Below are 71,899 nucleotides of genomic sequence, written 5' to 3' on the forward strand. Positions count from 1 at the left end.
TTTTTTGACTCTCTGGTAATGGGTTTCAATTTTTTTTGTATGTTGTCACACGCAAGGCTGTATACTTTGGGGAGGTCACGCAGATACAGATACGCGGGTTACACACCACAGTTGATGATAAAATGGCCGATTTCATACAAAAATTCACCTACTCTGATGATTCTCGTCGTCTTGATGATGTGGTGAATTTTTTGTATATGTAAAGTCATCAGAAGTGTTGTGTTCCCGCGTATCTAATAAAATGGCGGTTTGCGTGACCTCCCCAAAGTATACAGCCTTGGTCACACGCATGCTATCCGGTGAAGCGGCAGCAACGCCATCTGTTATCATTTCTCTGTATTTCCTAGTACTCGATTAAAACTAGAAACTAGGACTTCTGACATAGATAGGTGATGGTCTCGCAAATTTTCTTTCAAACTATCCATTTTCCAGACTGTTCGTGGGATCGCTGGCACTGAGTAAATATTTCGTTGTAAATATCAAGGTTCTGAAGCCTGCCTTCGTGGGTGTCCTAACCTGTTCTTTCAGAACCTTGGTAAATATACCATTTCTAAAACTGTCATTCGTTATGTTAGACAAAGACATGGAAGCCACACCAATTGTGTTGTGCGTCATCGGTTTTTGTCAAAGTAATGTAAATTTCGTCTTGATATGCTTAATAGTAAAGTTCACTGAAACGTTTTGAAATCCCAAGCCTATGCAAAATATATGAAATGCCTCGTCAAGAAATGCCATCCACGTTAAAAAAAAACTCACACGAATGAATTCATTTACAATTTAAGGAAACTAAAGTGAGGTTACTTTCGAAAGTACAGTCTCTTGAAGATTGATGATCAGGATTTGAGTTTTTCTAAATTGTAGCTCTGTATTGTATTGGGTTGCATTTTAGTTTCATTCTAGGCTTGTACAATTTAACACAAACTTTGGTCGTTAAATAAAGGCTGATGCTATTCGCACGCGCGTGCGAATAGCCATTCCTTATTGTAATTGACTATTCGCACGCGCGTGCGAATAGCCATTCCACACTGTAGAAGACTATTCGAACGCGCGTGCGAATAGCCATTTCACATTGGATTTAACTATTCGCACGCGCGTGCGAATAGCTAAGCCTACGAGTACTGGCTATTCGCACGCGAAATCGAGCGCCCATGAAAAATACGAATATGATTTTCGCGCGAAAATCATATTCGTATTTTTCATGGGCGCTCGATTTTGCGTGCGAATAGCCAGTACTCGTAAAACTGATAGATCAACAAACGGCAATGTGAGAGTGTCTTCATTTATACACAGACACGTGTCGAAATAGTATTTCATGCAACAAGTTGCGAAAAGAGGTTTCGCAACGTGTTACATACAAGGTTGTTTTAAAACACAGAACTACATTCGCCATACATTTAACCCTAGGTACGGAAAATTACGTGATGGTTAGAGTTGTTGCTTCATGAGCAATTGGTTTTAGTGTCATGGGTTCAAAATTTGTTCAGAACAGAATTATTATTTACCATTAATGGCTCAAAAGGAGTGATAAAAAGTGAGTAGAGTGATTAAAATTAAAGTTGAGCATTAAAAAGATTCTTCAGTCAACACCCAAAACAATCTTGAATTTCGCAGCGCTCGTCCAGATAATCATATTGATCATGGCAAGCCAATGCACCATGAACTACATAGAAAAAATAGAAACTAATGAAAAAATTTCGCAAAAAATCATTTTTTATGTTCAACATTTCGATATTGTCAGCATTAAAATGTTCCAATAAAAATAATTGTAAATTCAAATGTTCCAAAACGTTTTTCGCTTTATTCTAGCAAAAAATGGTTTGTTCCAAAGTGGAACAATGAATGTGCCAATATGAAAAAGAATGTATACTATACATACCATCTTGCGTTAAATTTCGTAGGAGGCTAAGATCGAACGAAACGCTTTGTCGTTACATTAAGTCGTTAAAAGGAAAAATTAAATTGTGACCCTTTCGATATTTTTGCTTTTACTTATTTTGAATTAATTTAAAAAAAAATCCGTCATTTAATGTAACGTAAGTTTTGGATATTTCGATTTAATTCTGATCTCAAAATATTTGTATATGTTTTTTGAATGAATTTACGCTAAAGACATGTTAAATTGAAGTTTTCAGCCAATAAATAACGCTATAACGACAAAATGGAATCGTTTTGATTTGAGATAAAATGTGAATGCGTGCGAATAGTCAAACCCAATGTAAAATGGCTATTCGCACGCGCGTGCGAATAGTCAGGTTCAATGTGAAATGGCTATTCGCACGCGCGTGCGAATAGTCTACTACAGTGTGGAATGGCTATTCGCACGCGAGTGCGAATAGTCAAATCCCAAGTGTCATGGCTATTCGCACGCGCGTGCGAATAGCCACAGTGTTAAATAAAAAGTATTTTCTAATAGGAATAGATCACTTCATAACTGAGTTGGCCCAACTATAAAAAGTCAACTTCACTCGAATTCGCTACAGCAGAAATACTTTCAGAGGGTGAAGTTGATTATAGATGTTCTCTTTACATGTCCTACCTATCCTCTCATGCATAATATGTTAGTTGATTCACAGGATTGTACAATTAGAATTTTGAGACTATCGGTAAAAGGATTGTATTGGCTAGGTCCTTCACTCCATCCATTTTAAATTTTTCCCGCCATCACAGCTTGACGTGATGATATGATAAAACCGACTCACTCAAATCATGCATCTCACGATGACAGTCATGATTTGCTTTGACAGAAGCCGACGACGCACCAATATGGCATGGCTTGTACTTCATTAGTTTGTTAGTAATCGGAAATCAGCAGCCTAACCATTTTGTTCTGGTCAATTTTAGCCAAAGTTTTACCAAATTTATTGTGAAAAAATCAAACGAAAAATTGTCATGGAAATTGTCTACGATGTATCATCTGCTGTAGGAGATGTGAACCAGGTCAGTAGCGACAGCTCATTTGTAGCTCACCATTATGATGCTAAGTGAAATAAATTTTGTGTTTCAGACCGACAACATGGTGCCGATCGAAATGACAAATAAAACCGGCACAAATCTGGCCGATTTGAATGAATACTGTCTTCTCGATATATTTTCATGCGATTATCTGACTCCGGCTGATCTGAGCTCATTGGCAGATACTTGTAAGCGCTTCAAACAAATAGCCGAGCGTGTGTTTCCAAAGCAGTTTGGCATTATAAGTGAAAAATATTTGATCGGCAGGGAAACCTCTGACAGTAAATCAAAATACTTTCGTCAAAAATCTATCGAATCAATTTTGAAGAATTTCGGCTTCCGTCTTTCAACATTCAAACTAGACGAGACGAATGAAGATGTTGTAAGTTTGATAGCAAAGTATTGTAGCAAGGTCCATTTAACGCGACTTGAAATCCACGGTATGAAGAGTATTGAGGGCGTCAGACTGCAACTGCAATCGATTTTTAACCGGCTTCTGAAGCTCTCTGTCAACAACTGTGACTTCCGTGGTACATCCCCAGACATCACTTGTGATGCACTGATTGAATTGAGAATCACTGAATCGACGGGTTGCGGTCCAATTCTCACGAAGACTTTCCCAAATTTGGAACGGTTCATATACCGTTACGATTCAATGTGGTCTAAAATTAGCGACGACAACACCAGCATCATCGTAGCATTCATCGAAAACCATAGACACTTAAAGACTCTGCAGTTGATTGGATCGTCGATATACTGCAACAGCGAACTCGTGGATGCAATCGGCAACAGTGGCCAAGAATTGGAGGTGTTAACCTTACAAAGCTTGATGAGGCCGAAGATTTCATTTGATGTTCCAAATCTACTGAGTCTGCCAAAATTATGGAGACTTGACCTTGACATTAACTTTGAAAATTACAATCAGATCATTGCACTTTTGCAAGCATCACCGGTATTGAGAGAAGTCAAACTGTATTTTGAGGTCGAGATTCCAGTTCAAGTTTTTGATAGTCTAGCGCAACAGCAACATTTACGTGAATTGATTTTGTATTATTACTCCTTTGATCGCATTGAATGGTCAATGTTGACTCAACTCAGGAAGCTTGTCCTGTTCACACTAGTCAGTAAATTTGGTCCGGTCGATCTCCTCAAGATAGTAAGACAACTGACAAATTTGGAAGAATTGAGAGTTGATGATTATAAGGGTAGTGATGCGTTTCTTCTAAGCGAAAGGGATTTTGATCGAATTGTTAGAATAGTTGAACGTAGGTCGAATGTGCTGACATTGAAGTGCAGACATGAATTTAAGTTGTCGGAAAATTGTGACAAAAACCGGAAGGTCAAATTATTAAAAATAAACTAGACGACGATTGAGTATTCATACGGTGTTTGTTTATCCCTCAAAGACAAAAATTGGTCAGATATTTGAAATACCTGATAAAGTCTCCCTCCATTGGCACCAAAGGTAATCAAATTTCTGCTGCAATTTACTTCAGCTGATTCCCTTATACAAACTGGCTATAAGCAAATTTTTAGGCTGAATTCTTTTCCTTTTCCTTCTTTCAGCTGGTAATTTTGGCTCCAAGTAATCTACAATAGCTGCCACAGCTGTAGCACCGCATACAAAAAATACAGCTCTCGCAGCAATTGTAGATTACCTGTAGCCAAAATAACTCACTATACTTTGAAATGAGCTGATTACGCACTAATGGCATGGATTTGTCTGTCGTATAAGTCTGACTCATAGAGACAAGAAGTACAATAATGATAGGGCCGAACCACATCGAAATTTTCTGCTTCGAAGTGACTCGTCACTACCTCAACTGAAACGTGTACTGTACACAAAAATTGTCTCTGTCTCTATACTGTATACAATCAATTTCGAATAATATTACAGTGTTATCTATAATATAAAACACAAAGACGGTGCACCTCATCTCACCGCGGTGCACCACGCTTCACCGCGGTGCACCACGCTTCACCGCGGTGCACCACGCTTCACCGCGGTGCACCACGCTTCACCGCGGTGCACCACGCTTCACCGCGGTGCACCACGCTTCACCTCGGTGCACCACGCTTCACCGCGGTGCACCACGCTTCACCTCGGTGCACCAAGGCCTACCCGATGAATCAGTGGACCGAACCCGCTAGGGACGGATCAGAGAAAAAGTTCTTCGAAGGCGCCCCAAGATACGGTGTGGCAGACTTCTTTACTTTAAACACAGTGGTACCTCGGCCTCCGATTGGTCAGAGGGCCACACCTCCGAGGATTTCTTTCAAAAACAACACAGCCGTCGAACAATAAGGAGCTGAAGGAACAGGTTAAGACACTTTCGAGTTGATCACGAAGGCGGTGGAATCAAAATTTTCCCGTAGCGCCAACGAGGTTTGGAAAATTTTATATGACGATTTCAACTTAACAAAAAAAAATGTTTTCAAGTTGACTTCGGACCTTTCAAACAATATACATGTCTATTCCAAGATTTGTGTTTCACCCGCCTTCGTAAGTGTCTTAACCTGTTCCGGCCTAGCTGGATAGAATTGGATGATTCTAGATGTTCAAAAATCGTCGCAAAGTTTTTCAAATTTCATACGACAATTTCGGTCAATATGTGTCCAATTGGTGAAAAATGACTTTACTGTCAGTTTTGTACGAAAAATTACGACATTTTCTGGATAGATTCATCTCCCATGATTGAAAATAGGGACCCAGGGCGAAAAAAAAGAATGTCACTTTGTTTAGCTCGAATACGTGAGGTCTAAAACTAATTATTTTTAATCATTTCATACATTATGACACAACCAAATTTTTTTGACTCTCTGGTAATGGGTTTCAATTTTTTTTGTATGTTGTCACACAGCAACACCATCTGTTATCATTTCTATGTATTTCCTAGTACTCGATTAAAACTAGAAACTAGGACTTCTGACAGACTTCTGGTCTCGCAAATTTTCTTTCAAACTATCCATTTTCCAGACTGCTCGTGGGATCGCTGGCACTGAGTAAATATTTCGTTGTAAATATCAAGGTTCTGAAGCCTGCCTTCGTGGGTGTCCTAACCTGTTCTTTCAGAACCTTGGTAAATATACCATTTCTAAAACTGTCATTCGTTATGTTAGACAGAGACATGGATTCCACACCAATTGTGTTGTGCGCCATCGGCTTTTGTCAAAGTAATGTGAATTTCGTCTTGATATGCTTAATAGTAAAGTTCACTGAAACGTTTTGAAATCCCAAGCCTATGCAAAATATATGAAATGCCTCGTCAAGAAATGACATCCACGTTAAAAAAAAAACTCAAACGAATGAATTCATTTACAATTTAAGGAAACTAAAGTGAGGTTACTTTCGAAAGTACAGTCTCTTGAAGATTGATGATCAGGATTTGAATTTTTCTAAATTGTAGCTCTGTATTGTATTGGGTTGCATTTTAGTTTCATTCTAGGCTTGTACTATTTAAAAGTATTTTCTAATAGGAATAGATCACTTCATAAGTAAGTTGGCCCAACTATAAAAGGTCAACTTCACTCGAATTCGCTGTAGCAGAAATACGCTTTAATTTTATTTGTACAAATCGAATGACCTTTGTACAAATTAAATTCTTTTTTGTACACAAAAAATGACATTTTGTACTTAAAATTTCCATTTTGTACCATCCATTTTGTACTAAAACAAAACCATTTCGTACGTAAAAATTACTTTATGAACACAAAATGTTTTTGTTTCATTTGAGAGACAATTGTATGCCGAATAGAATTATGGCAAAAACAGTTTCAAATTTGGGCCCTTGGACTAAGGCCGCTACTCGGCGCTAAGTGCTTTTTGCACATAAATTGAGTAATCTCAACCGATTTTGCTAGTTTTTGTTTCATTTGAGAGGTAATTGAATACCTAATGGAAAGTTGGCAAAAAATTTTGGGTTTCTAAAATAATGTCGTAAATTGTTGGTTTTATTTGAAAGGTACTTCGTACGGGCTTTCGTAATTGCGCTATGCGCAATTTAAAAAATGAACACTTTCAGTAAATTTGACCATGCCCAACTTGACTTGCATTTTGGTAACAGACGCATTGGAGGGTTGTAGACGTATTAGGGTTCCGGGCGAATTACGGCTACGGACGTATTATGGTTACGGACGGAATAGGATTACGGGTCGTACGGGGCTAAGTCGCAGCAAACGCTCCGACTGTTCTGATGCCTTGTTTTGGGTAAGATGCAACGCGGGCTTGTTGGGAGGGCTCAAAGGTCGTTACTCGGCCCTAAGTGTTTTTTGCACATAAATCGAGTAAATTTCATCCGATTTTGCAAGATTTAGTTTTTTATGGAAGGTAATTGAATACCGAAAAGAACGTGTCGAAAAAAATTTCAAATTTGGGCCCTTGGACTAAGGCCGCTACTCGGCCCTAAGTGTTTTTGCACATAAATCGAGTAAATCTCATCCGATTTTGCTAGTTTTTGTTTCATTTGAGAGATAATTGAATGCCGAATAGAATGATGGCGAAAAAAGTTTCAAATTTGGTCCCTTGGACTAAGGCCGCTACTCGGCCCTAAGTGTTTTTTGCACATAAATCGAGTAAATCTCATCCGATTTTGCTAGTTTTTGTTTCATTTGAGAGATAATTGAATGCCGAATAGAATGATGGCGAAAAAAGTTTCAAATTTGGTCCCTTGGACTAAGGCCGCTACTCGGCCCTAAGTGTTTTTTGCACATAAATCGAGTAAATCTCATCCGATTTTGCTAGTTTTTGTTTCATTTGAGAGATAATTGAATGCCGAATAGAATGATGGCAAAAAAAGTTTTAAATTTGGGCCCTTGGTTTAAGGCCGCTACTCGGCCCTAAGAGTTTTTTGCACATAAATCGAGTAAATCTCATCCGATTTTGCTAGTTTTTGTTTCATTTGAGAGGTAATACCCAATGGAAAGTTGGCAACAAATTTTGGGTTTCTAAAATAATATTGTAAATTGTTTTTTTTAGAGGTACTTCGTACGGGCTTTCGTAATTGCGCAATGCGCAATTTTAAAAATGAATACTTTCAGTAAATTTGAAAATGCATTTTGGTAACAGACGCATTAGAGGGTTGTAGACGTATTAGGGTTCCGGGCGTATTACGGTTACGGACGTATTATGGTTACGGACGAAATAGGATTACGGGTCGTACGGGGCTAAGTCGCAGCAAACGCTCCGACTGTTCTGATGCCTTGTTTTTTTATGTACACTGTGGCACATTTCCGCCAATTTTTCAGTGTACAAACAATTACATTTTGTGTTCATAAAGTAATTTTTAAGTAACGAAATGGTTTTTTTTAGTACAAAATGGATGGTATAAAATGGAAATTTTAAGTACAAAATGTCATTTTTTGTGTACAAAAAAGAATTTAATTTGTACAAAAGTCATTCGATTTGTACAAAAGTAAATGAACCCAGAAATACTTTTAGAGGGTGAAGTTGATTATAGATGTTCTCTTTACACGTCCTACCTATCCTCTCATTCATAATATGTTAGTTGATTCACAGGATTGTACAATTAGAATTTTGAGACTATCGGCAAAAGGATTGTATTGGCTAGCAATGAACGTCAACACAAGGTATGGGTCCTTCACCCCATCCATTTTAAAATTTTCCCGCCATCACAGCTTGACGTGATGATATGATAAAACCGACTCACTCAAATTATGCATCTCACGATGACAGTCATGATTTGCTTTGACAGAAGCCGACGACGCACCAATATGGCATGGCTTGTACTTCATTAGTTTGTTAGTAATCGGAAATCAGCAGCCTAACCATTTTGTTCTGGTCAATTTTAGCCAAAGTTTTACCAAATTTATTGTGAAAAAATCAAACGAAAAATTGTCATGGAAATTGTCTACGATGTATCATCTGCTGTAGGAGATGTGAACCAGGTCAGTAGCGACAGCTCATTTGTAGCTCACCATTATGATGCTAAGTGAAATAAATTTTGTGTTTCAGACCGACAACATGGTGCCGATCGAAATGACAAATAAAACCGGCACGAATCTGGCCGATTTGAATGAATATTGTCTTCTCGATATATTTTCATGCGATTATCTGACTCCGGCCGATCTGAGCTCATTGGCAGATACTTGTAAACGCTTCAAACAAATAGCCGAGCGTGTGTTTCCAAAGCAGTTTGGCATTATAAGTGAAAAATATTTGATCGGCAGGGAAACCTCTGACAGTAAATCAAAATACTTTCGTCAAAAATCTATCGAATCAATTTTGAAGAATTTCGGCTTCCGTCTTTCAACATTCAAACTAGACGAGACGAATGAAGATGTTGTAAGTTTGATAGCAAAGTATTGTAGCAAGGTCCATTTAACGCGACTTGAAATCCACGGTATGAAGAGTATTGAGGGCGTCAGACTGCAACTGCAATCGATTTTTAACCGGCTTCTGAAGCTCTCTGTCAACAACTGTGATTTCCGTGGTACATCCCCAGACATCACTTGTGATGCACTGATTGAATTGAGAATCACTGAATCGACTGGTTGCGGTCCAATTCTCACGAAGACTTTCCCAAATTTGGAACGATTCATATACCGTTACGATTCAATGTGGTCTAAAATTAGCGACGACAACACCAGCATCATCGTAGCATTCATCGAAAACCATAGACACTTGAAGACTCTGCAGTTGATTGGATCGTCGATATACTGCAACAGCGAACTCGTGGATGCAATCGGCAACAGTGGCCAAGAATTGGAGGTGTTAACCTTACAAAGCTTGATGAGGCCGAAGATTTCATTTGATGTTCCAAATCTACTGAGTCTGCCAAAATTATGGAGACTTGACCTTGACATTAACTTTGAAAATTACAATCAGATCATTGCACTTTTGCAAGCATCACCGGTATTGAGAGAGGTCAAACTGTATTTTGAGGTCGAGATTCCAGTTCAAGTTTTTGATAGTCTAGCGCAACAGCAACATTTACGTGAATTGATTTTGTATTATTACTCCTTTGATCGCATTGATTGGTCAATGTTGACTCAACTCAGGAAGCTTGTCCTATTCACACTAGTCAGTAAATTTGGTCCGGTCGATCTCCTCAAGATAGTAAGACAACTGACAAATTTGGAAGAATTGAGAGTTGATGATTATAAGGGTAGTGATGCGTTTCTTCTAAGCGAAAGGGATTTTGATCGAATTGTTAGAATAGTTGAACGTAGGTCGAATGTGCTGACATTGAAGTGCAGACATGAATTTAAGTTGTCGGAAAATTGTGAAAAAAACCGGAAGGTAAAATTATTAAAAATAAACTAGACGACGATTGAGTATTCATACGGTGTTTGTTTATCCCTCAAAGACAAAAATTGGTCAGATATTTGAAATACCTGATAAAGTCTCCCTCCATTGGCACCAAAGGTAATCAAATTTCTGCTGCAATTTGCTTCAGCTGATTCCCTTATACAAACTGGCTATAAGCAAATTTTTAGGCTGAATTCATTTTGTATTGGTAAATTACGTAATATTACCAAAACATCGGTAATATTGGTAATTTAAGATTTCGGTAATATTACCCAATGTTACGTAATATTACCGTAATATTACGTAATATTACCGACAAGAAATAAATTACCGGTAATTTCCCATCTCTGCACCGAGGTGAAGCGTGGTGCACCGCGGTGAAGCGTGGTGCACCGAGGTGAAGCGTGGTGCACCGCGGTGAAGCGTGGTGCACCGCGGTGAAGCGTGGTGCACCGCGGTGAAGCGTGGTGCACCGAGGTGAAGCGTGGTGCACCGAGGTGAGATGAGGTGCACCGTGTTTGTGTTTTATATTATAGATATTATAGAAGATAACACTGTAATATTATTCGAAATTGATTGTATACCTACAGTATAGAGACAGCGACATTTTTTGTGTACAGTACACGTTTCAGTTGAGGTAGTGACGAGTCACTTCGAAGCAGAAAAATTCGATGTGGTTCGGCCCTATCATTATTGTACTTCTTGTCTCTATGAGTCAGACTTATACGACAGACAAATCCATGCCATTAGTGCGTAATCAGCTCATTTGAAAGTATAGTGAGAACCGAGGAAAAAGAGTTGAAAATCACACCTGTAACTGGTTATTTTGGCTACAGGTAATCTACAATTGCTGCGAGAGCTGTATTTTTTGTATGCGGTGCTACAGCTGTGGCAGCTATTGTAGATTACTTGGAGCCAAAATTACCAGCTGAAAGAAGGAAAAGGAAAAGAATTCAGCCTAAAAATTTGCTTATAGCCAGTTTGTATAAGGGAATCAGCTGAAGCAAATTGCAGCAGAAATTTGATTACCTTTGGTGCCAATGGAGGGAGACTTTATCAGGTATTTCAAATATCTGACCAATTTTTGTCTTTGAGGGATAAACAAACACCGTATGAATACTCAATCGTCGTCTAGTTTATTTTTAATAATTTGACCTTCCGGTTTTTTTCACAATTTTCCGACAACTTAAATTCATGTCTGCACTTCAATGTCAGCACATTCGACCTACGTTCAACTATTCTAACAATTCGATCAAAATCCCTTTCGCTTAGAAGAAACGCATCACTACCCTTATAATCATCAACTCTCAATTCTTCCAAATTTGTCAGTTGTCTTACTATCTTGAGGAGATCGACCGGACCAAATTTACTGACTAGTGTGAATAGGACAAGCTTCCTGAGTTGAGTCAACATTGACCAATCAATGCGATCAAAGGAGTAATAATACAAAATCAATTCACGTAAATGTTGCTGTTGCGCTAGACTATCAAAAACTTGAACTGGAATCTCGACCTCAAAATACAGTTTGACCTCTCTCAATACCGGTGATGCTTGCAAAAGTGCAATGATCTGATTGTAATTTTCAAAGTTAATGTCAAGGTCAAGTCTCCATAATTTTGGCAGACTCAGTAGATTTGGAACATCAAATGAAATCTTCGGCCTCATCAAGCTTTGTAAGGTTAACACCTCCAATTCTTGGCCACTGTTGCCGATTGCATCCACGAGTTCGCTGTTGCAGTATATCGACGATCCAATCAACTGCAGAGTCTTCAAGTGTCTATGGTTTTCGATGAATGCTACGATGATGCTGGTGTTGTCGTCGCTAATTTTAGACCACATTGAATCGTAACGGTATATGAATCGTTCCAAATTTGGGAAAGTCTTCGTGAGAATTGGACCGCAACCAGTCGATTCAGTGATTCTCAATTCAATCAGTGCATCACAAGTGATGTCTGGGGATGTACCACGGAAATCACAGTTGTTGACAGAGAGCTTCAGAAGCCGGTTAAAAATCGATTGCAGTTGCAGTCTGACGCCCTCAATACTCTTCATACCGTGGATTTCAAGTCGCGTTAAATGGACCTTGCTACAATACTTTGCTATCAAACTTACAACATCTTCATTCGTCTCGTCTAGTTTGAATGTTGAAAGACGGAAGCCGAAATTCTTCAAAATTGATTCGATAGATTTTTGACGAAAGTATTTTGATTTACTGTCAGAGGTTTCCCTGCCGATCAAATATTTTTCACTTATAATGCCAAACTGCTTTGGAAACACACGCTCGGCTATTTGTTTGAAGCGTTTACAAGTATCTGCCAATGAGCTCAGATCGGCCGGAGTCAGATAATCGCATGAAAATATATCGAGAAGACAATATTCATTCAAATCGGCCAGATTCGTGCCGGTTTTATTTGTCATTTCGATCGGCACCATGTTGTCGGTCTGAAACACAAAATTTATTTCACTTAGCATCATAATGGTGAGCTACAAATGAGCTGTCGCTACTGACCTGGTTCACATCTCCTACAGCAGATGATACATCGTAGACAATTTCCATGACAATTTTTCGTTTGATTTTTTCACAATAAATTTGGTAAAACTTTGGCTAAAATTGACCAGAACAAAATGGTTAGGCTGCTGATTTCCGATTACTAACAAACTAATGAAGTACAAGCCATGCCATATTGGTGCGTCATCGGCTTCTGTCAAAGCAAATCATGACTGTCATCGTGAGATGCATAATTTGAGTGAGTCGGTTTTATCATATCATCACGTCAAGCTGTGATGGCGGGAAAAATTTAAAATGGATGGGGTGAAGGACCCATACCTTGTGTTGATGTTCATTGCTAGCCAATACAATCCTTTTACCGATAGTCTCAAAATTCTAATTGTACAATCCTGTGAATCAACTAACATATTATGCATGAGAGGATAGGTAGGACGTGTAAAGAGAACATCTATAATCAACTTCACCCTCTAAAAGTATTTCTGCTACAGCGAATTCGAGTGAAGTTGACCTTTTATAGTTGGGCCAACTTACTTATGAAGTGATCTATTCCTATTAGAAAATACTTTTAAATAGTACAAGCCTAGAATGAAACTAAAATGCAACCCAATACAATACAGAGCTACAATTTAGAAAAACTCAAATCCTGATCATCAATCTTCAAGAGACTGTACTTTCGAAAGCTACCTCACTTTAGTTTCCTTAAATTGTAAATGAATTCATTCGTTTGAGTTTTTTTTTAACGTGGATGGCATTTCTTGACGAGGCATTTCATATATTTTGCATAGGCTTGGGATTTCAAAACGTTTCAGTGAACTTTACTATTAAGCAGTAATTTTACGTAATATTACCGGGTAATATTACACGGTAATATTACGGGCCCATCTCTGCCTCGGTGCACCACGTTTCACCTCGGTGCACCACGCGATGAATCAGTGGACCGAACCCGCTAGGGACGGATCAGAGAAAAAGTTCTTCGAAGGCGCCCCAAGATACGGTGTGGCAGACTTCTTTACTTTAAACACAGTGGTACCTCGGCCTCCGATTGGTCAGAGGGCCACACCTCCGAGGATTTCTTTCAAAAACAACACAGCCGTCGAACAGTAAGTAGCCGTCCACGCCAAAGACAAAAAATTGTTTACTCATAAGTCTTGCTTCATCTAAGTAAAACGAAACTTAAATTACGTATTTGAAATATAGAATATAGAATATATCGGCAATAAACAAAAGTCGTAGACGTGATGGAATTGATAGCATAACTGAAGTGGAATTATGCAGGATACATTGCGAGAATGACAGCCGACCGTTGGACCAAAACCACAATGAATTGGAGACCACCAATGACACAACCAATATGCAGGCCACGAGAAAGATGGACGAACTCCGATCAAGCTAATGGTGGAGACAAACTGGCAGTGAATGGCAATGGATCGTTCAGAATGGAAAACAAAAGAGGGGGCCTACATTCAGCAGTGAATATCAGCGGGATAATTAAGAAGAAAACGAAGAAGAACTTATTCGCAAATCATGTTCAGAGGCCTTAGAAGGAAAATCTATCAAAATCTATCGACATAAAAAGGCATTATCATAGTTAGTATGTGAAAAATATTCTCAATCTAAATCAGGACTTTGAATATGAATTTTGTAGGTCTTACCAAAGAGATGATTTTATATAAGTTTGAACTCGCAAAGTGACGTTAGGTGTGAGTTAATTGTGTCCATTATTAAATAAAATTAAATTAATATCATCAGTACAGCCCGGCCGAAGGCCGGGAATCAGTGCTAGTCGTAAATATAACAGTGTAGTGGCTATGAAACTGTAATACTAGGCCCCACCTTTTGGACGGGTCAGGTCCCTTGACTGACAATTTTTTCAATATATTTTTAATCAATTTCATTTTATTTTCCGTTGTTAAACTTCCGAAACATCACAAATATCTGATATGAAAACCTTCGCTTGAGTCCAAATTCTTTGGAAAGGTACTTTTTCTGTTGTCTATTTTCTTGTAAATTTACGGCCAGATTTTTAATCAACAATAAATCATAGATAGACAAGGACTCATGTGAATTACGACCCTCGCTCCGCTCTGCCCGCAAACTTCACACTCGTTGGAGTTTTAAAATGAAAATGGTTTTTCATAAAATTTTATAAATATTTTATGTCATGGCGTGAAATCTGCTGCTTTTATCCGTGATAGCTGACTATCACCGTTATAGAAAACTATCATGCGTGATAGCTGACTTTCACGTGACTAACTCTGACTATAGGCAACTATCACCGTGATAGCTGACTATCACCTGACTATCACTGACTATAGTCCAATGAACGTCAACACAAGGTATGGTCGAATGTCAAACTTTGTATGGAGCGGAGGACACAGCGATTTCATATAAACAAACTCATCTCTCATGAGAGGTGAGTTTGTTTATCTGAAATCGCCATGTCCTCCGGTTTGTATGAACAGACCATACCTGGTTTGTACATTCATTGCTATAGCCAACTATCACCGTGATAGCTGACTATCATCATGTGTGATAAATGGATATAACTAACCGACAAAATCAAATCTTTTTCGGTTGATCGAATTTCCAACAGTGGAAAATACTGTTTTTCTGTAATAACTTCCAGTTCCTTAATCCCACATAGTCCATCTTCGAACTTAACCTCAGGAATTCAATTTTGCGTCGATTAAAAAAATTAAATTAGTAATTGGTTGATAACATTACTCAAGTTATCGTGTTTACAAGCAAAATATTGGAACAACCAATTCCGTTTTTCATAACATATCATACAACCTTTCATACAAACATTTTAGGGTATTTTCCTGCATAAGACCCTGACTTACAGTCAAGGGAATTATTCGGAATTTGTTGAATAGAGACAAGTTTTGTGTACAGTACACGTTTTCAGTTGAGGTTATGACGAAATTTTTAAAATGTCAATGTCAGAACTGTCATTTCGAAACAAAAATTTTGAATAAATATGGCTTGGCTCTGGAATCCGCGTCATCGGCGTCTGTCAAAGTGTAGTGCGTTTCATCCATAATCTGTGGAGGAGTTACTGCGGTTTATTTGACTCAGAATCGACAGTTTTTTCTCCGATTGCATATTTTGGTATTATCGAATTGCTTACAGCGCAGGAAGTTTTGTTTGATTTTGTATCAAAACTTTTTTCCGTTCGACTATACAAACTAAAGCTGATTTAATGACGATACGATATCAATCCATCGTCCATACATTTTCGCTCGATGAAGCAACCCTGGTTTAAAATGTTAGTTATGCAATCCAAATGCGCCTCGACCAGAGATTTTGTTATAGTATGCTGTGAGATGAAATGAATGGTTCGATCTAAGACCTAGTTCATTGAAATGGCAGTCTGTGAAAGTCTCTATGAATAAGAGTCACTTTCTAACTGCGACAATTATGCTGCGTTTCCCATTGTTTAGCCAGTGGTTTAATATCGAATTACAATGGAAAACGCAGCATAATTGTCGATCCCATCAACACAAAATTGCTCGTATACTTTCGGCCTAAAGCCAACCAAAATGTCAACGACTAAGCAAATTAAATCGACGATTGCGTTCACATATTGTGCATGAAAAACAAACTGATCTGACAGAAGCCGATGACGCACGAATATTATGCCTTCATACGTCCATTTGCATTGGTTTTGTCAGCAATTGTACAGTTGTCTACCAGCCATATTGTTGTCATCAATTTAATCCAATATTTACCATTCTTTGATTTACAATTATTCGAAGTTGTCATGGACTTGGACGCGCGCAGATGTGGTTACATTCGTCCATTGATTTGTAAGTAATCGGATAGCAGTTACGTAACCATTTAACCAACTTTTTACCATTATTCATTGACGATTAGACGAAATTTTCGTGGACGAGTCCCAAGAGGTTGACAACGCTGGCGGTGCATTGTCAGCCTTAGACAACCCAGAAGAGGTTTGGTTTTTTTGTAGTTCACCGTTACGATGCTAGAACAAATAAAATTCGTATTTTAGACGGACGCCATAACACCGATCGAGATGACGAATTCCACCGGAACGCGTCTTACCGACTTGAATGAGTATTGTCTTCTCCAAATATTTTCATGCAAATCTCTAACTCCGCTCGATATGTGCTCTCTAGCAGAGACTTGTAAACTATTCAAACAAATGACCCGGCGCTCGTTCCCAAAGGAGTTCCAAATTACAACTGCACAGACTTTGGAAGGCAGATACATTTGCAGACGGATTAAACATTCAAGATGTTATCGTATGCGAGATGTCAAAAGAATTTTAAAGAATTTCGGATCCTTTCTCGTTGCCCTTGAGGTGGGCAAGACGAATGAAGTTATTGTTGATTTGGTAGCAAAGTACAGCGGCGATGTGACGTTAAAGCGACTCGAAATTAGCAAAATGTGTGATTTTGAAGGCCTCAGAATGCAACTGAAACCGATCTTTCAACGGTTGATGGGACTTTCTGTCATTGACTGTGATCTAAATGTTATATCCCCAGATTTCCATTGTGATTCTTTGATTGAATTGGAAATCGTTGGATCGACTGGTTGCAATGTAATTATCAAGAACACCTACCCAAAATTGGAACGATTCACATTTCGTTGTAATTCAACACTGGATCCAAACAGCGACGACAACACTGACTCCATAATAGAGTTAATCGGTCGCCATAGACATCTTAGAACTCTCCATTTGTTTGGATCGTCGATGTACTGCAGCAGCGGCCTCATCAGTGCAATCGGCATCAATTGTCCAGAATTGGAGGCATTAACTTTGCAAAGCTTGAACAGACCCAGGTCTTCATTTGATGTTCCAAATCTACCGAGTCTGCCAAAGTTAACGAAACTTGACCTTGACGTTAGCTTAGAAAATTACGATCACATCATTGCACTTTTGCAAGCATCAACGTTATTGGAAGCAGTGAAACTACATTTTGAGACTGAAGTTCCCACTCAAATTTTTGATCGTCTATCGCAACAGCAGCATTTACGTAACTTACAATTGGTTCGTTACAATTTTGATCTCATTCCATGGAAAATGCTATGTCAAGTACGAAAACTTTCACTCGACAAAATTCATGCAATCGACCTGTTAAGCATTATAAGACAACTGACAAATTTGGAAAAATTGGAATTGGATTGTTGGATTCTGAATTTGAGGAATACTATGTATGTGCTAAGCGAAGAAGATTTTATTCAAATTGTCAAAATTTGTGATCAGAGATCAAATGTGCTGACACTGAAGTGTAGATGTAATTTTGAGACACTGGCTTGTACATGCAGTTTCAATATAAAATGTGAAGATCAAAAAGTTAGAATATAAAAAAAAAGTAATTGTGATCATTGACCTCAGCCTCGCCTCGGATCAACAATATTCGCAATTAAACTCGATTTTCAAATTCGTATCCCTAGTTATGTAATACTATTTTCCGAGGCGTAGCCGAGGTCAATAAACATAAGAAAACGAGACTTCATTTTCATTCCACGTTTTGTAATGGATTTTACATGCTGAGGGCGTCGAAAAGTACGGTTTTCGATGCATGTGGCATGTAAATATATATTACGTCATGCATGAAAAAATTGTGACAGATGACAGATTTTGTCAACATTTAGCATACGCACTTACATCACGAAAGAAATTAAAGAAATTTGATTAAAATTTGATTTTGTTTAAACTGAACTAATGAAATCTGATAATTTTTATGGTATTGAGTTCATTGGGTCTACTTGCTACGAACTGTAAGATTCATATGCAAAATAGATACTGTTCTCAAATCTGTGAACGATAAGTGAAACTTTTATTGGCTTTTTCGTGAAAAACAATTTGGTTTCTTTCCGGTGATAGATGCCTTTTTCCAAGGTTCTGAAAGACACACCAATTTTGACAATTAGATGCTTTTTATTGAACAGATTCATTACAGCTTGTTTGAAATGTCAACTTGATAAAAACTAATTTTTTTCTTCAAGTTAACATTTCAAACAATCTGTAATGAGTCTGTTCAACAAAAAGCATCTAATTGTCAAAATTGGTGTGTCACCGCCTTCGTGATCAACTCAGAGTTGTCTTAACGTGTTCTCTCAGAACCTTGGCCTTTTTCGACACATGAGTGTATTGTCACACACGGCCTTCGAGGGACAATCTACACGTCAAGTGCCTAAAAAAGTATCTATCCGTCCCTGGCATAATACTAGTTTCTGCAAAAGTGAACTTTTTCATGCGTGATTTGGGTGGCGATCGAAGGGTCTTTTTTCTTCGGTTTTCTATGTTTTACTTTTCATCACTAGTTGTGAAATGGATTTTCATATATGCTGTTCGTCACTAGTGGTGAAATGGATTTACTTTTTAACCACTCCTCCTGAACATCTGAACAATTAACCGTAAATAAAACTTCTGCCCTGACCAAATTTCGAACCACCGACACCAAAATCGAATGCTTATCGAGCAACACCCAGTGCCGGACTGGCTCAAAAAAGCCCTTCGGCCGTTGTATGGAGAAATTTTTCAAAAAGCCCATCGGCGTCATTTATCCATACAAAAATCAAAAGGCCCTTCGGGAATCGCCCGAACACCCATAGGGCCAGTCCGGCACTGGCAACACCTCTAACTATAGGTTTCTTCCAAGGCCGTTCAAAATGTCAATCGTCATCCACAGAGAAGGCAACACAACCTCACTTTGAAGTTTCAACGAACAAATTTTTTTCAAGTTGCGGTTATGTTTGCTTCTGTGGATGCTCTCGTTCGTTTTCGGCTTGTCAAAATTCGTTTTTACCGTACGATGGAAGAAACCTATTCGGCTATTGAGATATATAATCGCAGTGAACCAATTTTTGAAGCGTACATAAATGCAGTCTACTTGATCGTAAATACAATATTTCGTTGATACAGTAGAATGTATGTTTTGCATTTCAAAAGTTCATTTTTTGCAGCTGGTTGCAGAAAACGTTGTATGCAACACATTGCGAAAAGTGGTAGTTTTTGTCACAGGAAGTGGTTAACGCATGCAAAAATGCTTTTTATAGCAAATGAGAGTTTTTCGGCACGAGTCGGAGGCCTGGAATCGAATCCGCTAAAGCCATGCAGCAAGTTGGGAAGAACGGTTTGCTTAAAATGAGCGACGATGTTGCGATGATATTTTAACAAAATACATTGACGAGAACCAGATAGTTGAAGATTGGCTCTAAAAAAGCGAGAGGTTTCACGGGTTCTGAAATTTATTTATTTTTTTAAATTGTGTCCAAGTTCTTAAATTTGTGCAAGGTACACCTACAGCGTAGCCTTCCTTTAAAATATTGTACTGCGTTCAATTTTACTTTCATCGCAACTGAGCACTTCACCCATTACTCGTTTATCATTCTTAAACCTAATAATGTCTCTTGGTTGGACCAAGGCTAAAGACTTTGGGGAGGTCACGCAGATCGCCATTTTATTAGATTACTAAAAATTCACCACATCATCACAGCGACAGAATCATCACAGGAGGTGCATTTTTGCAAAATATATAAACACTGAAGGTAATGCAAATCCACAGTTGCATACGGATCCAAACTTTCAGGTGAAATTTAGCTCCTTCATGTTGCACACTATTGAATTCGTTTGCGGCAAGTTGCATTTAGTGGTGAATTTCGAACGATTTAGCGGCGTTATGTGGCAAAATCAGAGAGGTGCTAATATGACGACTGGGTCGTTTCGACGGATAGAGGGAATATGTCGAATGACAGTTGGGTTTTTGAGAGAGAGTTCAATACTTCTTCGCTCAACCAATTTCAAAATCATTCAACATATTCCCTCTATCCGTCGAAACGACCCAGTCGTCATATTAGCATCTCTCTGGGCAAAATGAATTCACCTGAAAGTTTGGATCCATAATTTCTCTGATCCGTTGAGAGTCTGCATTACCTTCAGTGTTTATATACTTTGAATTTTTGTACAATTGTATCAAATCCGCCATTTTATCATCTGTGGTGTCTATCTGTATCTAAATCTTCCTTCAAAATGGTTGACTGCGATTTACTTGTGTTTCATCAAAGGCTCTATACCAGGCAAAAGTTGACCGATTTTTAAACGTTGGATTCCTTCCTTACATCCGCCGTTTATACAATGACAACAAATGAATGAGGGTGATATGGATTTTTATTGTGCGCGAAATTTTTGAAAACGCAAATGATTTTTGTGGAATTTTTTTTATTTTTATTTTTTTTAAAGGTATTTCAGGTTTTAGGTATTTAGGGTGATCAAATATATATCACTCTAAATACCTAAAACCTGAAATATCTTAAAAAAAATAAAAATAAAAAAAATTCCACAAAAATCATTTGCGTTTTCAAAAATTTCGCGCACAATAACAATCCATATCACTCTCATTCATTTGTTGTCATTGTATAAACGGAGGATGTAAGGAACGAATCCGACGTTTAAAAATCGGTCAACTTTTGCCCGGTATAGAGCCTTTGGTTTCATAAAATATAGATCATTGTCAATGTCGTTTGAGATGTCAAATGAGCTGTCATTTTCACAAAGCTAACCACAATATTAGAAAAATTTATATGGAGCTGTCATTGTTTGTGGTTAGCTTTGTGAAATTGACAACTCACATGACACTATTTTGAGAGAAAAACCGGGTTTTGACACTGATCTATTGTGCCTGTCAAATTGTTTTCTGTGCAAAATATTGTTTTTAATGGAACGCCGCGATGATGTTTGTATCGAACTCTATACATCTACCTTGTATTAAAAGTTTTATATGAGGAGGTTATGCCGATCACCGTTATCGCAAAAAAAATCCACTGAACTTTGACGTAATTTTCATACAAAATTATAGCGCAATGTCAATTCAGTTGAAATTTTGTACTGTTCTTGCTTCGGCAGAACATATACTAAAATTGAAACGATACAGAGAAGATTAGCATGGCCCTTGCGCAAGGATGACACGCAAAATCGTGAAGCGTTCCACATAAAAAAAAACAGTTTACTATAGGCGCTAAGACTCTTACGGCTAGTACAATAGTACCACTCTTTTAGTTCCACTTTTGTTCTTAAATGGGAAAAAGTGAAACTATGGTGACGCTGCATATATGCGGCGTGAAGATAGTTCCACTTTTATCTTTTACGAACAAAAATGGAACTGAAAGAGTGGTACTACGCTTGGTAATAAGCGTTTCCATCAGGTTTACGTCAAACATGAAAAATGTTTGACAGTTGGCCCAACATACATTTTATGTGAACATTTTGCATGGGCCAATTTTTCAAGCATTTTTTATGAACTGTGTACTCATCTTTAACTCATCACAGTAATTCAAAATTCAGTCACTCACTTCAGCAATGCAAGATGTCAGGCTACAATCGAATCGAAAAGTAAACAATGTGAGTTTCTTTAAACAGTGGCTGGTCAAAAATTGTCGATACCGATTATAAAGATCAATCCTTCACAGGCATTGTTCCCTTGAATTGTGAAAGTATGATTTGTGATGAATGAGTTAAACGTTTCGTATCATCTCGTCATTAAACTGACTATATATTGACATAAGCAGAAGACGCACCAATGGGAGTATATTATGTTCTCCACGGCCATACAAAATGTTCAAACCATTTTGTTCTTGTAAATTTTAATAAATTAGATTAGACGATAAATTGTGATTGAAAGTCCATCCAAAATTCAACCGAATCGACGGAATATCAACTGCTTTAATGGAGGTGAATCGGGTTAGAATAATCGTGACTGCTTCAAAGTCCTTTAGAGGCTAATGATGCTAAATAAAACAAATTTTGTGTTTTAGGCGGACGCCATAACACCGATTGAAATGACGAATACAACCGGAACGAAGCTGAACGACTTGAATGAGTATTGTCTTCTCGAAATATTTTCATGCACTTCTCTGACTCCGATCGATCTGTGCTCTTTGGCAGAGACTTGTAAACGCTTCCAACAAATAACACAGCGTGTGTGCGCAAAGGATTTCGACATTTCACGTTCATCAGATCGTCTCAGAGTGAGATGCACTTTTAAGAGTATGGAATATTCAAAATCTTATCGTGAGCACAATGTCGAACGAATTTTAGCAAATTTTGGACACTGTCTTTCAACGCTTTCAATAGGCGAGGGGAATCAATTCGTTGTGAATTTGGTAGGAAAGTATTGTGGCGACGTCACGTTAAAGCGACTCGAAATTCGCAGAATGACATATGTTGAAGGCCTCAGATTGCAACTGAAATCATTGTTTCAACGACTGCTGGCGCTTTCTATCATTGATTGTCATCTCCTTGCCGCATCGTCATATTTCAATTGTGATTCTTTGATTGAATTGGAAATCGTTGACTCGACCGGTTGCATTGCAATTCTGAACAATGATTTTCCGAATTTAAAACGATTCACATTACGTTATCATACAATGTGGCCGGGTCGTGATGGCTACTACGTCACTGGCGTTGTATCAAGGTTTATCGGCCGCCATAAACTAAGAGTTCTTCATCTGGATTCAATGTCGGTATGCCTCAGCGAAGATCTTCTAGATTTAATCCTTAACAGCGAGGAATTGGAGGAATTGACTTTACAAAGCTTGAAGAGGGAGAGGTCACTTGATGTTTTAAATCAGAAAAATTTGTCAAGCTTCAGGAAACTTAACGTTGACATTACCTTTGACAATTACAATCACATCTCTGCACTTTTGCAAGCATCAACGTCGTTGGAAACAATAGAAATCACTTTTGTGAACACCATTCCCATTCGTGTGTTCGATGTTCTATCGCAACAGCAGCATTTACGTGAATTGACTTTGAATTATTACTCCTTTGAACGCATTCAATGGTCAATCTTAGCTCAAATTCGAAAACTTACCCTATTCACGCCAAGGAATGCATTTGGGGCCGATCTTATCAACATAGTAAGTCAATTGACAAATTTGGAAGAATTTGAATTTGAGGATTATTGGGATAGAGACGAATTTGTTCTGGCTGAAGGAGATTTTGATCGAATTGTTAAAATTGTTGAACGAAGGCCGAATGTGCTGACATTGAAGTGCAGGCATAGATTTACCTTGTCGGAGAATTGTGATAGAGGTAAGAAGGTCAAATTGATAAAAATAAACTAGACGACGATCAAGAGCCCACAAATTTGTTTCAATTATTCATCTACCGTGTAGATTCTACTGTCTCGAAAGACAAAAATCGAGTGGGAAAGTGAACGAAACTGAAAGGATCAAAGGAAAAAAAAACAGAGCGCACTTGGCGGAATTGTTATTTTTCGCAACACTTGGCTTTTTACAAGAAATTCTAACTGGACGAACATTTTGGGATACAAATACTAAGTGTCCTAGAAGTTGACAGCTCATGGCAAAGCGATCATTCGGGCGATTTTTTTAAAATAACAAATTCACAAATGCGCAGATCTATGCACCATTGTAAACCATTGACATCGCGATGATATTACCGCTATTACCGTCACAAGCATGACATCTTTTGGATTTTTTCTCTCTAAAAACGATTTGTTTCACCTCAAGATTGCTTTCGTTCCATCCACTCTTTGTACTCCTCACAACTTTGTTTGAAATGACATTTCTTTTCACAAAAGAAGCATATAATATCATCCTTACGAGTAGATTTAGAATTCAATTCTTTCTTTGATCAATTTTGAGCAAACAACACTCGAAGCTAGTTTGCACTGTAACTCTCTGGTAACGAGCCAATTAACGTCGTGCTAAGGATAAATTCAGGTTTAAATTTTTCGCCGAGAGCCAACAATTTTTCAAACAACTAATTCATTGCATTGACATGGGCCACCAAATCTCCATTTTCTTCCAACTTCTTTGTCAATAATTTTCGCAGAACAGAAACGCGACTGCGAATGTTTGCAGTGTTCTTTAAATGAAATTCCTTCCGTTGGTTCCATGCTTCCTTGGTTGTGCCTAAAATTTGAATTTCAAGTGAACGAGTCGATGAAAAAATGAACCGAAAAATATATTTCAATGAATGTGTTTTTTGATCTTTTTCAGTCCATGCTTCGGTAACTGGATCATGTACATTTACCTTGAAGACTTTCCAATAGCCTCTTCCTATAGGTAGCATTTCCATCTTGTAACACCAGTTGAATCAATTATTTCCATTTAATTTCGTCAACGACAAGATGTTCAATTCCATTTCTACATAGTTTTATTACTAAACTGGGCCCATAACCTGTTAGATATATTATTTCTGCAGCGAGACAATAAAACTTCTTCTTTTATGAATGAAAGATTCAGAATAAATGTTCTAACAATGTTCAATAAAGGCTAACGTGATTGAATTAACTTAATTATAAATTATGAGAATGCTAAGTCTACCAATTTCGGCCAGTTCCGCTGAACCTTCATCCAATGAACCTTCATCCAATGAACCTTCATCCCTTGAACGTGTCAATTGTGGACTGCATCCAACAATAGAAAAATTTAAATTGGAAACCTATGCAATGCGTTATCGATCGATCATATTATAGGTGAAACGACGATCGTGCTTTCAGCAATCATTTCTTACAAATCGAAATAATTTTTTTTTGTTTATTTAATGCGCAAAAATATTTAAATTAAAATTTTATTCAGAACAAATAACACGACGAGAGAGACGCGACGGAAAACTTAGTAGAAAGATGTTAAGTAAAAAGGTAAGATTGGAATTTTTTTACGCTGTCTCGTCGGCGCCAAAAAATAATTTACCATTCAAAATATGTTGACATTATTTTTCGTGCTGTTATGGCCTTAACATTGAATTTACACGATAAAAATGTTGGCGAAGAATGAAACGAATTAAATGAAGAAGCAAAGATAAAAAAGTCAGCATCAACAACAACTCTTCTTCGGAAAGAAATGAGAGCTGAGAAATCCGTTTTTTTTTTGTGTGTGTATGTGTTCGTTCATCTGGCTTGTTTTTGAATTTGTAAGATTTTGTTTGAAAACAAACTACCGGTATAATAACCATCAGCTATAAAAACGACCTTAACCAAAGGCCATTTGAGAGTGTCGTGTTTTCTGCATTATATAAGAAATGAATCATTTTACATTTTTGTGTTATTTTCGATCCGAATGGAATGCGAAAATCGTCACCACTCTAGCAAGTGAAATTTTTAACGTATTACAACGTTCAACATATTACAGTTAGGTAATTATAACTTCCTTAGTTGTAGTGTCACTTAAATTCAATTACAATTGAACGAAGAGCTTAAAGCTTTGTTAGTTAAGCTTTTTCATTTTGATGGTAACAACACAATAGAATTAGATTGTGAGATATAAATGGGTCGCTGAATTTTCAGCTTATTTATGTAGCTTTTGAGATGTTGGCTACAAACTGTATAGCCGACCTAAATAAATTTTAAAATCCACATTTCTCAACCGATGGCGGCGTTTGAAAGTCTGAACGAAAATAAAAGTCTAACCAGTCTAACTGACCTTACACACAGCAACGTCCGTATCGAATTTCTTTTGTACTAAGTATCATATAGAACAATAGAACAATAGAAATTCGATACGTCGCTGTGAAAGTGGAACCGAAGTAAAGCTTTTGTCGTAAGCGATATTAACGTGCAGTTCAAAATGGCAAAAAGAATTTTCCTCGTTGAGATCGTCCTCTTCACTGGAGGAACATATTGTCTGAAGGATTAATCTGTTGAAAGTCTAGTGTCACGTCGGAAAACTCTATCGTTTGAAAGCTGTTGTTGGTTCAATTGAAAAGCGGTTCTTTTGAAAGCTTAGTTTAGTTTATTTATTTATGTCATAATATGAGTAAGGCCTGTGAGCCTTTTTTAGTACATATTACAGTAGGATGTCAATCAACGCAAGATTAATAATTTAATAGCTTTTGCTATTTGAGTTTGTACAGAGTTAAGTACAGTTGAAGGCGCCGTACTTCGCAATGGCCTTGATCAATTCAAGACCGGAGATTTGCAGTTTGGAAGGTAAGGTAAGATGATGTGATGTACGAGGCGAGAGTTGATTGATGTAAATGGAATCGGCATTTTATGAGGTTGAGTGTGTTTCCCAGCGCTGTCTTGTCTACTATTGTTATTCCCTAAGATTCATTCCTATCAATCAGAATTATGTTAGACAAGTCAAAACTATCTTTATGACGATTTACATGTTCGAATGCGTTCATATTTGATCCACTGATCCACTGATGACGATCACGATTGCAATCTGAGGCCAAAAGTTTCTTTTCGATACAAAAATCAGCAGTTTGCGTTTAGTGGCTTTCTGTTACTGTCTTGACGTTGCCTTTCGTGCTTGTCTTCTGTGTTTGGGAGTTGCTTTTTCGATAATCCTAACATCGTCGATAAATCTGTACAAAAGCCACAAAGTTAAAGAGATCGTTATATCAAAATCGTGGAGGATTGTTTGTCATGGTTTTCGTGTTTGTCATTGATTTCCGGTTGTACTAATCAAGCCTGTTGAATCATTTGAATTTTGAGTGAAGGAGTGGGAGAGGAGTGAGACCCATAACCCAGGAAGTCGAAAAATAAATTTCTTCGCTACCTTATATGCAGAGGAATGATAATATGGCGACTACGACGTCGCTACGAAACGACTACGTGAATTTACTGCTTAAAACTCAAAACTGCTGTCGTTGACAATGTAACTAAATGAACTTAACACTTAATTCGTCCAGAACACGTTCTCGGTTTATTGAAATTTAAAATTGAAAATTTAATTTTCTCTAATGACATTGATCCCACTCGCAATTGCTGGAATTAGCAATTTTTTAAGGAGTGTGATGTGATAAAATTTGCAACAAAATGACCACATAAAACTTTAATTGCCCGGAGAGTATTAGCTCTGAACAATCGCATAAAAAGCAACAAAATATTTATTTTAAATGTTTTAAGCGCACACACGTTTCCACTATTATTGCCAGCAAATTATTTTTAGTATTTTCTTAAACCATCTTCCGAAAACGTCCTTGACGACCTTTACGTGTTTGAACCGACCTCTTGAGGTCGACAACATAAAGGCAGAACCGGTATATCGACAATCGTGAAAAATAGCGTTGTGTTTCGTTCATGTAAATGAGTACGCATATACACACACCAACCGCAAAACCGTAAATTGATTGAATTTGAAACATCTTCGTGCTAATTGTTACAACTTATTTGTACGAGTGTGGACGCCTTTTAATGAAGCTTAAGTAGAAGCATGTGTACTGCAGAATTAGATGCAAATTAATTTGTTGACTTTGCTCATTTTTACTTGATTAGAGTCTGATAAAATGTCGCTGTCTCAATGAACACTAAACCAATTTGATATAATTGTAAAACGTGTGCAAACAGAGTGTCGCCTCGGCGGTCGGGTTCTTCAATTATAGGCTTCTTGTGAAAGACAAAATGAGATTTAGATTAGCAAAAAAAGTCGACAAAATACATTGTTTGAGCTGATACAATTCAAGCCATACGAAAACTGGACGAGAAACCAGAATTTTTTAAACTTTACATGCGATTTTTTAACCCACAAAAATCTTTTTATGTTCACAGAAGCGTTTAAGGTCACAGAACCGTTTGATGTTTAGAAAAGCTTTTGATGTTCACAGGAGCTTTTGATGTCTGTGACTTTTTATGTTTACAGAAGCTTTTATGGTTACAGAACCGTTTGATGTTCATATAAGCTTTTGATGTTCACAGAAGCCTTTATGGTTACAGAAGCTTTTGATATTAACATATGCTTTTTATGTACACAGTAGCTTTGATGGTCACAGAACCGTTTGATGTTTACATAAGCTTTTGATGTTCACAGAAGCTTTTGATGTTCACAGACGTTTTTTATGTTTACAGAAGCTTTTGATGTTCACAGACGCTTTTTATGTACACAGTAGCTTTGATGTTCACAGAACCGTTTGACGTTTGCAGAACCGTTTAATGTTTACATAAGCTTTTGATGTATACAGAAACTTTTGATGATCACAGACGCTTTTTATGTACACAGTAGCTTTGATGGTCACAGAACCGTTTGATGTTTGCAGAACCGTTTGATGTTTACATAAGCTTTTGATGTTCACAGAAACTTTCGATGTTCACAGAAGCTTTTGATGTTCACAGACGCTTTTTATGTTTACAAAGCTTTTATGGTTACAGAACCCTTTGATGTTTACAAAAGCTTTTGATGTTCACATAAGCTTTTGATGTTCTCATAAGCTTTTGATGTTTACATAAGCTTTTTATGTTCACAGAAACTTTGACAGTTACAGAACCGTTTGATATTTACATAAGCTTTTGATGTTCACAGGAGCTTTTGATGTTCACAGGAGCTTTTGATGTTCACAGAAGCTTTTGATGTTTACAGATCCGTTTAATGTTCACATAACCGTTTGATACACACAGAAACTTTTGATGTTCACATACGTTTTGATGTTCACTGACGCTTCTATGGTCACAGATCCTAACAGAAGTTTTTGATGGTCGCAGAACCGTCTGATGTTCACAGATGTTCACAGGAGCTTTTAATGTTCTCACACGCTTTTTATGTTGACTGAAGCTTTTTCACTGGCTAATCTTAAATTGTTAGAAATTGCGGTTTTTAAATCCACAAAAGCTTTTCATTTTCGAATGAGTTTTCAAGTCGATGACTCCACAGAGAGACTTTTATCATTACAATATTACAACAACTACAGAGAAAACTTTGTCACAAGAACGTTTTAGTCTTGCGATAGCTTTTTAGCTTTACAAAGGCTGTTTCATTTCAGCCTCATCATGCATTCTTGACATTTTTCAACTGACACCGTAATATAATTGTTCCTCAGAATTTGATTTTGAACAGTGGAATGAATTGCAACGCATGAGAATGGAAACCATTGGGACAATTTGACGTAGCGGTAATTACATCCTTACAATTTTGAATTTTCAGCGCATTTACATCGTCAATACAATGATGTCACCAAAAAAATGTAATTTTCGGTCTCTTCCTCAGTATCGTTATGTCTCTTTTTCGCTTGTTATTCACTTTAAATATTTATAAATAAAAAACGCTAAATTTATGCTGTTTTATCAGCTGTCTATTAATATAATTGCTGATCGCTACTTTACTTCCGATCAACAACAGTTTTTTTCCAGATGGAATTTTACCAACAAAAAACCTAAACAAAAGACAAACCATCTGAACACCAAAGCGATAAACAACTGTGTCTCTATCACATTACCTCTGTCCATCAATAATGGTTTTATTTATAGCAACAGATTAAGTTAATTAATAAACTCACCGTTTGCTAATACATTTACCACAGTACCTACATAACAACACTGTCTAGTCACGTATGGCCAAAAAAAACAAAGGGAATCTTCGATAATCTTAACCGCTAGACAAACGAAAAAAACATGTCTCGCAAACCTTAAAGTCAATAAACAACAAGATTAGTCATATGGATGGATTAAGAGATTTTGAAAACAATTCAATAGAAACGCAAAGAACCATCATAAATCAATCGTAAACATCGATAACAGAGAGGTGTTACCGAGAGTCCATTTTTAGGCTTGTGCCATGCATAATCCTTGGATCGATTAAATTTTACTAATCTTTTTTTTCCCACTAATTACCTCGGAAGCTCATTAAAATTCAATTCTTTTGTGTTCTATTGATAGGTTTTTTGTTGCGCGAAAAAAAACAACAAAGTTTTGCCCAAAAATCTTAAGTCGAAATCTACCTATCAACAGCGGGTGATATTTAAAAAAAGATTTTTGATTTTGAGGAAGCAATAAATTTTTGTTTGTCGTTTCGGACGATTCCGCTGAAATATCAAAGATTAGGATTTACGATGTTTGCATCAAATTATTTATTGGAGAGAAACGTCTTTGCACAATTTCAGCGAGTAGTTCGAAGTAACGTGTTTTGTAACCCTTGGTTTCAACAGATTTTATTTTCGTCAATTGATAGTTCAAAAACAGCGAAAAGGGTTTTCCACTGAGAAGGTAGAACCAGAATGCGGTCGAAATGACTGCGAAAATTTACTCATCTCAAAGTAGTTATGCTGAAAACAAACGAGACATTGAAAACGTGTTTTGGTCCTAGTTTTCATTGACAAATGCAGCAATCGTAATTTTCGATAGAGAAATTTTTAACTTTATTTGACAGTTGAGACAATTTCGTCATGAAAACAAGGACCATGGAACATGTTTTGAATGCCTCGTTTGTTTTCAGCATTAGCAACAAATTCATGTCTTTGAGTGGTTTTCTTAAATTCCAAAAGTTCCACTTTTTTACACTCTGTCCACAATACACTATACATAATACACGCGCGCAATCGCGCATGCATGCATGCAGTAACTTCGAGTAAATATTATAGCCTAGTACTCATGTAATCGTTTGCAACGAGAAGTTATGGACAAAAAAATTTTCACGGAAATTGGGTTTTCCGATCGGAATAGCAATTCATATGAAAACCTTCAAAGTCCAATACCTCCGAAAATCCAATATTTTTTGACAAATTTCTTCTCTTCTGTCTTCTGGAAAGTATGGCTCATTACCGATATTTCATGGAAGAACCTTTTTTTGAAGGAGTGTCCTGGAAAATTCATCAACTTTGAAGCCATTTAATCAATTTCTTTCGAAACATTCAATTTAAGCAGAGTCCTTCGCTAAAACACAGCATATTATCAATCCACAAAATCCACCGCATACAGTTTGTTCATTTCATTTTTACACAGTTTCTAAAGATTGTCGATATGTCAGAGTTTTTAATGTACCCAGTCAATTAAGTTCTTCCCAAATTGCGCAATATTTGAATTCGCGATAGAAATTTTAAATTTTGCGCCAAAAATTCATAATTTGGGAAGAACTTCATTGACTGGGTACATTTAAAACTCTGACATATCTAAAACTATGTAAAAATGACATGAACAAACTGTATTATGTCAGGTTTCAGGTGGATTCTATGTGTGGGTTGAAAAGTAGAAAGGAAAAAGTTTCTAAGCTATTTCCGTCTAGTGCAGACTCTAGCGTGTATGAGTATAATGTCCAATGCTCTTCAAAGTTTGTAGCCTTATGTTGGAGCAGTTGACTTTGTGGAATGAACAAAATGTGAGAGAAAACTCGACGCAAATTCGATTTTCATAGCAAATCTGTTTGAATTCAAACTTGATGTTCCGATCTAACTACTGAAATATAAATTGTCATTTGGAAACATTTGCGCTCATTTCCCAAAATCTAAACATTATGAATTAAAAGTTCTTCGTCAAATCAGTCTATGATTGAGTTATACAAAGAACTTCCTTATCTTTGACGTGGAAAATTATCAGAGAGATGCTAAGATGACGGCTGGGACGCCGTTATGTTAATTTTGACACCGATTCCGTTTCTCGAATCATCGTAGTCAAAAATTAATTATTTTGTAAGCAACCGACCAATTTTGCAAATAGTCAGCCATTATTGGCATTTCATTCGTTATATATGGAAAAGGTCCAGATTTTATATCTATCCGTCGAAATGGCGTCCCAGCAGTTATCTTAGCATCCTTCTGCAAATTATCGATGATTTCTTTGTGGCATCATAGTTAAGGGAACTATTAGGGATTTACTGATAAATGGGATGACTACTACACGTTTCTTGGCAATTACAATCACACACTTCGTATTTCAAATTTTGACCATCGGTATGAGTCAGCAGACATCATTTCAATGTAGCATCACTTATTAAAAGTAGAGAGCCGGACACCGATGAGAGCCCATACAAGTCAGAAATTCTTTGCATAAACTTAACCCAAATTGAACCGTGAGGATTGTGCTTGAGACGAAATTATTCTCCACGCGAAATATTTTAAGTGAAAAAAAAAATTCCAAAAATGTTGATCGACACATTCATTGACGATATATCGATGAATAAACATAAATTCACACAGAGGCCCCAACATTTTGTGTACATCATTAATCTTTCACAGACAAATTGAATAATTTGACGTTAATTTGCTGAAATAGCAAAGGCAATAAATAACAAGCACTCAATAACAGCATCAGATTGTATAATGGATGAATGGATGTGTGTATGCTTCTCCAGTAAATAAACATCTGGCGGCATTGAAGTAATTGCGAGCGTAATTGATAGATGCACTCCATTTGAATATGATGCGACAAGGACATCGACCGACAATGTATGTATATCTAGTAGAGTGTAGTTTGTACTCGTTAAATTGCCAGGTTGAGTTTCATAAGAACGAGTACGTGCATTGAAATGTGTGCACTCAATGAACCTCACGTATGAGAAGTCGGCTGGTGGCCTGAGCCTCCACAAGCATTAAACATTTACTTTTCTTGTAGCGAAGCGAAAGACAAGACAGCTAATTCAAATCAATCTTTTGTTATTCTGTCAAACTTGTTAGAAGAAAAATAGAAAATTTGGATTAGGTCTCCTTCGCATTGCTATATGCAGGTACAGTAACTATACAGCTATCCGTAGCGACGTGAAAGTGATCATATGTAGCTACAGTAACTCTACATCTATCCGTTACGACGTGAAGACCTAAAACGACAGAAAAAACAAAAGGAGAATTTGAATTTGGTCTAATTCGCGTCATTATGTGCAGATCTAGCTACCCTTATTGAAGCAACAAAAAAAAACCTAAAACGACAGAAGAACAAAAGAAAAATTTGAATTAGGTCTCCTTCACATTGCTACATGTAGCTAAAGTAACTCTAGTTACCCTTATCGACGCGAATGAAACCTAAAACGACGACTGAAGAACAAAAGCAAAGTTTGAATTAGGTCTACTTTGCATTACTATAGTGAGCAGTTTAACGAAATTTTCATAAACTGCTCACGTTTCTCAGAGCCGGTCAAACTGCTACAACCAAATGTATATTCTGCTGAAAGTAAACTAAAATCCAGTATTTAAAAATCGCTGTAATGTATGCTTTTCAGCAAAGCACAGATGTTTCTTAAATTAATTCTCCATCGCGTCACTATATGCAGATACAGATACTTTAACTATACTTACCTAGTGCTGTATGTAGCTACAGTAAGGTTTGATTTCCACTTATCAAAAACAAACTCTGTGTGAGAGGTAAAATTGATTTTTTTGAAATTGATCGCTCTCACACGGAGTACTTTTTGTTGAGTGGAAACCATACTTAACTCTACCTACCCTTATCGACGCGAAAGAGACCTAAGCCAACAGTAGAACAAAAGAAAAATTTGACAACCAAGTCGCGACAAAATTAAGTAAAATTTTAATTAGGTCTTCTTCGCGTCGTTTTGTATGTATAGCTAAAGTCAGGCATTCAAAGCGTCGTTATTCCCTTGACTGTAAGTCATGGGTTTTACAAAAGAAAATACACCGTACGTAACACGTTCACTATGATTAAAAATGTATGGAAATGTGATGAAAAAACGTTAAATGTTAAAGGTTTGTGTCCTTTGTTAACACTATAGCTTGAGTAAATCTCAACCGATTTTCAAAAAAATAATTTAATCTACGTAGTATTGAAATCTTCAGGTCAAGTTCGAAAATGGGTGGCATTGGTTCAAAACCATCTGATGGTAGTTCTCGAAAGAAGCCTTTTCTGTTTTCTGTTGACACGACAACTGGAGTAATCTCAACCGATTTAAAAAAAATGTTTGATGGAGAATGGAATTAATTCCTGAGGTTAGTTTCTTAGATTGATTATGTTGGTCTAACGAACAAGCTGATGTTGCTAACAGAATTTTTGTATCAATTTCAATAGTATATGTTATGTGCTTTGTAAGCAAAACCGAATAAATAGAACAAAAATTAATGAGTGTAAAGTTTGCGGCGAGCGCGAGAGCGAAGCGAGGGCCGCAAATCACATGAGTTTAAGTTTCATTGAAAACATGTGTCATTTCGACAAATAGATACATTTTGTTGAACACATTCATTACAGTTTGATTTTATCATGTTTACATTTCAAACAATCTGTAATGAGTCTGTTTTGCGTGTCACCGCCTTAGTGATCAACTCAGCAGTGTCTTAACCTGTTCTTTCAGAACCTTGCGAAAATGGGTGGTATCGGTTCAACCATCTGGGAGTACTTCTCAAAAGAAGCCTATTCTACTCGTTGTTAAGACGATCTGGAGTCTTGTTATTTGATTTTGGGCCGCAATTCACACAAATTTAAATTTTATTGAAAACATACATCATTTTTTACCGGGGCATTTTATATACAAAGTTTCGAAGATTCTAGTAGTTCTTCTTCTAAATGCGTTTTTGTGGCCATCAACACACAAAATTACATTTCATTAAAATAAATCAATTAATCATTGCCAATAAAAATAGGTTGATGCTATTTGCACACTAAAAGTAAGCTTCACTCACTTTGTTAATATTGTCTTTCGAAGAATTTTGTAAAAGGAAATATCACTCCTTTATCGTAGTATTTTGTAGAAGGAGTAAGACTCTTCATTGGTACATTTTGTAAAAGGACATATCACTTCTTTATCGTAGTATTTTGTAGAAGGAGTAAGACTCTTCATTGTTACATTTTGTAAAAGAAAATATACTGGGTAGATTTTGTAATAGGAGGCATCAATCTTTTCCGAAACATTTTCGTAACGTTAACTATTTATCGATTGAAATTGAAAACAAAATAATTTATCGAAAGATACTTGCAAGCTGATTCACTTGTAATTTTTTTTTTCAATCGTTGTAAATTTTCTTGCAGCCTTTTCAGTTGGCTGGCCGAATTATTATTTTTTCATTTATGGCTTTTTCTTAACAATTTTCTTACCAAAATATATGTAATATGAAACTGTTTGAATAATATAAGTTACTAAAATTGACAATATTCGGTTTCCGTGAAATAAATACAGTTTCTGGTGCCAAGCTCTTCAGTGTGCAAATAGTCACTTTATAATACTTTGGCTATTTGCACACGGTGCAAATAGAAACTGTATTATAAAGAGACTATTTGCACCGTGTTCAAATAGCCAAAGTATTATAAAGTGACTATTTGCACCGTGTGCAGCGAGCCTTTTCCATAAAAAATACTATTGAAAAGCTCAGGCAAACAGTCAAGGGATGTGACCCACGCAACAGGTGGGACCTAGTTTTACTATGCAATTAGTCAACGCACTGCGTTGCATTAGTTTCCTTCGCGTTAGTGTGAATATCAAAATTTGGGCTGTGATTTTCGATGAACATTCAATGCAAACCGGCTTTCATTATTGCAACAAAATAAATAATTTGTTTGTCTTTAAATTTCCGTCGACAATGGGATATCCGCTAAGTAAAAAAAAAATGAAAAAAAATGAGAAAAAAAACTAAAGAAGATAACTCAGAGATATTAAGCGTCTCAATAAATCAATCCTGTCAATTCATTAGCATTCGATTTTATTTGTACACACTTTGGTATACCTACCAGCAGGTATGTGAACACATATATACCACCACACATAGTGTAGTCTCAGCATTTTATGTGCTCACACACAATATGCTCACCGAACAAATCTGAAGAAACAGAAAAACTGGCAAAAGAAGATGAATAATTAAAAGAATTTTGTCAAAAAGTCCTACACGCTCGTTACGTTCTGTTGGTTGTTTTTTTTCGCGATTAATTTCTCACTGAAATGAATAAATCCGGGTTCGGGCGCCAGACAAAATTTGTATCTCGACTGTGGATGGTAAATTACATTCGTTCTCTTGATGAATTTGTTGGGATACAGAAAATGAAGAAAGGTGAGACAAGAAACATACAAAGCGAACCAACAATCGGGAACCTGAAAGGTGACCGGAAAATATTTCAAGCGATTTATTTCGATGCGACATATTAAACTCGTTGGAATGAGATGGTTCTTCGGATGGCTGAATGAAACTTTTTCAAGTTATGATTAGATTAGATTAGATTAGATGGGAGGGTGTAAGCCCAGCACCTAAGCCTCAGATGGGCCTGTTGTGCTATTGTACAAGTCTCTTGATCATATGGACTGTGATTTTACATCATATCTCTCCCGACTTAGATTGTTCACAAATCGACCGTGTGTTAACGTCCCATACGTTGTGAATTCTTCAAGCCGTGGGTGGTATGCAAATACCACAACCATCACTAATTGACCTGTACATTTCCCCAAAGATGGCGCTATCAACATTGTCATGTTGTAGCTCTTTCTACTATTGACATTATGTCGATATGGTTTCTTTTATGGAGAAAGCGAATGTTGGGTTTTTTGATATTTCCGACTTTGTTACGGTTACGGCTATTAGTTTTAGGTAATAGCAAGTGTCTAATCACCATAGGCCATGAGTTGCCTCTTCGTATAAATCGCCATGCCACCATGTGACTGAACTCGTTCTGGCGTTGCAGGTTGTAGCGTTTGAATGATTCGTATTTCGTCATATCCCTTGACATCCATACAACGTATCAATCAATAGATCTGTTAAACCTCGCGGTCATTTTGGAGTACAAGATAGTTTCTGTATCTTGGGATTGTACCACAGCAAATTTGTAAAAATTTGCTATGTGGTTTTGGGGTGTCAAATGAGAACCCGAGGCGTTTGTACCTTACCTGCACTAAAATTGACTGCCAGATGCCATACGGCAATGTGTCATTTTCGTACATTAATCGAGCACGTAATTTAGCATTAGCTTCTGGTAGAGTCGATTGTTAATCCGTACACCGACGCCACGAAGCACATGTTAAATAACAAAGAAAATAACACAATTGTTGATATCGCACAATGAGGCGAGAACGACTTTATTGATCAAAGAGAAAATGACCTACGAGAACAACACTTTGACTTCGTTAATAAAACCTTTAAAATAATTTCACCATTTAACCATTACAGCAAAATAAAAACACCAAAGCCGTAAAAGTTGGCACAGAAATTAGACAAAATCGAAAATGAATTCACACACAGCCACACAAAAGAAACACTTTTAGAGAGCAACGCATAAACACGTCCGTTCTCTGTGACTGCCGTTGTCCAAGCCAAGTTCAAGTTATGATAAAAAATGAAAAAAATGTTTATTTAAAAGTTTCAAATCAATTTTCGTCTTTATTTATTGCCGCAGTAAACATCTTTTCGATTCTAAATCCAAATCTACAGTTGAGTCCGTTGTGATCAAAAGTAGGTCTATTTCATCTGTCAAAGTGACGTTTTAAACGTCAAACATTAGAAACTCTATTAAACGGTCGGTAATTTCGTTAATTTTTACTTATTTTTTTAAAAACAATTTAAGAAAAATCAACGAAATTACTGACTACTTAAAAGATTTCTTATGTTTTACGTTTAAAACGTCACTTTGACAGGTGGAATAGACCTACTTTTGATACCAACGGACTCAGTTAGCCTCAGTACAATAGGCCTCTGTTTGCTGAGGCAGAAGCGCCATCTGTTATCATTTCTCTGGTCCGACAAATTTAAAATTTTTGAGTAAAATCTTTCTTGTACTGAGGCTTCACCACCCAAACAAATTCAATTTTTTTTCACATTTTCCCTAGTTATTATGATGAGAAGATCGGCAGCGCACATATTACAACAGAGGTGATGATGGTCATGGACAAAGTTGAGTTAGCTTAGTTCATGGCATACCATCAGTGGAATCAAAACGCACGTACCTTATATAGGCGCGATAGAATATCAGTAACTGGAACTGGAAGTAGCTCGTCATTGAACAGCTTCACCGTTTGCAACGACGTTGATGATAGCAAAAGTGCCATGATCTGATTGTAGTTTTGAGAGTAAATGTCAACGTCTACATGTCTTAACCTTGACACACCCAGCCGATTGAAAACATCGAATGAAGTCTGTGGTCTCCTCAAATTTCTTAACGTCAATTCCTCCAATTCTGCGCAACTGTTGCCGATTGCGTCTACGAGCTCGGTGCTGCAGTATACGGACCCTCCACACAAACTGAGAATTTGTATGCGTTTGTGGCGGCTGATAAACTGCGATACAGCGGTAGTATTGTCGTCGTTTATATTCCACGTTGCATGGTAGAGGAATTTGAACCGTTCCAGACTCGGGAAATTATTCTTGAGGATTGCTTCGCAACCCCTTGAATTGCCAATTTCCAGTTCAATCAATGAATTGCAGTTGATTTGTGGGGATGTGAAGTCCTTGAGGTTACAATAACGCAGAGACAGTCCCAGCAGCCGTTCTTGAAAGATCGACTTCAGTTGTAGACAAACGCCTTGAATACTTTTCATACCGTAAATGTCGAGGCGTCTTAACGTAACGTCCCCACAATATTTTGATATCTTTTTCACGGCAGCCTTCTTCTCGCGTAGTGAAAGTTGGCACAGGTTCGACCCGAAATGCTTCAGAATTAGTTCGGCATCATGCTCATTCACAGACTTTGAACTGTTCTTCCATTCGAAGGTGTAGCTGAAAAAGTTTGAGCTTGAAATGCTGAATTCCTTCGGGAACAAGCACTGGATTAGTTGTTTGAAGCGGACACAAGTGTCTGCAAGGGTGACCAGGTCCATTACTGACAGTGAACCGCTTGAAAATATTTCGAGAAGACAATAATCGTTCAAATCGAGGAGACACGTTCCGGTTTTGTGCTTCATTTCATTAGGCAGCACGCCTCTCATCTGCAATTCGAAATATAATTGATTTAGCATCATAATGGTGAGGAACGAAAGGACTTTTATATCTGACCTGATCTACGTTTCCTAGAGCTGATGATTTAGCTCCGATGCGATTGAGCTGTTGTTGCACGTTCATCGCAATTTTTCTTTTAATTACAAAACGAAGAACCGGCCCGGTAGCAATTTGGTAAAATTTGACGAGTTACAAAATGCGTGGTAGATTCAGTTGTTTACAAGCGAATGGTCACCAACAAGAACATGCGCTATGACATATGTTCTGTCATATCAGAGGTTGAAATATAGCGGCATCGGCTTATGTCAAAGTATATTGAATTTCATCAAGCGATGAGGTTTTATCAAACAGACATGTCGAAAAATATCGAACACTGAGTCCATTCAATACTGCACGAACGAAGTTAAACGTCAATGAACTGTGAGTCTCAGTCTGTGACCTGAATGAAAGGTTAAGTTGACGAGTATCATATAATGAACATGTTGTGTAGTCGGTATTTTCGTTCGAGTGTAGGGAATCTCGCATCATATGTATTGCAGTGCGAAATTCATATTCTAAAGTGAATCTTGCACGTTTTAAGATCTCGTAAAGTGAAGCCATGGAAAAGCGACACTGGGGTGCCAGTCTATAAAAGTGTGGTGAGAGTCCGACACTCGCGCCCCTGTTGCCTGTTTCCATAACTCACATCTTATTTCCTTGAACTTTCCCCCAATTTCCGCATCTCACATTCATTCGTTCTGGTCTGTTTTATTGGAATGAATGATAACAAAATTTTATTGTCTACAAATATGTCTTCACGTTGTAAGAGCGCTGCATATTCAAAATAGAAGTGTTCCACGGTCTCTCTAACGCAGCGGTAAATCGTCCCATTCTCATATAAGCGTAGCTTTGCACAGCGACGTACGTATCGCAATTCTTTTGTTTTATTTCAAATATCACATTTAGAACAAAAGAAATTCGATACTTCGCTGTGCGTAAGAACAGTTACTGAAAGGAAGTAAATTTAATTCAATTTCTGATGCGCACTTACGGGCTGAAATGGGGATTTGCTGTGCTGTGGAATCGACATTTTCTTTAGAGAAGCTCAGGCATTCCTCCTGCTACTAAAGCTACTTCCCTATTTAGCGTGAATTTCCCGAATATAATCACCACCTACCTCTATGGTTTTGGAATGTACAATGGGAAATGAGAAGCAAGGTAAACAAACATACTGAAGGTAACGCTCATCCGCAAGAACAAACGGACCCCTACTTTCCGGTGAATATAATGTTGGACACAAGTGTAATTCAAACATGCACATGCAAAACTCAATACTAAGCAACGCAGTGCCCCGAGGGTTTGCGTTACCTTCAGTATGTTTATATACCTTGATGAGAAGTGGCCACGGAACGCTTCGATCGATTATAAATTTCTGTAGTTATTTTGTTATCGAGTAACCAACTTCACATCTTGCATCTGATTAATCATGTTAATCATCTAAAGTGTCTTTCCCTCGATGTGCACTCTCCACACAAAAGTATCTTCTTTTCTATGTAAGTCGATGTCTCCCTGAACTGGATTCTCTCGCTTTACCAATTGAAACCACAACCTTGCCAACAACTACCCCAACTCTGTGAGGAGTTTCTCCAACTCTCATTTTCCTACTTACTTTTATGATGGAATATTGATTGTGACTGAAAGCACAGCCCATTCATCTAATTAATTGTTAATTTCTAATAAACATGTGAAAGGTGTTGGGTAATTAGCAAGTTGAATCACACAGTATTGATTAAATTTCGGTTTATTGAACATAATGACCCAACCAATATGTCCCATTCAATACACTCTCTAGCAAACAAACTTCGTTTTGACGCTGTCTGTCAAAATACCACCGTATTTCTTTCCTTGTAGAATCATACACTGTTTTCTAATTTTACAAGTAAAATGTAAAGGCTACGTCGCAAGTTTTCAAGTTGACATTTCACACAATCTGTAATGAGCGTGTTTAACAAAACCTGTCTACATTGTCAAAATTTGTGTGTCACTACCTTCGTGTTCAACTCAGAATTGTCTCAACCTGTTCTTTCAGAACCTTGGTTAAAACACTCACCAAATCTATTTGGCGCCACAGGAAAATTTTTATGCCACAGCCGTCGTGATCAAACTGAAAGTGTCTTAACCTGTTCTTTCAGAACCGTGGACTAAATAACTGGGTATAGACTGTAATTAACATGGCCTGTTTTGAGAAATTTACAGGGCAATACATACAAGATGTAAATTCAACATACCGGTTCACTCACGTCAAATGTGGTTAGGTTGCTAGAGAGAGTATTGACCCAATACATTTGTCATTTCATTCATTTCAGTAATATTGGATGGGGAAGTAGTGAACACTGACCACATTTGACCTACAAAGTTTTAACAGAATTGACTCGCAATAGTATCGACCGCCAGCAAACTTTCATTGCGTTACAAAGAAAAATGTTCTTGCAAACAATCTTGATCTTGACAGTGTTGTGCACTTTGACCCCGGTTAGCAGTGCTCATCAGGAGATGATTCTAATCGGCCAATTAAACGGCTTTTTCCATTTTGACCACAACATTTTTTGGATAGACACGGATGTGGACATTAATCCATTTATAAGTAGGACCGAATTAACGCCCCGAAGTATGTACTCACTCCAAGCAAATTTTGGCGAGTGGAGTGTTGAGAGTAAAAATACGTTTGTCATTGTCGCTCTGGCTTCCAGTAAATTTAACCAGACGTCTCGTTTGCGGGAACGATTAGAGATACTTCAAGATCGTCAGATCAAGACCAAAATTGGAATATTTTTCCCGGTGTTTGCGTCGATGGACGATTTGCAGGAATTGTTTGAATGGTGCAAACTGAATCTCATTGTGGACATTTTTGCAACCATTCGGTTCCATCAAAGTTTAAACATTTTCACTTTCGATCCGTTCGGGCCGGTAACGATGGTCAATCTGACCAGTTCTGCGCCGGACAACTTTTTTACCAATAAAATATCGAAATACAAACGACTAACAGTGGAACGATTTGGCGGCGACCATGGTAGTTCAATACTTTGGCCGACTTCTTTCGATATCGAGGAACTTTATATGGAAATCAGGAGGAGTCACATGGATCTGGATTCAGATCCTTTTGAGAATGGAATTAATGTCATTCCGGCGATCAGTTACGATTGTGACACTCGAGTGTATCCTTTAGCAATGCTACCTCAAGTCATTGTAGTTCCACTGTCTTTGCCTTATTCAGATTTTACGGCCTATCTGCTATCTTTCACATCCGACAAATTTTTTGCCTACTTGTTGATTACAGTCGCTGTGTTGATGCTCCTACTAACAATATCTCGCTTCATCAAACAGAAAAAGATTCGATTCTTTCAAAGCGTCACCGATGTGCTGAGCCTTGTAATCAACGATAACACATCCATAAGTTATCAGCGCCTGACCCTGATCGAATGCTATCTCATTGTTCCGCTAACGTTTGCAGGGATTGTCTTTGCAAATGGCATCCTATCAATTTTGCAGAGCTTTCTGACACGGCCCGTCTATGAGCACCAAATAAACAGCATTGAAGAGATCTACAGGTTTGTACACATGGTGTGAAGGGTTGACTTGAATTGCGAACCTGTTTTTTGATTCAAATGGTTTCCAGGTCCAAGTTTCCTATTTTTACGTGGGGAAGTTGGGAAGAAGTGGTGGAAAGTGCGCTGCAAAGTCAAACAAATTTTGAAAATTGGAATGATACGATTGTAGTGATTGACGAGTACGATCTGGCGAATGACATAGGTCTATACAACAGAATTGCATTTATAGCTAGTTCGACAACTGCAAGGCTGTTGACAGACACTCAAAAACGGTTGAACATTAGAGGCTATCACAATACTCATATCCCGGTTGGCCATCTCTTTCTCTCGTATCCAATAGATAATCGATTTGTATTTTGGGAACGCTTAAACGAAATCGTTCTTGCCATTCAATGTGCTGGCTTATACGATCAATGGGAACGGGAAAATTTTGCCCGATTCGAAATGAAAATTGTAAAAACGAATCAGCAACGTTTAAGCACCCAAAGTGACGGCCACAACACTGACAATAGTTTGGGTTTTCCCATTTTTATTTGCTATAGTTGGTTTGCGAGTACAATTGTTTTCATTGTCGAAATTACTTGGAATAGTAGATTATATCGGATGCTGCGAAAGTAATTCATTACATGAGGCCACCTCATTGAGGTGACAAATTTTGTGTTACTCACAATAAAAGCAATAAAAGATTTTACATGCATCGAAAGCCGTACGTCTCATGTTTCCGGCTGTGATGGCGCAGCGCCATCTCTTATCATTTTAGAAAACACAATTTTAGATTTATCAGAGTTTCGAAAGTCATCGACGCTCCCACACAATTAGGAGATTTTCAGTGCATGGTATTTTGACACAAAATTTGAATATTCAAATTTTGCGCCAAAATATCATAACCAGAAAACATTTCATTGACTGGGAACATCGATGATTTTTTTAACTCTAAAAACTATCAAATATGTTCTGAGCTTAAAAAAAGCAAAACTGCAACTTTCGTAACTCATCTTAATGATGTGAATAACGTGACATTTGAAACGAAACTAAAGTGGGGTTACGTCTGAAAGTACCGTAACCGCAAGATGATCCAAGAATTCTAACGACTAACAGCTTATGTTGCCGTTTGCAATCTGTGTTCGATTAGTAATTCACGTCGTAAGTGTGCCTAAAATTTGAATTTTAAATGAACGATTCGATGAAAAATTGAACCTAAAAGTACATTTCAACGCTTCATTGTATGAAAATGACGCTACGTTAGAAAGACCTCCGCACGTTCCATTTTGAATTTCGACCGCACTTACGGCGTGAATACTTCCGACGCAGGATATTCGATGGCTGCTAGGAATTTCGCGCCGCGTCATTCACAATAGTTGACAAAATGACACATTTTGTATAAGGAAAATGTCACTTTGTGGGTTATTCTGAATGACACGGCGCGAAATTTCTCAACACCTATTCGATAGGTAACTAACTTTCGCATTCGGTTTCCAATTGCAAAGTAAAAATACGTGTCATATAACTGCAATCGCACGTATGACGTAATTGATATATTTTTTCGGGCGTCATATGTTTTACCAACGCTCTTCAAGCAGTTGAGGTACTGTAGTTAATCTAAATATAGTCCGTATTGCATGATCTCCAGAGCAATTTTATTGAATCTCTCCATCAATGGCAATCCTCTTGTTGTTATTGCCATTGTGTACTCATACAAACGGTCATCATTTAAAATCTGTAAGTGGAATGAAACGACCTGCCCTAAAAGCGCCATACAAATACACTTAAATGCTTCAATCTATCTGACTTAACGAAATCCTCAAATGTTACTCTACCACTGTGTAATCGTTCCACTGAAACGCAAAACTTTCCACTGAAGCTCATAATATGAGCCTCATATTGCATTGTACAACTTGTCATGACTTAGAATCTTAACTCGTTTACACATTAACATTGAATCTATGACTTGTGACAATTAAACAGCCGCAACCCATGCTTCATGCGGTACTTTTGAAAGAAAAAGTGAAATAGAATCTACTCATCCAGAATAATACTCTTAAGAGGTGAAGTGATGGCGCCGCCGTAAAAAAAACCAACAGAAAGATGGAGGTATCGGGTAATCTGGCACATGGTGCAAAAAGAATGCACTTTTAAACTACGTAAAAGGTGAACTCGCACACGCAAGTTTATTGCTGCAAATGCTTTTTAGCCATGTCATGGACTTAATGACCTGTTTTACAAAATTTTGGTATCGAAAATTTGTGTGTGAGTTCACCTTTTACGTAGTTGAAAAATGCGTTGTTTTAGCACCGTGTGCCAAATTACCCCACGCCTTTGGCGTATTTTTTCGCAGCTACAGTTGAAGTCATAGAAATGATTCTGAGAGTTGGAGTGTGAGTTGCCGTTAACATTTCTCTGGTTGAAGTTAAGGCCAAACATGAATTATCTGTTGAAATGATATCAACGGTAGCGCATCCTCTCACGGGACGTGTTGAAAAAATCGAGGTAGGTATTTTTTTTTATTAAAGTAAGCCGCTCTACTAGCGTAGATCACGCACGGGGGCCTCCGTTTGGGCCCATTGTACTGGCTTTGGGGTAAGGTTAGACATTCGCTGTTGTATGGGACTATCCCAAACTAACGGTGTAGCTCGGAATGTCCTCCGATTGCAAAGATCTATTTCCTCAGGCTCTGCCTGAGTATGTTTTTGTCAACACATTACTTCATCTATTTAATGATGAAAGTGACAGAAACAGCAGTGAAATTTTTAAGGAAACGATATCAACGAGCATTACATGTCTGAATATGAAAAAGAACAAAAAGTCTTGTACAAAGCGTATACGTCTGTACCGTTTGTACCGATAAAAATATCATTCTGCATTTCCAATGGAAATTTTCCTTACAAAACAAATTCACTGTTCAATATGAATTTTAACTTAGTTTTGCTCAAAAGAAGTCCAAGTACCGCTACAGCTGTAAATAACAATTAGATAGTTTACACATTCAATTATGGGAAATCTTTTTTTGTCAGCAAAATTATTCTTTTTTTGCAGCAAAATTATTTTTTTTATCAGCAAATTTATTCTTTTAGTTCAGCAAATTTATTGCTATTGTGACCAAATTTAATTCTTCGTCTGCAAATTTATTTTTTTGAAGCAGCAAATTTAATCTTATTTTGTCAGCACATTTATTTTTTTGCAATCTGCAAAATTAAATATTTTTTTAGCTATTTTTTAGCAGCAAATTTATTTATTTCTATCAGCAAAGTTAATACTTTTGTCAACAAATTTATTTATTCGTCATCAGCAAAATTAATTGTTTAGTTTAGCTATTTTTTAACAGCAATTCTATTGATTTTTAAGAGCAAATTTATTCTACTTTTGTCAGCAGATTTATTTCTTGTCATAAGCAAAATTAATTGTTTATTTTAGCTATTTTTTATCTATTTTTGGTGAAATGGATTTTCATATATGCTTTTCGTCACTAGTGGTGAAATGGACTACAAAACCCAATGCTTATCGAGCAACACCTCTAACCATTCGGCTATTGAGATATATAATCGCAGTGTAACAATTTTCAAAAGTTCATTTTTCGCAGCTGGTTGCAGAAAACGTTGTATGCAACTCGTTGTGAAAGTGGTAGTTTTTGTCACATGCTTCGCTCGCTTCGCACGTTTGATAACATTACATCTAGTGACACAAACTACCACTTTTCGCAACGAGCTGCAGAAATTACTATTTCACGTCTTACGTCAACGTAAATAGTTATTGACACTACACGGACAATTCATTTCTTTTTACGAAATGGATACCAATTTTCATTGCACTTAAAAAGCGTTTTAACACGCCGAGCGATCCGGTCCATTGCCCCGGAGCGAAGCGGAGGGCCGCAATGCGAGCCGGGCGCCGGAACGGTGTCGGTAACTTAGGAGTTAATTTTTTTTCTCTCGCATCGTCTAATAATTAGTCTGTGTAATTCATTGCCCATAAAGAGCGTTTTAACACGCCGAGCGATCCGTAAACTTAGTTAAAGTGAAATTATTATGAAAGGTGTGCAAATTACGAAGCCTCATTCAAATCGAGGGATAAATGCTTTTTTAGGCACTAGGTGTGTAGATTGTCACTCGATACCGCAGGTCGAGCGTGACAATACACATCGTGTGCCTAAAAGATCTATCACCGAGTTGTGTACAACGTTTTTCGCAATAAAGGCAACGGAAAGTTCTACTTTTCGTCGCTTGTTGAGTTGACGTTTTCGTGTTAGTGGTGTTAGTGATATAATTTTATATGTCCTACTGCGGGACATATGCTGATTGAAGATAGTAATTTTCCTACTTATAAAAAAATAAATTTGCAATTGAAACACTAATAAATTTGCTGACAAAAAGCAATAACTTCGAGGTATTAATTTTGCTGTTCGAAGGCATTAAAAGTGCATATTACAAAACAATAAATTTGCTGACTACAAAGTAATAAATTTGCTGCCAGGGATTTGCTGCAAAAGAATTATTTTTGCTGCTTAAAGTCAGTAATATTGCTGCTCAGAAAGCAATAAAGATGCTGTTCGAGTACTAATAAGTTTGCTGAAAATAAGACTAATTTTGCTGATACAAAACACTAAATTTGCTGATAAAAAAGATTAAATTTGCTGCTAAAAAAAAAATTTGCAGAAAAAAAGAATAAATTTGCTGATGAAATAAATAATTTTGCTACTAAAAGAATAAATTTGCTGACAAAAAAATAGATGCCATTCAATTATATCATGAGCCATCAGGCAAGAGATCCGTGGATCATTAGAATCAGGTTCATTAAGAGTCCCGACATAGAGCCATACGGCGAAGAGTTCTTTCGAACGATTGTACAACAATTGTACCAGAAATTTCATTGTAAATCCAAACAAAATCATCGCTGTTCATAAGCACATGTCCGTTAACAAAAGAGAACAATAGAATTGTACAAGCCGTACATATTGATCAAAGAAAAAATGGTTCACGAGCAAACGATTTTGATTTTGTCAGTAAATTTTAAATTATTTCACTATTTGACCACACATAATTAGCCAAGAAACATCGAAAGCATCAAAAAGCAGCACAAATTTAGACAAAATCACAAATCTATTTACACAAAGAAGCACAAAAGAAACACTTTCAGAGAGCGACGTATAAACACGTCCGTTCACTATGCCGTTCACAGCAGGAGGCAGGTGTAGTACGGTACAGAGTAATGAAAGGAAGAGGTGGCCTATGTGTCGAACTATCGTGTCACCGCATATATGATTAAACATTACCTCCCCCCTATACCACTATAATAACTTGGGCATGAGTCAACAAAACCCTAAAAGAAGATGATTTGGCCTTCTTCCGTTTGAATCTTTGCTGATCCTTGACAAACATTTTGTATGGTTGTCACACGATTCCGGACGATTCAGAGTTGCAAAACACGAAAACCGATGAAAACGCACGATTTTCGAAAATTGCATGTTACTAATGGATGATTAGGAGCAGTGTTAGGAGAAGAAAAAAGTTTTACCTTCCGTATGATCCCAAGAAACCATATATTGATCGGTCTACGCGGCTTACCCGTAGCTTGAAGAGTTGTTTTTCAAAATAGGCAGGTTCTACAATCATCTCAATGTTGAAGATCTACAATTTTAACCAACTTAAGTATCACAGAATGACTGCATTTGGCATTGCCGTTTTCTGGGTTTTCAAGGACTGTGGTTTTGTATCCTGAATGGTGGACATGGTAGCACTATTTGGGGATGGTAGAATTCTCGCGACCCATTCCCATCCTGGCAATACAACTCGGCTTATAACTCGGCTATGGTAACAGATTTTTAACACGGAGAGGGTGCTCGGAATAGTTAAGGCTAACGCACATAAAGTACGAGTGTTTACACTTGGTCTCGGTGCATCCGCATTACATTATTTGGTTGAAGGAGTTGCCACAGCTGGTGGTGGAACAGCGGTTTTTGTAGATTATAACGAAAGCATGGATAAGAAGGTTATCAATCAACTGAAAAATGCATTGCAACCGTCACTGTTTAATGTCACAATAAAGTGGAATGAATCGGCTACAGATGATGTTCCAGAGCTGAATACAGCTAGAACTTTAATCGGCTACAACAAACCAATCGAGACTGAAGCAGTGACCTCAGAATCGCGCCTTTCGGGGATCAAACAATCACCCAAGAAAGTTCGTCCAATATTTGACGGGTCACAGTTGTTGGTATTTGGAATTTTCAAAAATGGTGGTCCGAAATCGGTGCTTATTACGGCGCACACACCTGATGGGCCACTTACTTTGCGAATAAAGGTAAGACCATGGAGAGAGAGTGTCTTTGAAATACTAACAAAAAACACCTTGAAGCATTCTCCTTCCAATAATCTCGACGGAAATGGAAATTTACTTCATCGTCTTGCAGCGATAAAACTGATTCGTGAGCTGGAAATGGAAGTTTCTGCATTGCAATCCGAACATTCGGAAGCAGAGAAGATCTTGAAAAACGAAATCATAGAAATTGCATGTCAGAACGGTACTCATGTTTAAATCGAGCAATTCGCTTTCTGCACGAGGTTCGATAACTTTTTCCTCGTTTTTGTAGGAATTGCGTCCAGATACACTTCCTTTATTGCCACTGACGTGAGAAACGACAAGCAATCGGAGGAAAGCTGGGTGATGGTAACAAGACATGTACCTAGTCAAATTGCACATGGTTCATATGGTAGCGGATCTTATAGTTCGGTTAATAGGGTGGCCGACGCATCCTACAGCGATTATGACGAAGAATTAAGTACCATAATTAAGACTCAGTTAGAAACTGTGTCAACGATGCGACTCATCAATCTTCAATCGTATGATGGATCATTCAGCTTGAACGAAGAATTATCACAGATCTTGGGGAAAACGTTGCAGGAACTCAAAGCAGGTATTTGAATATTGAATTTGAATGTCAGTTCGACATTACACTTGCATCAAAACTTTCTAGCATGCGTCACACATAATTTGTCCGAACAAAAGTTTGCAACGGCATTGGCAGTAGATTTTTTCAGAAGTAAACTAGCCGACGAAAAAGACCGATGGGAATTGATTGTGTCGAAGGCTCAGCAGTGGTTAAGTAGTGCAGTCCAACCAGAAAATATGAACGCAGTTACCAAATTGGCATCAGACTTTCTAAAATGACGCTGAAAAATGTGACCGTCACCTTTTATTTGAGACACGAAAGACTCTGTTTTTGTGTGGTTTGTACCGACTTCAACTAAAAATAAATAAAAATAAACGGACTTAATGATAACTCAACACACAAATCATTTCACGACGATACAACTTCCAACTACAGCCCATTGTATCCAACTTTGGAAAATTCCATTCTTAATTTTGGGCCAATTATAGAAACGTTTCCACTTCTCCATACTAACGGAGCAACTAACTAACACAGGCAATCTGAGCAATCTGAAAATACGAAATTTTGCTGATTTACCATGATCCAAAAATCAAGTTTTTGAAATGCAATATCTCGGATGTGTCTTAACTGTGTTTCATGTGTATGCGTAGATTCCAACATTGCCATAACCCAACATTGGAGTCAAAAAGTTGCTTGAAATAGCAAGGTTCTGAAGAAACAGGTGACAAATAGATACATTTTGTTGCCCACACTCATTACAGATTGTCTGAAATATCCAAGGTTCTGAAAGAACAGGTTAGGACAACTCTGAGTTGATCACAAAGTTTGTATGAAAAAAGCAACTTAACAAAAAAAAATTGAACTTTCCAAAAAAAAATCAATTTCTCACACTATCTCACACTTGAAAAAAGTCTAAATAAAAAAGTCGTTGCATACGAAATTTTTTTATTTAGGACCATGCGACGAGTTTATATCAATTATTAGCAAAACGAGCCATCAGAACAGTCGGAGCGTTTGCTGCGACTGAGCCCCGTACAAACCCGTATATCTATTGCGTACGTGACCCTAATGCGTCTGTCACCCTACTTTGACCGTAAGCCTATGCGCCGGTTAAAGTAGTTAAAGTAAAATTATTATGTAATGTGTACATCTTAGAAATTGCGCATAGCGCAATTACGAAGCCCCGTACGACGTTCCTTTCAAATAAAACAAAACTTTCAAATAGCCTTAAAATTTTAATTTATTGAGTATAAATACACAAACACATAGGCCTAGTATCGACCTCAGTCCGAGGATCCAAATTTAATTTTTTTTCAACAACATTCTATTCGGCCTTTGATTACCTTCCAAATGAAACAAAAAATACGAAAAACGTATGAAATTTGCTCGAGTTATATGTAAAATACACATAGGGCCCTAGTAGCGGCCTTAGTCCGAGGACCCAAATTTAATTTTTTTTCAACAACATTCTATTCGGCCTTTGATTACCTTCCAAATGAAACAAAAATTACGAAAAACGAATGAAATTTACTCGAGTTCTATGTAAAGTACACATAGGGCCCTAGTAGTGGCCTTAGTCCAAGGACCCAAATTTATTTTTTTTTTCAACAACTTTCTATTCGGCGTTCGATTACCTTCCAAATGACACAAAAATTACGAAAAACGGATGAAATTTGCTATTTGTTATATGTAAAATACACATAGGGCCCTAGTAGCGGCCTTAGTCCAAGGACCCAATTTTTTTTTTTTTTTCAACAACATTCTATTCGGTGTTCGATTATCTTTCAAATGAAACAAAAATTACGAAAAACATATGAAATTTACTCGAGTTATATGTAAAATACACATAGGGCCCTAGTAACGGCCTTAGTCCAAGGACCCAAATTTAATTTTTTTTTTCAACAACATTCTATTCGGTGTTCGATTATCTTTCAAATGAAACAAAAATTACGAAAAACGGATGAAATTTACTCGAGTTGTATGTAAAATACACATAGGGCCCTAGTAGCGGCCTTAGTCCGAGGACCCAAATTTAATTTTTTTTCAACAACATTCTATTCGGCCTTTGATTACCTTCCAAATGAAACAAAAATTACGAAAAACGGATGAAATTTGCTCGAGTTATATGTAAAATACACATAGGGCCCTAGTAACGGCCTTAGTCCAAGGACCCAAATTTAATTTTTTTTTCAACAACATTCTATTCGGTGTTCGATTATCTTTCAAATGAAACAAAAATTACGAAAAACGGATGAAATTTACTCGAGTTGTATGTAAAATACACATAGGGCATAGGGCCCTAGTAGCGTCCTTAGTCCGAGGACCCAAATTTAATTTTTTTTCAACAACATTCTATTCGGCCTTTGATTACCTTCCAAATGACACAAAAATTACGAAAAACGAATGAAATTTACTCGAGTTCAATGTAAAATACACATAGGGCCCTAATAGTGGCCTTAGTCCAAGGACCCAAATTAAATTTTTTTTCAACAACTTTCTATTCGGCGTTCGATTACCTTCCAAATGACACAAAAATTACGAAAAACGAATGAAATTTACTCGAGTTCTATGTAAAATACACATAGGGCCCTAGTAGTGGCCTTAGTCCAAGGACCCAAATTTAATTTTTTTTTTAACAACTTTCTATTCGGCGTTCGATTACCTTCCAAATGACACAAAAATTACGAAAAACGGATGAAATTTGCTCGAGTTATATGTAAAATACACATAGGGCCCTAGTAGCGGCCTTAGTCCAAGGACCCAAATTTTTTTTTTTCAACAACATTCTATTCGGAGTTCGATTATCTTTCAAATGAAACAAAAATTACGAAAAACATATGAAATTTACTCGAGTTATATGTAAAATACACATAGGGCCCTAGTAGCTTTTCACTTCTAAGGCCCTAACTCACGGTCCACTCACCCGATTTTAAAAAACTTTTTTTTCCTGGATTGGTACAATACCTATCATTTGCCGTGTCATTTACATTTCCATTGTTTATTTTGCCATAAATATCACCAAAAGACCTTAAATCACTTAGGTGGCCCTAACTCACGAAGGGCCGACCCGAATATGCCCATCTTCAAACTTAGCCTCACTATTTTGACTATCTTTCAGGGAAAAAAAAATTTTTGAAATCGGATTTGATTTACTCAAGATATCGACGTGACGGACAGACGGACAGACGGCCCAAATTTTTATTGCGGATTCGTCATCTATGAACATAGGCAAACACTTTGCCCTTACCGTCTGCTTCGAATTCCATCAATTACACACGGCATCGTAATCCTATAAGCCCCTTCGTACTTCGTACGGGGCTAAAAAGTTAACGGTACTTTTTTGAGAAAAGTCAATGCCTAAAATAATTTGTCGAATTCTGTGACGCCAATGTGTTTTTAAACCGTTGGTGTATGCAAGTAGTTGATGGGAGCCTTTACAATCACATTAGCGCGCAAAAAATAGTGTTTAGAACGAGCGTGGTAAATTTCTGCCATGGATAGAAGACCAACTAATACTTCCACCTTTCCACCTATCATAATGTTTGTAAAATTGGTCTTTCTAGTCCGTCCCTTTATTTTAAAACAAAATAAACACATTTTTTCGCGATTCTCCTCGTGAGAATCAATTTTCCTCAGTACACTTCGATCCATGGCAGAAATTTACCACACTCGTTCTAAACACTATTTTTTGCGCGCTAATGTGATTGTAAAGGCTCCCATCAACTACGTGCCCACACTAACGGTTTAAAAACATATTGGCGTCACAGAATTCGACAAATTATTTTAGGCATCTAAGAACTTCCACTGAGAATGGTTGAATCGTAAACTGGCAAGCAATAGTAATGGATGTAATCAAACATATTTAACGTACAAAAATAAACGCAAATCCAAAGAAAATAGAGTCAAAAAAATACTTTCTTGATCAATTTAATAACATTTTGAGTAGGACCAGTTATTGGTGGGTCAGCTCTAATAGCATGGTCTATGCAGTTCGGATCATAACAAATGAGGTGTCGTTGTAAAGGTAAGACGTGAGGCTATCAAGTGGTGAATGTAGCATCAAAATATGTTGACTTTCACAAGTCAGAAACTTTCAGTAGGGTTGGCAATATTTTCAAATTGACTTTTCTCAAAAAAGTACCGTTAACTTTTTTTTGCTAATAATTGATATAAACTCGTCGCATGGTCCTAAATAATTATCCATAAAAAAATTTCGTATGCAAAGACTTTTTTATTTAGACTTTTTTCAAGCTCACCTTGTATCTGTAGTGAGTGCGTTTATAGAATTTGGTGTCACCCGCATTTCAAACAATCTACAATAAGTGTGTTCAACAAAATGTGTCTATTTGTCAAAATGTGTGTGTCATCTGCCATAGTGGGTGTCTTAACCTGTTCTTTCAGTGCCTCGGTAAATATGCCCAGTATTTCCAACCGTCATTTCGCTGTAAACTCCGTCTTCCCTCTTTTATAGTTAGGCTCGTTGTGTGTTTTCTAAAGTAAGATTTAAGACATTCCTTCTTCTAGTGCTCTTAAAAGAGCAATACTTTGTGGTACATTGGTATGTTTCAACTCTCTTCATATACATTTATGCTGGTGTCTAAGAATCTGATTTTTGGCAAACCTTCAGTTGATCTCTAGGAATAAAACTCAAAATTTGAAAGGAAAAATCTATTCAAAATCGGTAACAGCTAGAGAAAGCCTACGAGAGGCTGCAAGGCTGCAAACTTTGGGAGGTCACGCAGATACAGATACGCTGGTGAAACACCACAGTTGATGATAAAATGGCAAATTTCATATAAACGTTCCTCTACTGTGATGATTCTCGTCGCCGTAATGATGTGGTGGATTTTTTTATATGGAAAATCATCAGTAGTGGTGTTTACAGCCTTACAAATAATAGGAATTTGAGTACCACGTGAAGTTAGCGCCACCTGTTCATAATTTCTGTAATTTTTTATTGTTTTTGACCTTCATTGCTTGTTTCTAGTGATTTTATACCAGCTGTTGCTAATTTTGCATATAAACAATGTTTGTTCCAAATAGCTGTAAACACGAACTTTGGCAATCCGAACCACGATGATTTGATCCATAGCAACGTCGCTTACGAGACATTTCATACGCGACTTACACACAAATATTATTGAGGTTATAGTTCTATGGATGAAATTTGACAATTCATACATTCTTTCGATATCGAGGAGCTTTATATGGAATTCAGATCCGTTTGAGAATGGAATTAATGTCATTCCGGCGATCAGTTACGAATGTGACTGATATGATTATTGGACTTAATACCGTGAAAACGCTATGTAAATGATTGACTTCACTGGACATCCATCCTGTGCTACGCTTACTTCGTTACTCACTGTCATTTCAACGACTTCAGCATATGTTAAGGTGCAGTCCAACGTTCAATCACCCGCAACATTTGACCGAAATCGACAATTTCCACCGTATCACCTTAGAAGCAATCAACAATGAATTGAGCGATATATCTTGGACTCAAGCATCGTTACCACTGGCATTTGCAGCCCTAGGTATCAGAAAAATGGTCGACTTAGCGCATCCAGCATATTTCGCTTCCGTTTATCAATCGCAAGGCCTTGTCGAACAGGATACTTGCCAAGTTCAACTTGTGGCAAATCATTGGTGTGGGACGTTACTGTGGTTGATACGGTTGCCACAAGCTATTTGAGATGGAGTTCGGTACGTAGTGGATCGGTAGCTGACAATGCAGAACATGATAAGCATAACAACTACACTGGCCTCAAAAATCAATATATCTTCACGCCGCTGGCTTTCGAATCCTTTGGTTCTGTTTTAGTTTTATTGTAAAATGCAAATATTGTGAATAAAAATTCAGAAAAAAAAGTGACACTTGAGTGTATCCTTTAGCAATGCTACCTCAAGTCATTGTAGTTCCACTGTCTTTGCCTTATTCAGATTTTACAGCCTATCTGCTAGCTTTCACATCCGACAAATTTTTTGCGTACTTGTTGATTACAGTCGGTGTGTTGATGCTCCTACTAACAATATCTCGCTTCATCAAACAGAAAAAGATTCGATTCTTTCAAAGCGTCACCGATGTGCTGAGCCTTGTAATCAACGATAACACATCCATAAGTTATCAGCGCCTGACCCTGATCGAATGCTATCTCATTGTTCCGCTAACGTTTGCAGGGATTGTCTTTGCAAATGGCATCCTATCAATTTTGCAGAGCTTTCTGACACGGCCCGTCTATGAGCACCAAATAAACAGCATTGAAGAGATCTACAGGTTTGTACACATGGTGTGAAGGGATGACTTGAATTGCGAACCTGTTTTTTTATTCAAATGGTTTCCAGGTCGAAGTTTCCTATTTTTACGTGGGGAAGTTGGGAAGAAGTGGTGGAAAGTGCGCTGCAAAGTCAAACAAATTTTGAAAATTGGAATGATACGATTGTAGTGATTGACGAGTACGATCTGGCGAATGACATAGGTCTATACAACAGAATTGCATTTATAGCTAGTTCGACAACTGCAAGGCTGTTGACAGACACTCAAAAACGGTTGAACATTAGAGGCTATCACAATACTCATATCCCAGTTGGCCATCTCTTTCTCTCGTATCCAATAGATAATCGATTTGTATTTTGGGAACGCTTAAACGAAATCGTTCTTGCCATTCAATGTGCTGGCTTATACGATCAATGGGAACGGGAAAATTTTGCCCGATTCGAAATGAAAATTGTAAAAACGAATCAGCAACGTTTAAGCACCCAAAGTGACGGCCACAACACTGACAATAGTTTAGGTTTTCCCATTTTCATTTGCTATAGTTGGTTTGCGAGTACAATTGTTTTCATTGTCGAAATTACTTGGAATAGTAGATTATATCGGATGCTGCGAAAGTAATTCATTACATGAGGCCACCTCATTGAGGTGACAGTTTTTGTGTTACTCACAATAAAAGCAATAAAAGATTTTACATGCATCGAAAACCGTACGTCTCATGTTTCCGGCTGGGATGGCGCAGCGCCATCTCTTATTATTTTAGAAAACACAATTTTAGATTTATCAGAGTTTCGAAAGTCATCGACGCTCCCTCACAATTAGGAGATTCCCAGTACATGGTATTTTGACACAAAATTTGAATATTCAAATTTTGCGCCAAAATATCATAACCAGAAAACATTTCATTGACTGGGAATGGGAACATCCATCGGGGTAGGGTAATCTCGCACACCACACAAATTCATGGTGTGCGAGATTCACCTCTAAGTGGTGAATCTCGCACAGTCATGACTTTTCGTTTAGAGGTGTGCGCCGATCTTAAAATAGTCGGCGGCGGTGCGCCGACTGGTAAGGAATCGGCGGCGGCGCGCCGGGAGAAATTTATAGTCGGCGGCGGTGCGCCGATCTGCGCGCCGATAAATTTACAAAAAAATCTAAATTTTTCGAAAATAATGCAAAAACACTGAATTCTTACTGTCTTGCGATCTGAAGTATCAACCACTTATACAAGGGGAATCAACTGAGACGTATCTCACCTTTTATATTTTGAATGTACAATAACTGACCTATTATTTTAAAAACATCTAATTTAATGAATCCAAGAATGATTAGTGAGTTTGCGTAAATGACATATAAGTTAACTTATCAGTTGGAAATTTTAAGTCACATCTTCATACTAGATGTTCTGCAGGTTTCTTATTTCCAACTATAATGTATGCCATTTACGCAAACTCACTACTATTATCTTTCAATTTATGCAATACCCGTTCCTGTTGCCTTTAGTCAACGCACTTCTATTATGTGATGCTACGATGGGTTTATTCGAAGTAGCTTTTTACTGAAATGTCCTTTCCCATCAGTAGATGGCAAAACGTTTTCATGCAAACTTTAAAATACCAGTTCAAGTCAAACGTTTGCTGCTGTCTTGTGAAGGGTGTTCTTAGAGCAACTGACGATGGCCAGACCACGCTGGCCTGGGACCGCTATTAACACATGAGGTCGAAACAACGATTTTTCTCTTGAATCACTCACAATTTGGAGGGAAGAGCTGAAGTAGCTCTGTTTGTTTTTATTGTTTACTCTCGTTTTTTCTTATTTGCTCTCATTTTTCTGTTGTAATCAGGCTGTTGTTGTGTTTGTTTTTGTTGTTGGTGTTAATTTAATTTAGTTAGGGAACGAGGAGCGAGAAGTGCGTTGCTTTAGTCCATCTTCGATGTAGGAGTGAGATCGTAGTAGAAGGTTTTCGCAAATAAGAGATTCAGATAAACTTAAATTTATAAGTAATAAGCGTAATAAGTGTATAGACTACGCCAAAATGATTTTTTCCCAAATTTTTTTACATAAAGCAGCTAAAAATTGAAAATAAAGATATCCGTGTCTCGTCTTTTGACGAAAAAACTTGAAACCGAAAAGATTTTCCACTTTATAAATTCCTGAAACATGTGATTTGCGCCATTTTCTACCCAAATTCCATATAAGGTCTTAAGTTTGCCACTTTACAATTACATTAGTATCACACAGTTTTGACTGATTCACTGAATTTTGTTCTCTTTCTTCTTCCTCTTATCTGCATCAACAGACAATAAGAGAAACGTCGTCTGCCGCCTGCCGTCTGCCACGCTTCATTCCATTGCACAGAAAATAGAGTAACGTACCCAAGGGTTCACGGTAAGTGAGGATACAGAAAATACAAATGCTGTTTCGACCTCGGGTATCGATGGTGATCCCCAGTTGTATCCATCGATACCCTTCCCAAGACAGCAGCAAACTTTTTCTTTGGACTAGTATTTAAAAATTTGCATAAAACACTTGCCATCTGCTGATGGAAATAGGATACGTTAATAACGTTATAGAAAGCTACTTCGAAGATAACCCTATCGTAGCATCAGAAACAAAATCACTGTCGTACAGTGCAGGTAAGAAGAAAAACCCAAAGTTTTTACAAATTTTTTTTAACCAAAAACTCATTTCTACGCATATAGAAACCTGACTTATAAATTAAGAGAGATAAACATTTGCTAAAACCTTGTACTCAGGCACACACTTTTGTATAGATTTTTCAATTTAAGTTTATATTGCCGCCCATTAAAATGGCTGGAAGCACTAAACGTATAAAATTTCGGCGCGACGAAAATACAATCGGCGGCGGCGGCGGCGTGAGCTATTATTTTTCGGCGGCGGCGCGCCGAAAATATAGCAAAAAATCGGCGGCGCGCCGGCGTAAAATCGGCGGTGCACACCTCTATTTTCGTTACATGTCGTAAAAGGACGCATACTATGATCGCGTGTGCGAGATTCCCCGACACCCCTAAAAACTATCAAATATGTTCTGAGCTAAAAAGAAAGCAAAACTGCAACTTTCGTAACTCATTTTAATGATGTCTTGTGAATAACGTGACCTTTGAAACGAAACTAAAGTGAGGTTACGTCTGAAAGTACCATAACCTCAAGATGATCTAAGAATTCTAACAGCTTATGTTGCCGTTTGCAATCTTTGTTCGATTAGTAATACTTCCGACGCAGGATATTCGATTTTTCCGGCAACTTTCGCATTCGGTTTCCAATTGCAAAGTAAAAATACATGTCATATAACTGCAATCACACGTATGACGTAATTGATATATTTTTTCGGGCGTCATACGTTTTACCAACGCTCTTCAAGCAGTAGAGGTACTGTAGTTACTCAAAATATAGTCCGTATTGCATGATGTCCAGAGTAATTTTATTGAATCTCTCCATCAATGGCAATCCTCTTGTTGTTATTGCCATTGTGTACTCATAGAAACGGTCATCATTTAAAATCTGTAAGTGGAATGAAACGACCTGCCCTAAAAGCGCCATACAAATACAATTAAATGCTTCAATCTATCTGACGTAATGAAATCCTCAAATGTTACTCTACCACTGCGTAATCGTTCCACTGAAACGCAAAACTTTCCACTGAAGCTCATAATATGAGCCTCATATTGTATTGTACTCATGACTTAGAATCTTAACTCGTCTACACATTAACATTGAATCTATGACTTGTGACAATTAAACAGCCGCAACCCATGCTTCATGCGGTGCTTTCGAAAGAAAAAGTGAAATAGAATCTACTCATCCAGAATAATACTTGAGAGGGAGGGATTCTTTTGAAAAACAGCCTACCGAAATCGGACGCATTTTCCAGTGGACTTTTTTATATGTGCCTAGAAAGGACTTCGACCCTAGAACCCAAAACCACTTTCCAAAAAATTCTTCGAAGCTTTTGTGACTGGTGAAAGGTGATCAAAAACCGAAAACTTGCACTTTTCTTACCAATATTTCTCCAGTTAGACGAACCGTACATGGTGGTGTGGGGTATCATTTGAAAGGTAATTTTATGTGCTTTTGGGCCAAATAGGGTCTTATGGGGTTTGGATGCATATGCGATGAAATATGAGAAGTTGAAATGTTTAAGTGCCCATATTTCATCGCATATGCATCCAAACCCCATAAGACCCTATTTGGCCCAAAACCACATAAAATTACCTTTCAAATGATACCCCACACCACCATGTACGGCTCGTGTAACTAGAGAAATATTGGTAAGAAAAGAGAAAGTTTTCGGTTGAAAACTTCAACTGCACATATTTCAGTGTCGATGAATTTTAAACCCAATAAGTCTCTATTCGGCTCAATAGTACATGTGATTACCTTTCTAATAACACCCCACACGACCCTGTATGGCACGTGTATCCGGAGAAATTTTGGTAAGAAAAGTGCAAGTTTTCGGTTTTTGATCACCTTTCACCAGCCAGACAAACTTCGAAGAATTTTTTTGAGAGTGGTTTTGGCTTCTAGGGTCGAAGTCCTTTCAAGTTACCTATATAAAGTTCCACTAGAAAACACGCCCGATTTCGGTAGGATTTGCAAATATTATATTCACCGGTTGCATGTTTCAATGCCATCCTCAAACTTCCGTCATCGTATTTGACACTAACCGGAAACAAGAACTCATACCTAGAACGAATCCTAGCACATTGAAATAGCAATCGACAGGCATGGAATGAAGGAACAGCTATTGACCAAACGTTCATTACAGGCTCTGGTAAACACATTTAAAATAAAAATTGCCATACCGTGAGAGCTTCCTTCGCCGAACGGATACTTTGACCCATCATGGATCCAGACCTGTCCAATACGAATATCAGTTCCGTCTTCTGTTCCTTCAATTTGAAACTAGGCAGCAATTGAATCATAGCAGCAGTAGAACCATTGCCATTGTCCGAATTCTGAATAAAAAATTGGAAAATGATGACGTTCTCATGGATTGAGTTAACAAGCACCCATTATTACCTCTGAATACAGTCTTGGCTGATGCTTTTCCCGTGGTTCAATAATGATCACAAAATCACGATCCATGTCGGTTGTTTGTCCCGACAATTCTACGGTAGCCTTCTGCCAGTCATCATTTTCGAACGTAGTTGCTTCAGATTTCTCTACGGTCACTGTATGTGTGGGACTAACAACGGACTTAATTCCACCTTTGGACGGAAACTTCCACTCTCATCGACAAAGGTGCTGGTGATGACGATGAGAACTTCATGTTCCTAATATCCATCGCTTGGGATCGGTTTCATTGCAGAAATGTAACGCGGTGCAATTGTCGTTGGTATATAGAAGCGAATGTTATTTGTTCCGGGTTCATTTTTTACTTCTGTAACGTATTCGATGGTAACCTTCACGCGAGCGCCCTGGTCGCAAACTACCAACTCGAAGCTGAACATGAAACCGTTATAGATTTGATCAAGTCAAGTTCAAAGTGTTTACTCACTTTGAACATATCAGCTTTAATCTCCTCTCCCAGGAACGCTGTCGTTCTATTCGCCACTGCCTGATCATACGTCCGTTGCTTTCCTCTTTGGGTTTCACTACGCCCTTAAACATTTCATTTTTGTCGTTAGCTACACGAGACTGTACTATACTGACAACGAACATACTTTGATCATTCTGTCATCCAGCTCCACTCGAAATTTGGTCACCGCTCCATCCGGATCAATTGGAAAGTAATAAATAGCCTCAATCGGCTGCTCTTCCTTGTTCATATAGTTTTGGTTATTTCCACTTGCGCCACAGCATGCAGCACCAATGCAGTCACATACACAGATAGCAATGGAATTGGAGAGACTTCAGGATGAGCTGCATCCACCATTGACACTAGCCACAGGAAATATTTTTGTATTCTCCGAAGCTATTCGTAAACATGATTTTGATTCCAATATTACTAGTCGAAGTCAAGAACGATACTGAAACTGATGATGTTCCATCCTACATGTCTTCTTATTTGTATCAGCAATGTTGTTATTCCCAAAAAATAAACATAATTTCATTATCACCAAGTTTTGCGTTATTTTATTTCGCTTCATTGAAATTCCGCGAATTTAGATTTTGATTACGAATTATTCAACACACGACAGCACTACATGCTGCTTTTTAATTGATTAAAATTTAGAAAAAATTAAGCAAAAAAACACAAAATCATTAAATTTTTTATCAAAATGCAACCTAATGCCAGTCGTTTGTATTGCCAGGATGGGAATGGGTCGCGAGAATTCTACCATCCCCAAATAATGCTACCATGTCACCATTCAGGATACAAAACCACAGTCCTTGAAAACCCAGAAAACGGCAATGCCAAATGCAGTCATTCTGTGATACTTAAGTTGTTAAAATTGTAGATCTTCAACATTGAGATGATTGTAAAACCTGCCTATTTTGAAAAACAACTCTTCAAGCTACGGGTAAGCCGCGTAGATCGATCAATAATATGGTTTCTTGGATCATACAGAAGGTAAAACTTTTTTCTTGTCCTAACACTCGCTCACTATGACTTTTCGTTACATTCCGTAAACAGAGACGCATAAACTATGATCGCGTGTGCGAGATTCCCTGACACCATGATATCCTTGAAACATCACCGTACTAACAAAAAGGAAGTTTTTTCCGAAAATGCACCCAAAAAATAAGAACGCACATCGATTCAGAGACCTAATTGGGAGCTCAAACAGCATTCAGTAAAAATCGGACAAGTTCCTTCCGCATACAAAATATATTCATTTCAATGAAATTTTCATACACTCGCTGAAACCGTTTTGTCACAGTTCATGAGTGGACATATTTTGAATGCGAAACTAAATTTTTATCTTATAGTCAGTAGTCATACCTTTCTAAAGCGATAACGACGACCTCTCAATGTATTTAATGTGAGAAAAATGCACTTTGTTTGACTTGAAAATTGTCGTGAAGCTCGCTAAAACAGCGGTAAATGAAATTTCAAGAAATGAAAAATTTTGTATGGGAACGGAAACTGGTCCGATTTTACTGAATGATGTATTGAGCTTCCCAATAGGTCCCTGAATCGATGTGACGTTCTTAGTTTTTGGGTGGCATTTCGAAAAAACTCTTTTTTTGTTGAGAGGGCGTGTGAAACAGAGCTGATGTTGCGATTTGTGTTCGCGTTAGAATTTCGCTATTGTAGCCACAGATGCATATTTGGTCAATTTATATACTGACACCAGCAGGGCCAGTATCAGGCTGGACATACTAAATTTAAAAATATTTTTTCAGATTTGTTGAAATGATACTCTGCAGTCAGCACATCTAATCTACTAAACTGGCCGATTAGTGAGTTGGCATTGGAACACGCAAATCTCGTGCCGTATCATTCGTGACGCGACGAACATCAGCGTAGCATCTGGCACTCGTTGGCGAAAATATGTCCATATCATGCAGCACCGGGGACACACCAGCACAGCGAACTACACATTGGGTCGGAGAGAGTTTGGCTCGATCTTGTGGTTTGGCTTAGAAGAGTCAACACTGTTCCGCCGTTCACCAAGGCTTCGATTCGATGGCTCATGTCTCAAAATCTTTTGGACTTGAATGACTTGGACAATTTTAAAAACTTGGGGTAGAGCAGCGTCTCGTTTCGATCAGAGTTAATCTCCGAATTTGAAAACGTCGAGATTTTGCAATTTTACTCTTCGAAAAATTTCGCAAATTTGAAGAACTCAGATTTTTGTTGGAATTAACTTGAAGCATTCGCGGATTAGGAGTAGATTAAACATGGAAAGCTGTAAATACAATAAACACGAGGCTCCTTTTACCTTTACGACTATAGTGGGGCTGGTGAACACAGTTTTCTAAATGAGTATAGCCAGAAAAGTAATAACAGTTAAACAAAACTAGCGATCACTGGGTTGCATTATACTCACAATAAAGAGAAAGTGGGCGGACCAATTCTATTTAAAGTCAGAGTCGAAGGCAATACAGAGAGCCGTTGTCATTGTAATTATCTTGAAGTCAAAGCGACACACGCTGCGGTTACCAGTAATTGTTTGTATATGAACTTTTTGGCTTAAATAAGAAAATTAATTTTTAATTTGTTTATGAAAAATGGCTTTTGTCTATAGAAGCCTACAGCCTAGTGTAAGCATATATCCACAACGGTAATGGTTTGCTTGAGGCAATGACAGTCGCTGAATTCGCTTCAAGTAATTTATCTAATTCAAACTCAAAATTTACCATTTTTCTGATACCTGAAGAAGAAAAAACTTCCGAATAGACCGATTTTCTGCTGTATACGGCTGCATTGTTCTGTCTATGCAGTAAATAATTCCATCCTGCTATAGGATACCCATTTCAACTGTGGTCGGTGGTGGTGGAAAAACAAAAACATTCCAACTATAAGCTTTTCAGAAAAAATGATATAATGGCGGTCAGTTTGCACGTTTTCGAACATTATGATGCTGAAGTTGGCAGTAAATAGTTATTTATCTACCAAGGTAAGAGTAGGAAGGTAATTTTTTCGCACTAGATGTCGATTGTCGACCCGAAGCGAAGCCGAAGGTCGAGCAAAGGGACCGTCGTGTGCGAAAATACCGGCATAATCCTACCGTGGCAGATACAACGTTTTTCGCAAATTTTCGGAGCCATAATCACCTGTTCCACTGGGCAAATATTGGCCAAAATTTTAACCAAACATTCACAAATGCAAACGATCAAGCAACCCTGTTCTATATACACATTGCAATGTGATGTATAAGAGCGCGCCTAAATAAATTCAAAGTAGTCACGAATGGCTTAGTATCGTACGCTTCAACAATACGTTCTGTATATGTGTGACTCTGTAGCCGAATGGCTATGGTCCGTTGCTTGGGGTTTGGAAAGAATTTTGGTGTTGGAGTGTTCAAGCATGCCCTGTCTGTGCAAAGTTTTTATTTATAAAATTTTTAGTACTTTCTTAAGCGTACTCGACGAGCTATGTTAGCGTGCGAAAAAAATGTGAAAAAGCCAAGTGGCGAAAAAAATAATCAAAAACGCACTGTGAAATAAATACGCTTCAAACGAACAATTAAATACGATGCATGGAAAGGTGATGATTAATGGACGGGAATTGCGAAAAATTATATTTCGCTCTTCTTCGGTCTTCTTATCAAGAAATGTGAACGAGCTCACTAGGAATCAAAACGTGTTCAAACGATCGTATATTTTTTAGAAAATGCATACGCTTGATACCTAGTGATGAAAAGATTTGATGATCGCTTTGACATCTCAAAAAATCCTGTAATTCATTTATATGAACACCAAAATATTATCCTTGGAATAGATCGAAGAGGTGCTACTCGAAGCCAGCAATTAAGATTCTTGATTTTCATCACCTCTTATCTACATCCAATTAAATTAGAATCAACATCTGTGCATAGCAGTTTTCAAATCATAAGTCCATAATGGAATTTTCATACGTGCGGCGTTGAATAACCCCTATTTTCCTCCCACTTACTCAAAGCGTTGAAAGAGATGGCGTTTGTGACGGGCTCGTCTCTGATGATAGTGCAAGTGAGAAAATTACTTCCATTTTCCACAACTCAAGTTTGTGTCCATAGGACGCACGATGAAAGTAGATTTTCAAATGTGAAATTTCGACCGCGAAAATGAACATTTTTCACTTTTACCCGAGTTATTAATTAATGGATTTTACGATGTTGAAGACAGACGAAAAGAAGTGCTTGAAAGCGTGAAAAGTTGCGGTTTCCGGCAGCATGTATATAATTATTTGTTGCACGGACGCTCGATTAGAATACGAAATTTGTAACTCGGCTCATTGATAGAAGTGCCCGCCCTCTTGAAACAATTAACTATTTTTACTTTGAAGTCTTAAGAAAGGGGCCTGTGTGATATTGTATTAACAAGTTTTTAATGCAGTTTGACTTCCTCACCAGCATTAATTCTTAGTATCACTATCGGCCAAGTAAATCGGCCAAAAGCAAGTATCATAGCCCGCCAAGAGTTCATCTTGGATCAAACATCACAGATGCCAACCGCACTTTACTCGAAAGTATTAGTATACGGGACTATTTATAAAGCGAATCGTGATAATACGAGGACCAGTAGCTGCCAAAAATTTAGAGATCCGAAGCAACGGAGTGAGGCCAGGCGCAGGACGGCAAGAATAAAAAAGTCTCAGCATGAGGAATGGGAGGATATTACGTCTGATAAAATATAGACAAGACCTTTCATTAACTTAATTCAAAGAATCTTACTGTATTTTCAAACGTTATGTAACACCTAAAATATGAACATATAAATCAATTACAGTTTGTTCGACAAGACAGACGCTAAACGTGAAAACCTACAAGTATGAGCTCAGCATTACTAATAAGGATCTGCAATGTAAATATTGTCATTTCAGATGAATATGCGGTAATGGTCTAATTACCATATAAGGAACTGTTTTAACAGTTTAAACCACTCAAAATTTGAAAAATATCATCCCAATAAATAATGTAATAATTTAGGAAGCGCGAGGCGAGAAAAAAACATGTTGAGTGCAACACCCTAATTGCGCATCCCCGAAGTATTCACAAAATCACATCCTTGGGAATCTAAATTTTCATCGTTTTATGCTAAGTTGAGTTAACAAGCACCCATTATTACCTCTGAATACAGTCTTGGCTGATGCTTTTCCGTGGTTCAATAATGATCACAAAATCAAGATCCATGTCGGTTGTTTGTCCCGACAATTCTACGGTAGCCTTCTGCCAGTCATCATTTTTCGAACGTAGTTGCTTCAGATTTCTCTACGGTCACTGTATGTGTGGACTAACAACGGACTTAATTCCACCTTGGACGGAAACTTCCACTCTCATCGACAAAGGTGCTGGTGATGACGATGAGAACTTCATGTTCCTAATATCCATCGCTTGGGGATCGGTTTCATTGGCAGAAATGTAACGCGGTGCAATTGTCGTTGGTATATAGAAGCGAATGTTATTTGTTCCGGGGTTCATTTTTTACTTCTGTAACGTATTCGATGGTAACCTTTCACGCGAGCGCCTGGTCGCAAAATACCAACTCAAGCTGAACAATGAAACCGTTATAGATTTGATCAAGTCAAGTTCAAAGTGTTTACTCACTTTGAACATATCAGCTTTAATCTCCTCTCCCAGGAACGCTGTCGTTCTATTCGCCACTGCCTGATCATACGTCCGTTGTGCTTCCTCTTTGGGTTTCACTACGCCCTTAAACATTTCATTTTTTGTCGTTAGCTACACGAGACTGTACTATACTGACAACGAACATACTTTGATCATTCTGTCATCCAGCTCCACTCGAAAATTGGTCACCGCTCCATCCGGATCAATTGGAAAGTAATAAATAGCCTCAATCGGCTGCTCTTCCTTGTTCATATAGTTTTGGGTTATTTCCACTTGCGCCACAGCATGCAGCACCAATGCAGTCACATACACAGATAGCAATGGAATTGGAGAGACTTCAGGATGAGCTGCATCCACCATTGACACTAGGCCACAGGAAATATTTTTGTATTCTCCGAAGCTATTCGTAAACATGATTTTGATTCCAATATTACTTAGTCGAAGTCAAGAACGATACTGAAACTGATGATGTTCCATCCTACATGTCTTTCTTATTTGTATCAGCAATGTTGTTATTCCCAAAAAATAAACATAATTTCATTATCACCAAGTTTTGCGTTATTTTATTTCGCTTCATTGAAAATTCCGCGAATTTAGATTTTGATTACGAATTATTCAACACACGACAGCACTACATGCTGCTTTTTAATTGATTAAAATTTAGAAAAAATTAAGCAAAAAAACACAAAATCATTAAAATTTTTTATCAAAATGCAACCTAATGCCAGTCGTTTGTATTGCCAGGATGGGAATGGGTCGCGAGAATTCTACCATCCCAAATAATGCTACCATGTCCACCATTCAGGATACAAAACCACAGTCCTTTGAAAACCCAGAAACGGCAATGCCAAATGCAGTCATTCTGTGATACTTAAGTTGGTTAAAATTGTAGATCTTCAACATTGAGATGATTGTAAAACCTGCCTATTTTGAAAAACAACTCTTCAAGCTACGGGTAAGCCGCGTAGATCGATCAATATATATGGTTTCTTGGGATCATACAGAAGGTAAAACTTTTTTCTTGTCCTAACACTGCTCCTAATCATCCACTAGTAACATGCAATTTTCGAAAATCGTGCGTTTTCATCGGTTTTCGTGTTTTGCAACTCTGAATCGTCTGGAATCGTGTGACAACCATACAAAATGTTTGTCAAGATCAGCAAAGATTCAAACGGAAGAAAGCCATATCATCATCCACTTTGTAAGTGCAAACAAGGACTTGCGTCACTTTCACCCTTTAGGGTTTTAGGGTTTTGTTGACTCATAGGCATGCCCAAGTTATTATAGTGGTATAGTGGGGAGGTAATGTATAATCATATATGCCGGTGACACGATAGTTCGACACATAGGCCACCTCTTCCTTTCATTACCCCTGTATCATACTATACCTACCTCGATTTTTTTGAACACGTCCCGTGAGAGGATGCGCTCCCGTAGATATCATTTCAACAGATAATTCATGTTTATCCTTAACTTCAACCAGAGAAATGTTACCGGCAACTCACACTCCAACTCACAGAATCATTTCTATGACTTCAACTGTAGCTGCGAAAAAATACGCCAAAGGCGTGGGGTAATTTGGCTCACAGTGCTAAAACAACGCATTTTTCAACTACGTAAAAGGTGAACTCGCACACAAATTTTCGATACCAAAATTTTGTAAAAGAGGTCATTAAGTCCATGACATGGCTAAAAAGCATTTGCAGCAATAAACTTGCGTGTGCGAGTTCACCTTTTACTTAGTTTAAAAGTGCATCACTTCACCTGAGGGATTCTTTTGAAAAACAGCCTACCGAAATCGGACGCATTTTCCAGTGGACTTTTTTATATGTGCCTAGAAAGGACTTCGACCCTAGAACCCAAAACCACTTTCCAAAAAATTCTTCGAAGCTTTTGTGACTGGTGAAAGGTGATCAAAAACCGAAAACTTGCACTTTTCTTACCAATATTTCTCCAGTTAGACGAACCGTACATGGTGGTGTGGGGTATCATTTGAAAGGTAATTTTATGTGCTTTTGGGCCAAATAGGGTCTTATGGGGTTTGGATGCATATGCGATGAAATATGAGAAGTTGAAATGTTTAAGTGCCCATATTTCATCGCATATGCATCCAAACCCCATAAGACCCTATTTGGCCCAAAACCACATAAAATTACCTTTCAAATGATACCCCACACCACCATGTACGGCTCGTGTAACTAGAGAAATATTGGTAAGAAAAGAGAAAGTTTTCGGTTGAAAACTTCAACTGCACATATTTCAGTGTCGATGAATTTTAAACCCAATAAGTCTCTATTCGGCTCAATAGTACATGTGATTACCTTTCTAATAACACCCCACACGACCCTGTATGGCACGTGTATCCGGAGAAATTTTGGTAAGAAAAGTGCAAGTTTTCGGTTTTTGATCACCTTTCACCAGCCAGACAAACTTCGAAGAATTTTTTTGAGAGTGGTTTTGGCTTCTAGGGTCGAAGTCCTTTCAAGTTACCTATATAAAGTTCCACTAGAAAACACGCCCGATTTCGGTAGGCTGTTTTTCAAAAGAATCCCTCAGGTGAAGTGATGCACTTTTAAACTAAGTAAAAGGTGAACTCGCACACGCAAGTTTATTGCTGCAAATGCTTTTTAGCCATGTCATGGACTTAATGACCTCTTTTACAAAATTTTGGTATCGAAAATTTGTGTGCGAGTTCACCTTTTACGTAGTTGAAAAATGCGTTGTTTTAGCACTGTGAGCCAAATTACCCCACGCCTTTGGCGTATTTTTTCGCAGCTACAGTTGAAGTCATAGAAATGATTCTGTGAGTTGGAGTGTGAGTTGCCGGTAACATTTCTCTGGTTGAAGTTAAGGATAAACATGAATTATCTGTTGAAATGATATCTACGGGAGCGCATCCTCTCACGGGACGTGTTCAAAAAATCGAGGTAGGTATAGTATGATACAGGGTAATGAAAGGAAGAGGTGGCCTATGTGTCGAACTATCGTGTCACCGCATATATGATTATACATTACCTCCCCACTATACCACTATAATAACTTGGGCATGCCCTATGAGTCAACAAAACCCTAAAACCCTAAAGGGTGAAAGTGACGCAAGTCCTTGTTTGCACTTACAAAGTGGATGATGATATGGCTTTCTTCCGTTTGAATCTTTGCTGATCCTTGACAAACATTTTGTATGGTTGTCACACGATTCCAGACGATTCAGAGTTGCAAAACACGAAAACCGATGAAAACGCACGATTTTCGAAAATTGCATGTTACTAGTGGATGATTAGGAGCAGTGTTAGGACAAGAAAAAAGTTTTACCTTCTGTATGATCCCAAGAAACCATATATATTGATCGATCTACGCGGCTTACCCGTAGCTTGAAGAGTTGTTTTTCAAAATAGGCAGGTTTTACAATCATCTCAATGTTGAAGATCTACAATTTTAACCAACTTAAGTATCACAGAATGACTGCATTTGGCATTGCCGTTTTCTGGGTTTTCAAGGACTGTGGTTTTGTATCCTGAATGGTGGACATGGTAGCATTATTTGGGGATGGTAGAATTCTCGCGACCCATTCCCATCCTGGCAATACAAACGACTGGCATTAGGTTGCATTTTGATAAAAAATTTAATGATTTTGTGTTTTTTTGCTTAATTTTTTCTAAATTTTAATCAATTAAAAAGCAGCATGTAGTGCTGTCGTGTGTTGAATAATTCGTAATCAAAATCTAAATTCGCGGAATTTTCAATGAAGCGAAATAAAATAACGCAAAACTTGGTGATAATGAAATTATGTTTATTTTTTGGGAATAACAACATTGCTGATACAAATAAGAAAGACATGTAGGATGGAACATCATCAGTTTCAGTATCGTTCTTGACTTCGACTAAGTAATATTGGAATCAAAATCATGTTTACGAATAGCTTCGGAGAATACAAAAATATTTCCTGTGGCCTAGTGTCAATGGTGGATGCAGCTCATCCTGAAGTCTCTCCAATTCCATTGCTATCTGTGTATGTGACTGCATTGGTGCTGCATGCTGTGGCGCAAGTGGAAATAACCCAAAACTATATGAACAAGGAAGAGCAGCCGATTGAGGCTATTTATTACTTTCCAATTGATCCGGATGGAGCGGTGACCAATTTTCGAGTGGAGCTGGATGACAGAATGATCAAAGTATGTTCGTTGTCAGTATAGTACAGTCTCGTGTAGCTAACGACAAAAAATGAAATGTTTAAGGGCGTAGTGAAACCCAAAGAGGAAGCACAACGGACGTATGATCAGGCAGTGGCGAATAGAACGACAGCGTTCCTGGGAGAGGAGATTAAAGCTGATATGTTCAAAGTGAGTAAACACTTTGAACTTGACTTGATCAAATCTATAACGGTTTCATTGTTCAGCTTCGAGTTGGTAGTTTGCGACCAGGCGCTCGCGTGAAGGTTACCATCGAATACGTTACAGAAGTAAAAAATGAACCCGGAACAAATAACATTCGCTTCTATATACCAACGACAATTGCACCGCGTTACATTTCTGCCAATGAAACCGATCCCCAAGCGATGGATATTAGGAACATGAAGTTCTCATCGTCATCACCAGCACCTTTGTCGATGAGAGTGGAAGTTTCCGTCCAAGGTGGAATTAAGTCCGTTGTTAGTCCCACACATACAGTGACCGTAGAGAAATCTGAAGCAACTACGTTCGAAAATGATGACTGGCAGAAGGCTACCGTAGAATTGTCGGGACAAACAACCGAC

The 71,899-nt window shown here is 37.7% G+C and overlaps 6 protein-coding genes, 1 long non-coding RNA gene and 1 other non-coding gene across 9 annotated transcripts in view; 5 read left to right on the forward strand and 3 right to left on the reverse strand.

Annotated features, from left to right (window-relative positions):
- The first annotated feature begins 8,670 nt into the window (after positions 1 to 8,670).
- Positions 8,671 to 10,252, forward strand: LOC119075440. Its single transcript, XM_037181879.1, has 2 exons — positions 8,671 to 8,856; positions 8,924 to 10,252. The coding sequence occupies exons 1-2, from the start codon at positions 8,809 to 8,811 to the stop codon at positions 10,232 to 10,234; spliced, it is 1,359 nt and encodes a 452-aa protein (XP_037037774.1). The 5' UTR covers positions 8,671 to 8,808; the 3' UTR covers positions 10,235 to 10,252.
- Positions 10,253 to 11,332: 1,080 nt separating this feature from the next.
- LOC119075441 lies at positions 11,333 to 12,927 on the reverse strand. The gene is made up of 2 exons (XM_037181880.1): positions 12,729 to 12,927; positions 11,333 to 12,661 (listed from the first exon to the last, which is right to left on the reverse strand). The coding sequence occupies exons 1-2, from the start codon at positions 12,774 to 12,776 to the stop codon at positions 11,351 to 11,353; spliced, it is 1,359 nt and encodes a 452-aa protein (XP_037037775.1). The 5' UTR covers positions 12,777 to 12,927; the 3' UTR covers positions 11,333 to 11,350.
- Positions 12,928 to 21,587: 8,660 nt separating this feature from the next.
- On the forward strand, positions 21,588 to 21,694 carry LOC119075490. The gene has a single exon (XR_005087407.1). It is a non-coding gene; the product is annotated as a U6 spliceosomal RNA (small nuclear RNA).
- Positions 21,695 to 22,400: 706 nt separating this feature from the next.
- Positions 22,401 to 49,581, forward strand: LOC119075459. The gene is made up of 6 exons (XM_037181903.1): positions 22,401 to 22,428; positions 22,512 to 23,790; positions 48,652 to 49,103; positions 49,158 to 49,323; positions 49,393 to 49,512; positions 49,562 to 49,581. Exons 1-6 carry the CDS (start codon positions 22,423 to 22,425, stop codon positions 49,579 to 49,581), a joined length of 2,043 nt encoding a protein of 680 aa, XP_037037798.1. The 5' UTR covers positions 22,401 to 22,422.
- A 22-nt stretch (positions 49,582 to 49,603) lies between these two features.
- Positions 49,604 to 49,856, forward strand: LOC119075444. Its single transcript, XR_005087399.1, has 2 exons — positions 49,604 to 49,716; positions 49,777 to 49,856. It is a non-coding gene; the product is annotated as an uncharacterized LOC119075444 (long non-coding RNA).
- Positions 49,857 to 60,602: 10,746 nt separating this feature from the next.
- On the reverse strand, positions 60,603 to 61,267 carry LOC119075443 (von Willebrand factor A domain-containing protein 5A-like). Its single transcript, XM_037181883.1, has 3 exons — positions 61,007 to 61,267; positions 60,790 to 60,942; positions 60,603 to 60,728 (listed from the first exon to the last, which is right to left on the reverse strand). The coding sequence occupies exons 1-3, from the start codon at positions 61,070 to 61,072 to the stop codon at positions 60,621 to 60,623; spliced, it is 327 nt and encodes a 108-aa protein (XP_037037778.1). The 5' UTR covers positions 61,073 to 61,267; the 3' UTR covers positions 60,603 to 60,620.
- Positions 61,268 to 67,033: 5,766 nt separating this feature from the next.
- Positions 67,034 to 67,620, reverse strand: LOC119075460 (von Willebrand factor A domain-containing protein 5A-like). The gene is made up of 3 exons (XM_037181904.1): positions 67,294 to 67,620; positions 67,126 to 67,230; positions 67,034 to 67,045 (listed from the first exon to the last, which is right to left on the reverse strand). Exons 1-3 carry the CDS (start codon positions 67,558 to 67,560, stop codon positions 67,034 to 67,036), a joined length of 384 nt encoding a protein of 127 aa, XP_037037799.1. The 5' UTR covers positions 67,561 to 67,620.
- Positions 67,621 to 71,006: 3,386 nt separating this feature from the next.
- Positions 71,007 to 71,899, forward strand: part of LOC119075442 (von Willebrand factor A domain-containing protein 5A-like) — a 3,559-nt gene continuing 2,666 nt past the window's right edge. The window contains exons 1-3 of one of the 2 annotated variants that reach the window (XM_037181881.1): positions 71,007 to 71,318; positions 71,382 to 71,486; positions 71,543 to 71,899. The exon at positions 71,543 to 71,899 is cut by the window's right edge and continues 66 nt beyond it. In XM_037181881.1, coding sequence (XP_037037776.1) covers positions 71,052 to 71,318; positions 71,382 to 71,486; positions 71,543 to 71,899 — 729 coding nt within the window. In that variant the 5' untranslated portion in view covers positions 71,007 to 71,051. The remainder of the gene's footprint in view (positions 71,319 to 71,381; positions 71,487 to 71,542) is intronic. The other variant, XM_037181882.1, reaches the window with a different exon arrangement.

This window comes from Bradysia coprophila, unplaced genomic scaffold, assembly GCF_014529535.1.
Source record: "Bradysia coprophila strain Holo2 unplaced genomic scaffold, BU_Bcop_v1 contig_211, whole genome shotgun sequence".
NCBI classification, from domain to species: Eukaryota; Metazoa; Arthropoda; class Insecta; order Diptera; family Sciaridae; genus Bradysia; species Bradysia coprophila.

Bases quoted from the DNA above. Each gene is read 5' to 3' on its own strand.
- LOC119075440 (XM_037181879.1), top strand. From the start codon at position 8,809: ATGGAAATTGTCTACGATGTATCATCTGCTGTAGGAGATGTGAACCAG. The intron at 8,857-8,923 runs GTCAGTAGCGAC...TTTGTGTTTCAG, and splicing joins CTGTAGGAGATGTGAACCAG to ACCGACAACATGGTGCCGAT.
- LOC119075441 (XM_037181880.1), bottom strand. From the start codon at position 12,776: ATGGAAATTGTCTACGATGTATCATCTGCTGTAGGAGATGTGAACCAG. The intron at 12,662-12,728 runs GTCAGTAGCGAC...TTTGTGTTTCAG, and splicing joins CTGTAGGAGATGTGAACCAG to ACCGACAACATGGTGCCGAT.
- LOC119075459 (XM_037181903.1), top strand. The intron at 49,104-49,157 runs GTAAGACCATGG...AACACCTTGAAG, and splicing joins CACTTACTTTGCGAATAAAG to CATTCTCCTTCCAATAATCT. The intron at 49,513-49,561 runs GTAGCGGATCTT...CGCATCCTACAG, and splicing joins AATTGCACATGGTTCATATG to CGATTATGACGAAGAATTAA.
- LOC119075443 (XM_037181883.1), bottom strand. From the start codon at position 61,072: ATGGATCGTGATTTTGTGATCATTATTGAACCACGGGAAAAGCATCAG. The intron at 60,943-61,006 runs GTAATAATGGGT...TTTTTTATTCAG, and splicing joins AGCCAAGACTGTATTCAGAG to AATTCGGACAATGGCAATGG. The intron at 60,729-60,789 runs GTATGGCAATTT...TTTGGTCAATAG, and splicing joins CGGCGAAGGAAGCTCTCACG to CTGTTCCTTCATTCCATGCC.
- LOC119075460 (XM_037181904.1), bottom strand. From the start codon at position 67,560: ATGTTTACGAATAGCTTCGGAGAATACAAAAATATTTCCTGTGGCCTA. The intron at 67,231-67,293 runs GTATGTTCGTTG...GAAATGTTTAAG, and splicing joins TGGATGACAGAATGATCAAA to GGCGTAGTGAAACCCAAAGA.